Here is a 71856-nt window from a genome sequence, read left to right as displayed (position 1 = left end):
CAATCAAGTGCACTTATTCATAGTCAAACTGATATTAAAATTTATTTCAGCTTAAAAATCGGGATATGTTTGATTTGTGTCTGTATTGGGCCAAAGCTAACAGGAAACATATTTTTGACAGATTAAGAGATGGCTCATTCAAGAACCAGACAGGTCAGTCCATAATGAGTGCTTCACAGTACAAAGACAGCAACAAAAAGGAGAATAAACACAACAGAAAAGAAAATTGGATGATCATAAAAGCTATCAGTGATGAGTTTGACAGAAGTAATACGAGGCCATGACCAGGGAGATGGTAGAATTAAAGGAATAGAAAAAGAATTATAGGAAGAAAAACTAAATCAGGTACAATGTAAAACAAAGGAGAAGTGGGTTTTAAGATCATTTTTGAAGGAGTCAGCAGTGGGAGCGACTCAGATGTGAGGGGGGAGGGAATTCCAGAGATTGTTGCTATTGAATCCCATCATTGAGTCAATCTGTTACAACCATAACATGGGTGATGTCCAAAAAGAACCATCTCCACTGTTCATAAACCGTGGCAGGGATGGTTTTGGACAGAAACAACACAATACTGTAGATATTATCTGTTATTTGCATGCCTTAGCGTTTGTGCAATGCTTGATGAACTCTTGACTGATGCTTTCATCAGTGGACATTGACTTTGCATTTGCTTTATACAGTCAGACCAACACACCAGGTTATAGAGCTCAATGCAGCTCTGCAGAAATTTGATGCTGACAGATTGGAAAATCTTTCTTGCAGAAAAAGAACATGATTATGTCTTGAATGCACCTCATGCAAGTCATGCTGGTGGGGTGTGTGAGCAACAGATAAGGACTGTACAAAATGTATTCAACTCTACACTCTCACTCTCCCCTGGTAGACGCAATGACCCCGCCGGCCGCTTTCTTACAACAGACAACCTGAATGATTCAAGCAGCTTGGAAGAACCACTAAGTCCTAACCGTCTCATTACCATGAAGGTCACCACCTCACAGAAAACAAGGCAGCAAGCGCAGTAACTGGCAGAACAGTTGTGCAGTCGTTGAAGGAAGGTGAATCTGAGACAACAACAGATGAGACGACTTGATAGTTCTTGATGTCAAGTGTGTTTACAGCAACAATCACACCTAGGCGGTTGGAAAGACAACAGCATTTATGTAAAGCAATGAAGCAATGATGATTTTTATGATGTTATGGAAGATATATTGGGTATATTTCTTCTGTTTTCACAAAACAAGTGTTTAACTTTATTAAAACCACGAAGTTTTCAGCAATTCAATCCTGGGTTTACCCCAGAATTAACCCCAACCCTGACCCCTTTTTATATTTCTTAGATAAATGCCGGTTGAAGAAAACCAAAGAGACAGCATTGAGTTACAGAGGCCAGGGGAACGGAGGCTAGCCTGAACATGTGCTCTATGTGGAGGAGAAAACCAAACAACAAACAAACCTCCTGTATCTATGTTGATATACAAGATGGGTCTCATAGCAATGCCAGCTCTCAGATGTTAGCCAAGTGTTGCCATGGGAAACGCCCTGAAGTTCAGACACTGTTTACATCAAAATGGGAAAATATGCACAATGGCTGCCCTCTCAGTAAAGTGCACATGTGTTTGGATGAAAAATTATAACTCAGTCTACTTTGATTTTTTTTTTTTTTTTTTTAACTGGTATTTGTTTGCCGATTGGTTTACGTGCTGCACACACACACACACACACACACACACACACACAACCCTACACACATACACACACCTTTTGATGGTAAAAGACGTCTTTGATTTGGTCCCAAGTGCTATACCCAGAAGTCTGTGTGTTTTGCCAAAAGCAGGAAAATCATAAAAAGTCCAGGTTACTAAATTACTGTCACTCAAAGAGTTTCTTTCTCTCCCTCTCCGTCTCCAGTCACCTCTCCTCCCACCAGTCCCGCAGTCTCCGACCCTTTCCTACTTCCACCAGCAGCAATGGGGGCTTTCTCTTGTTTCCTGGTGCTGGCGCTGCTGGATAAACACACAACCTCCTACTCATATAAAGGCTCAATTCTTCTCCATCATGTTTTAAATATGGATACAAAGAGAAACTTGTATGATAATTTTTGGCATATGGTGGTGGGGGTCAGCGGGTGGGGTATGTGTGTATAAGAGAGAGGGGGGTGGGGGTTTGCAGGCAAGACAGAGTTCGGCCTTGTTCTGATACTTGTCTAAGATTTCGAGGTTTTTGTTTTAAGCAAGACCCGACCAGTGCCATTTGACAAGAGTGACTAACTTACTGACTGAGCTGCAGTTTTTGTTCGAGCATGCCGGAAAATGTGAAGTTTAGCTCCTTCCAGTTGAATGTTGATATGATAGGTCTTGGCAGGATATCCTGCAGCAAAAAGCAGCACTGTTATGGAATTTGGGTGACATGTGGAAGAGACACCGAGCAGCCAGAGATTAAACAAAGACTTAATTGCAGAACTCAAACGAAGGAGATCGCTTCTCCTCGCTGATGGTGGGCTGTGTGTAGTCCCGGGCACGCTGCTATCTTTTTTATCTTTGATTTCACGATGCAGCAATGGAAATGAAGACAGAACCTGGCTCCTGGGTTGGGACATGCCAGAGATGACACAGATACCCTGGATGATGCTGATGGCCTGGTGATAGCCCGTAGATCACCTTACTGCCCCCGTGCCAACAGCACTACAGTGGGGCAAGTACAGGCCCCTGAGGAGAGTGATGTTACTGTCCATGGATGCTTCAGAGGCTACAACGGCTTCCAGTAATACAGCAGAGTTACAGCTGCAGGCTTTAAAAATACACATATCACATACGTTACAAATATATGTGGTTGTAAAACTTTTTTAACAAGGTATCTCTGGTATCACCTTCCAATGAGACCAATAGGCCATTGGCTGGTTAATTGATAAAAAATGAATAGATCAGCCATAAAGCCCCATAAATATAAGATTTTGAGATAAGTGACTGATATTCAGACTAAAATATCTTAAAATAACTGGGCCTATGTTAAATATTCTTGCCAAGTTGTGTATTTATATTACCTTTATAAGTATTTATAAGTTTCCATCTATTTTTCAAAATTAGGAAATATGGTAATCAGGTTTCATATCATATAGATAGACTATGGAGACAGGAGTTACAGAGGCCTATTAGACATTTACAAACCAACATGTACTGTATCTCAGCTTATGATCAGTTAATTCACTCATAACTCATCACACCATCTTGTTACATGCAGGACACTCTGCTTCTTGTGTTTGTGATGAACATTCAACACAACTTGGTACACAGTCATCTATAGTTTTGTAGTTGTGTGTGTCTGTGAAGCTCTATGTTCGTAAATGTCCTTTTTAGTTTATTATTTTATCATGTGAGGCACTTTGGGCTGCTTTTCAGTATGAAAAATGCTCTGTAAATAAAGTTTAAATGATAGATTTGCCATTACAAATTATGAATCATTGTAATTCGGCGACACAGTGTTAACTCAAAGTCCAGTTTAGCTTTTTCTGGCTCTAATATATAGACCTCAAGTTGGGAACAGCTACGGAGCTAAAGCACGTCAACAGGTAAATCTTCATGACAACTGAACAAATTCCATGTGCTGACGAAGACCTTCAGACATGATTGGGTCATTCTGCATTTCGGTTCATTCCACCGTGCAGCATGAGGTGAATATTGTATTTGATGCTTATCGGCGGTGGAAATGAAAGTTAGAGGAGACAGCAACCAAAGCCATCAGATAGCAGCTGGCTCCAGGATTCTTCCTGGTGTGATTCTGGTGATAAAACAGGATCAGCTGGGATTTGAGCCAGATTGAGAGTGTGACACTGGGAGTAGGTGGATAGCAGAGATGGTTGAACTCTCACTAAAGAGGTGAAAAACTTCGGAGAGTGTGGATTTGATAAGCGATAAAATGACAGCAGTGGAGAACACAAACTATGGATTTATTATTCATCACAGGATTACTGTATGCGCTGGGTGTAACAATATAAGAATAACACTTAATATCGGTGCACATATATCTTCATACATTGCAGTCAAGCTGTTTTTGCAGCAGTGCAAGGGACACCTATGATGATTGGCAGCCCAGTGCAAAGGTAATAAAGCAGTTCATTCTTCTGTCTGTCAGAGCATAGAGCACACATTCACCAGCTGCCAATGGACACAGCCTACTCTGGTTTGCTGAAGAGGACATATAAAAATCCTGTTTCTTTTGTAATCGTCCCAAAAGCCTTATTTGATATTTTAATCCCGTCTCACCTTACCCCCTTCTCTCAAAAATTAAAACTCCAAGGATCTGGAAAAACAACAAATTAAGTTTACATTTGGCCAAAGCCTTTCCATTCTGACTTCTTCCAATGAGACTGTTTGTATTTTTGTGGACTCCACATCAAATGGCCTCTAATTACTCATGCCCGACCCAGAGGCAGCTATTGACAATCACAGCTAAAGTTGGATTTCTGTAGATTTCCAACCAGATAAAACTACAGAGAAAGCTTTATTCAACTTAGCTGGCATTTCCAGGCATTTATTGAGTCTGGACTGACTTTTTTCTTCCTGTTTTAAACAGATTATAAAACTCATTATCTGGCAGTGACCTTGCTTCATTAAATTTTAATTATTGTGGAACGAATAACACCCGATAAACCTCCACCCTGAACTCTCCAACGTTAATCAATGCAGGAAGCTGCTGGGCACTGACACATGCACAGGTTTTTTTTCTTTATCTGGGAGCAGTGACTCTTTGTAGCATATTGAATGCATTCACATTCAATCTGGTTGTAATCACTGCTGTAAACTGTAAGATATAAGCTAGATATAAGCTATTAAGGCTATATAGCGATAAAAAAATGTCTTAAGCCTTTAACTTTATACTACTGTATGCATGTGTGTGTATGTGTGTTGTCACCTCATGCCCCCATAACACTCAGGCACGCAGGGGAGTTCAGGAGTCGACTGTAGGGAGGATGATGTGAGATAAAGCGCCCCCATGCCAAACTGTTCAGCAGAAAACTGATCTCGGAGATAATAAAGATCTAAAACGCTGGTTTCGAGCTGGTAACTCTGACTCATAACAACCTCCTCCGTGCAGCAGGCATGAAAGGAAAACCTTGAATGAATTTGACATGCGGAGAAGTGAGAGATATGGTCAGGGAGGAAGGAAACAAAGCTTTTAGTGTCTCCACGAGACTCGTCAGAAATTCAGTGTTGTTTGTTTGGCAGTGGGTGTACACATGTGTAGGCCCTTACATGACTCTGACCAATTCTTATTTTATTTTATTTTACAAATTTTAATTGTGGTCTTTGTGTTAGGTTATGTAATCACTCAACCTTGACAGTTAAAAAAAGAGTCTTTTTGTCTTGATGGAGTGGTTCAACTCTATGGAAAACAGGCGTATTTACTTTCTTGCCAAGAGCTGTTTTACCCAGTTTTCAGTCAGCACGCTAAACTAAGCTATCCAGTTGTGAGCCTTAGCAAACTAAATATCAGTGGGAAACCAAGGCCCCTTACTCTGGGTCTTCAGTAGGACCATGAGACCACACGTGGCAATAAACAATCAAACAAAGCAATAAAACAATAGCCAGAGCCCTATAGGTCACATGGCAGTTCAACATATTAAATGTTTTTCAGTGACTCAAGTGCCTGAACAGTGCAAAACCCAATGTAAATTCAAACATAGGAGAAATTAAGACAAAAACAAACTAAAATCCAACAACCAGCAACTTGTGCCTATAAGGAAGTCAACAAAGACAGTCTGCTTGAAGCAAAGATATAAAATTTCTATTATTATTATTCTATTATTATCTATTTTCATAAAGATCTTCAACCAAATATATTGCAGTCAGTGATCTTATCAAATTTTGCCTGTGGTAAATTATCGTGAGACATCCCCCTCTTCCAGAGACAGGGTTAACAGGTGTAAACAAACCCAGGGGGAGTAGATTCATTCAGCTTTGAAAAGTCATTAGGTTGTTACCACGTTTCTGTAAAAGACAGAAAATCTAACTGACGGTCTGTCAGGACGTCCTGGAGGAGAGGAGCCTTGCTCGTAAGGGAGCGGATGTTGAATCGTCCGAAGACGATGCTATTGTGGTTGTTTGATGTAAGTATGATAAGCATATCTGGCCAGCCTATCAGACAGACAATAACATCTCAGCAGCTAATGAAAATAAAATTTCAGTTTGTCCAATACTTTGGTTCAAACTAAACTCATGACGTTTTCTGGTAGTTTGCAGACGTAGGCTAAAACAAACTGGACAAAGTATCAAGTGACAAAAGCTTCAGATAAAGCATCGTGTGTATGTTCAAATTCGGGGTTTGTACATATGAACAGCCAGTACCTATTCAGTAGAAAGTTATTGCAAACAACTGATGCTCAGTACTTAAACAGTTACATCACAGTTTGTAGATAGAGGAGAGTACTGTAGTACAATGTTTTCGTGCTAACTCACAGCACTGGGATGCATTAGTTCTTTTGATTGACAAATTCGTAAACTTTGTTATTGGTGAAAGCCAAACCAAAATGTGAGTTTTTTCACTCATTGCTTTGGAACATTTATTTAACCTGACTTGGTTCACTCAGGCCCAAAAGGTTTGGCAAAAGTTTAGTCAGGAGGACCATGCCCTTGTACATGCGCATCGCACCTCCTTCTCTTCTATCTCTAAACTCCACCAACTTGTCCTCCAATCACAACCTGACACATTGGCCTTTAGCCAACCACATACAAACTGTCAAACTTTAAAGTTGGTTTTCTGTTAGTAAGTCCTGTTAAGTTCATGAGTTTCAGCCCTTTGTTTATGGACCATGGCCTCACTGCCTAAGACACATGTGTGTTTTTCTTTTCATTGACAAATCTGTGATTCACATTTTCTGGTTTGTGGTCTGTCTTAGTGTCCTCCATCCTGTCTCCGTGTGGCCGTGACACCTGTAAGCAGCAGTGAATTATGAAGCATGTTTACCGACAGGAGAGGTTTAGCTTCCCTGGGTGTCATTGTTCAGGCCTGATGATCTACTGCACATGTCTGAACTGTTTTGCCTGTTGATTTACAACGCGTGTCTGAAGGGTTCACCCCCCTCCGCAACCAGAAAGAGTCGTGGCCCGTGGCTGAGGGGGCTCTGAGCCAATCAGGGGCTTGAATGGTTCAGGTCACGCTGGGCAATGTGGTTCCACAGGGAGGCATACTGAAGTCTAATAAAGCTCCAGCATGTCGGGGAGCAGAGAGGCCCCAATCCATAGGGGGGACTCAATCTGTCAAGGCCCATCAGCGAAGCCCTAAAAAACAGCGATGGCTGTATTCCTAACAGCTCACTGGAGCAGCGTTTGTTGCCGAGCAGGTCTGAGCTGCTACTGTCTCTATGCTGCTGTCTGAACTCTGCAGTCCAACACCAGATATGGAGACACAGTAATGACCAATAAGCCTGACCGATGAGGACTAAAGTGGCTTAGCTCTACACTGTATGAGACAACTGATGTTGACTGACGAATGCTGCACATAGCAGTTGGAAGGCGACAGCAGAAATAAGTGTTTAATGGCACGCCATGAGGTTAAACTTCACATGAACAAAGAAAGACTGCAGTATATTGTAGAGTATAGTTTTTGGTGGATTATGCAGAATAAAAATGACTTAAAGCCTTTGTATGTGTAGAAATAGTATTACAGCCTCATCCAGATGTATCTGTAACCACATTTTGGCAGTATCTCTGTAGAAGGACTTGTGGCCGGAGCACGGCTCACTCCTCCTCACAGTGGGGCGCTGTGTTGTTCTGGTGCACTGATTTATGGGCGGGGGAACACACCTCTATATAGGAGTCTGGTTCTACCTGGCGCGCGCTCTCTTCCCGTTCCGCTCGTCCGTGGTGGTGGCTGTGGCCTGGTGTAGCGGAGCTGGGGTTGGCGTTGTGAAGCCACGTGGCTGCATCGGCAGTGAAGCGCACAGGTAAGGCGCACTGATGCGCACCGCTGCTTTCTCTTCCACTCATCTACCGACTGTTTGGTGATCTGATTGTTTCTGCTGCAGTGTAGCGTGCTGCTGGTGTTGGTATTGGTGAAGCCGTTTGGCTGTGCCGGCATTGGAGTGTCTCTGGCGTGGTGCCAGAAAAAGACGCACGTTCCCTCCTTCAGCGCACGGGTAAGGCGCGTCAGAACACAACGCCGCTTTCTCTTTTCATTCACGTGCCGATTGTTCTGTGACATGGTTGTTTCTGCTGCAGTGTGGCGGACTGCTGGGGCTACGGGGCTGGTTCGCCCTGCTGGAAGCCTTTCAGTGTTGTTGCTCTGTCTTCACGTGGTAAGTTGGCGTTGTCCGCCCCTTGTTTCAGTCTGTTCCGCCGCTCCCAGCTGATTGTACTGTCCTGCTCTGTTGTCCTAGACTACGCCTCCCGGTGCTCCGTAATGCCCTGCTGGTGAGGCCCAAAAACTGTTAAAGCCACCATCTTCTGGACCCACTGCTGTTTTGGCTCACTGGAATTGCTCTGACTCCTCGGCTCTCCTGAGCTACGACGGAGTGATTGATACCGTAATAAATTTTGTTGTTTAAGATGTTTAGAGTAGCGTCAAGCTGCCACCACCTTTGTTAACCCGGTCTGGTCCGGTATTAGAGGTCAGAGAGCACCCACCACAGACAGATATGTATAAGAGTCAATATCACTATGGAGTGCCTTTGGTGTCCTCATCAGAATCACCCAGTCATCATGAAAATATAGCAAAATAATGAAACTCTGAGGTCTTATTATAAATGGCCAAACATTTACTCACATATTGGTATAATTATAATTCACTTAAAATATGTTCCCTTTATTTTATACCGTTTTCTTGCATTGGATGTACGTGATTTTGGCATGTCCCACACAGTGCTCTGCTAACTACAGCGTGTGTAATAAGTGCTTAAATGATACTAAATTAAAACTTTTTTTACATGGTTTTATTGTCCACAACAGCCTATTTGAGAAAAACAGTAAGTTTGATCATGTATATTCTATTTTCATAATTATATTGAACATTTTGTGTGTGTCCCTGAAATCGCTGTCCACCCTGTCATTTTGGGGTAACTGTCCCTTTAAGAAACCCTATGATGTTTTCAGTGACATTACTACCATCATTTTGTCTTTCTTCAATGGAGCCTGACACAGTGGCTAGTTGCAAAGTAAGTATTTACACATATATTTTGTATTTGTTCTCGTATTATGTGTGCAGTTGGATGTTGTCAAGCTTAACATGTCCACTCTGTCATAGTGAAATATCAATTAATATAAATACCTTTGAAAAATTTGAAACATATTTGTTAAAAAGTACACAGTCAGCTTGCTAACTGCATCATGTTGCTAACTGAAGGTCCACCATGTGCTCATTTAATGCTAAAATTATCTTAAAATGTCCACCCTGTCATTGTCCACCCTGTCAGTACAGTAATGTAAACCTCTCATGACAGGGTGGACATGGTTCATGACAGGAAGGACATGTGCATAATTTTGGCCTTATGCTGATAATGTTACACACTACTATACATTTTATAACAGTACATGCTGTACTGTACATAGTAAGAGTGGACAATATGGACTTTTTTGGTGATATTATTACAAATTGTGTTTCAGGCAAAGGTGTCAAGGGGAAAGCATTCGAAGGAGTTCGAAGAGGAAACTGAAAAAACAGCTTGCAAAAGAGAAAACTAAAACTGAGAAATACAAGAAGATTCAATTGTTCAACTGGTTTCCCCCTATATGGGAAAAAGACCTCTGACATTTTTTTTAACATAATTTCTTTTAGATTTATTGCATTTATGAGTGTCCACCCTGTCATGCCCAATGTCCACCCTGTCATTGTCCACCCCGTCATTTTCATGTTTTATTAAAATAAACAAATTATTTTCACAAATTATTGAAACCTTTTGTGTGATTCTGTTATAAACAAAAGAGGGCCAAATAGAATTGTTTGAATGTTTGACCAGATATCTTTGTTGTTAGATTTTATTTAGAAAAGAAAGTGCAATTCTCGCAGATTTTATAGAGAAACAAAGAGTTTGCCATCATTTCATTAATATCCAAATACTTTTCCCATTAACTAAAATATAGTGTTGAGAAAGGGACTAAAAAGCTTTCTAAAAATGTATATTTTATAATCACTATGTAATTACAATGTATTTATTCTACTTTGAATGTGTCCATGACAGGGTGGACATATTTCGCTGTTTGCATATACTTTGTTTGCTTTCAGTTAATTTCTAAAAAGTGTGGGAGCTTGACCATCATGCATTTCTAATAGCATAACATCTACTTAATACAATAAATATGAAGTTACATGGAAAATCTCAGCTTTTTTTTTTGGAAATGGGGAAGTCTCAAAGGCACTTTATAGTGATATTGACTCATAAAAATAAACAATCTTTATTTCCAATTAATTTTTAAGTTAGGGACGTTTGCATCCAGCAGGCCAATGAAGGCAGCTCCAGCAGGTCAGGCAGGTAACTCCACCATCCGGCGACACCAACACTGCACACAAGAGAACACACCCAAAAAGGGACACTGCACACAAATCACTGCACAGCAACTAGAACAGGTATCACACTACACACAATGGGAGCTCAAAATCACACTGGCTCCTTAGGGACCACTACAACATAAAGGGTCGAACCCCACTCTTAACACTAGGGGGAGATAGAGCGCTGCAAGACTAATGAGCTGCCCTTAACGGGGCCGCTGGCACACTGACGTCAGTTAATTAAAAACCTTTCTTTAAGAGGGAAATCATATAACACTCAGACATTAACTGACAAGACTACAAGTAAGTTTATATGAAAATCATTAAAATAATGGACTTATCCTGCCCCGGTCTGGTGACGAGACCCCCCCGTGGGGCCTAGGCAATGGAACTGGGCTGTGCACCGGAGAAGAGGCTGCTCAGCTGGCAGGCGTGGAGTCGTTCAGCGTAGTCGGCGTCACTGATGTGGCTGCTGCATGAGAGCACAGGTAAGGCACGGCTACTTCCCGGTCCCTCGCTACCTAAAGGAGGTTTCTGGCCTCCCCTTTTGATACAGGACTGATCGACACGACGAACTCCCCTACTCAGCTGTCTTCGCTGCCGGCAGCACTATGAGCTGCGAACAGCACCCACCCGCCACAGTGCCACTGGCTCCCAAAAAGCTCAGGCCGACGGCTCTCACGTCCTCCCGTCTCTTTTTTTCCAGGCGCTCTCTCCACCGCCTCTTTTCTTCCCAGCCGCTGACCCCGGTGGGTCTCCTCCCCCTCCCAGGTGAACTGCATCAGCCCTTGATTGCTCCCACTCCGGGGAGTTCCTCCACCCCACGTCACTCCCTCACTACACTCCTCCCTCCCCTAATGGAGAAGACTCGTCCTCGAGTCAACATGACAAATCATAGTCTCTTGACCACGCCGGTGCCTTCCTCTCACGGACCGGGCGTCTTCCTTGTGCAGGGTCGGGTTGACAATCCCCCCCCCCTGTTAGGGAAAGTGGTGACTCACATGGCTGTTCCAAAACTACCTCAGTGTCCATTTCTTTACTGCGGTGAACTGGTGCCTGAACATCTCCCGTTCCTCCAGGCGGGCCCCCTTCGCTCATCACTCCAGAAGGCAACCTTTGCGGTGGTCCACCAGCTCCTTGCCTGCTTGTCAGATCACCTCCGCCCGGGTTTGATACCCCCTCGGACTGCCTTGGAGGACATCTTGGGCTGGTGGTGATCCTGGACAAGGGGACAAATAAGGTTTAAGATGGTTAAAATGCATCACTGACTCGCCCCCCCCCCAGCAACTAATGCCACCCGATACAGCACTTCTGTGACTCTCTCTACTATCTTATAGGGACCTTTAAACCGCCTCTGCAGTTTAGGACACAATCCCCTCCTTCTAGCCTTGTTAAGAACCCACACAAGTTCCCCTTCAGAATAAAACTGAAGACTCGCTTTAAAGTCAAAATTGGTCTTTTGCTGATTTGACGCTTTAGCCTGATGCTTCCTTACTGCCTCTACTACTGTAGACAGTGTCTCCACCAAATGGCCGACATATGCACTGACTGAAGAAAATGCTTCCCCAGCCCCCACATCAAGCATTATGTCCACTGGCAGTACCATCTCCCGCCCAAACAGTACCTTATATGGAGTATAACCTGTACTAGCGTGTACACTGCTGCGATATGCCATCATTACATATGGTAACAAAGTGTCCCAATTGGACTGATTTTCCTCCACAAACAGTGACAGCATACACAACAATGTACGGTTAAATCGCTCAATTAGACCATCCGACTGGGGATGATATGGCGTAGTTCTTGTTTTGTGAATATTCAAAAGTTGACACACTTCCCTGAACAAGGTCGACTCAAAAGACCGCCCCTGGTCAGAATGAATACTACGGGGGGCCCCAAATCTGCACACCCACTCCTCCACTAACACTTTAGCAATAGTATGGGCCTCTTGATTAGGCAGGGGATATGCTTCTGTCCATTTGGAGAAGTAATCCCCGACAACCAAAACATACTTATTCTTGCGAGATGTCTCTGGCAACAGGCCCAAAATGTCAAGTGCCACTCTTTCATATGGTCTTGACACTGTGGATATTTGGAGGGGGGCGCGAGGAGCGCGACCCTGAATCTTCCTGGAGGCACAATCAACACACTGTCTACACCACTCTTTCACATCACCAAACCACCCCAACCAGTAAAAGCGATCCTTTACTTTCCCTTGCAATTTCTGTATCCCTAAATGACCACCTGTCGGGGAGTCATGCAACTGAGCTAAAACTTTAGGGACCAGGGCCTGTGGGAGAACAACCTGAACCTGGGATGCTGCATCAGTGTTTGCAGGGGGCGCCCTTACCAAACGTGAATCCCTAATCTGAAGTTGAGGCCACACAGGAGCATACTTCTGCAAGGGCGAGTTCTCAGGAATAACCTTCCCCTGTGTTTTAAGCTCAATCAACTGCTTCAGCTCATCGTCCTCCTGTTGGGCTTTTGCTATTTCGTTACCAACCAATTCCTGACCTGCTGGTGGACTAGCCCCCCCCTCCTGCACAGCACACACACTGGGATCTGGAAGGTGCTGCTCCATAGTGTCACACAGTACTTGGCCAGACCGGGGCAGCTCAGCTTTAAAGGCAGGCAGCCTCGACATGGCATCTGCATTGGCATGTAATTTCCCCGGCCTGTGGACAATTTCGTATTGAAAACTGGCCAACTGTTCCACCCACCTAGCCAGCTGTCCCTCCAGGCCCTGGAAATTATGTAGCCACCTAAGAGAGTTATGATCAGTACGCAATATGAACTCCTTCCCCAATAGGTAGTGCTTGAAATACTTTGTAAATGTTACCATACTTAACAACTCCTTTTTGGTGGTGGCATACTTTCTTTCCTGCTTGGATAGCGCCCTACTGGCATAAGCTACAACATGCTCAACCCCATTACCCTCCTGTGACAAAACTGCACCAATTCCTGCATCACTAGCATCGGTGTCTAAAATAAAAGGTTTTGCAGGATCTGGATAAGCCAGCACAGGGGCTGACACCAAGCGAGCCTTCAACTGTTCAAAGGCATTCTGGCAAGCTTCAGACCACTTAAAACGCCGGCCCTTCTCTGTTAACTGGTGTAGAGGGCGCGCCATTTCTGCAAACCCCTGTATAAAGCGCCGGTAGTAAGATGCTAGTCCCACAAAGCTTCTCACCTCTGTCTGATTTTTAGGTGTGGGCCACTCTTTTACTACCTGAACTTTAGCTGGATCTGCACCCACCCCTTCTGCCGAGATGATATGACCAAGGTACTGTACCTGAGTAGAAAACAAATTACATTTAGATGGCTTCACTTTCAAGTTTGCCTGGCGCAATCTAAGCAACACTTCATCCAAGCGTGACAGGTGCTCCATGAATGTGCGGCCGAACACAATAATATCGTCTAGATAGACCAAACAAGTGGTCCACTGCAGGTCAGCCAGAACCACATCCATGAGCCTCTGAAATGTGCTTGGTGCGTTGCAAAGGCCAAAACTGAGCACATTAAACTCGAACAACCCCTGCCGAGTTATAAAGGCAGTTTTATGTTGGTCTTCAGGATCAATCTCGACCTGCCAGTAACCACTGGCAAGGTCAAGAGTCGAAAACCAGCAAGCTTTGTGTAGACTATCTAGGGCATCATTGATTCGGGGGAGGGGGTAGGCGTCCTTTCTGGTAAGGTCATTCAACCGGCGATAATCAACGCAAAAACGCAGACCCCCATCCCGTTTCCTCACAAGAACTACCGGGGCAGCCCATGGGCTACAGGAAGGCTGGATGATACCACTCGCCTGCATCTGTTTAATGTGTTCTGCGCATTCTTCCTGTAAATGAAGAGGAACACGATGTGGGTGCAATTTCACAGGCTTGGCATCTCCGGTGTCAATTGTGTGCCTGACAAGGGGGGTCCTCCCTAGATCTGTATCACCTGTACTGAAGACAGAAAGATGTTTACACAACAGATTATGAACAGTTTGTTGGTCTGAATTTCCCAGCCCCTTCTGATTCAGCCCCAACTTCTCAACCAGAGCATCTACAGACCACGAGGGCTCCTGACCCTTCCTCCCATTAACCTCCCCCCACTCATCCCCCACTTCAATATCAGTGTAGAGGGTGCCAACTTTCATGCCCTCCCTCAAAATCAGTTCTTCATCTGTCACATTGATAACACGAATTGGGACAATCCCTTGTTCTACTTGACACACAACTCGAGCAACCAAAACATTACAGTGATCAGACAGTGAGGTTGAGGGTTCGAGCATGCCTTCCACACGCTCCCTGAAGGGATTTGTGATCATGCCAGGCAGGATAGCCTCGCTCCGCGGTGGCACTGCAGTGTCAGATTTGATAACCACAGTGCAAGGCTTCTCAGGATCTTCTGAAAACAGCAGGGGTAAGGTCTTGCCCATCAAGCGGACAACCCTCCCCTTATAATCAATCACAGCCCCATACTTAGACAGGAAGTCGAAGCCCAACAGAATATCACTAGATGGAACATCAGCGACCAAAAACTCGGCCACTAGGGCTAAGGAATCAAACTGACAAACAGTCTGCCATACCCCAGATATACACATGCCCCCCCATTAGCAGCAGATACATTCCCAGAATAGTCAGTCAGTTTGCACGCCCCCTTTGTAATAGTCATCCATAACTCCCTGGGAATTATGGAGCGGTCAGCACCACTATCCACTAACACTTAAAAATCCACCCCCCCCACTTTAGCGGCTATATGGCTACCCTTATGGTTGCTAGAGGCCAAAGTCCGGGTCACAGCCAAGGGGGCAGGCATTTGGCCTGCTGTGCCCACCCCCTTTAGTTTCCCTGCACATAGGGGCAGTCGCGGCGCATGTGTCGGTCACATCCACACTCCCAACACACCCCAGCCTGCCTACTGACTCTACGCCTAGAGGGGGCACTTGGAACAGCTCCAGGACTGGCATCAAAGTTCCTGGATGGTCTAGAGGGATTAAGAGGGGTTGCTGCACCAGGAGGCTGTTGTAATACCTGCACAGTAGCTTGCATCATTTTAACATCCCACCGCTGCCACCAGTGTAATAAATTTTGTTGTTTAAGATGTTTAGAGTAGCGTCAAGCTGCCACCACCTTTGTTAACCCGGTCTGGTCCGGTATTAGAGGTCAGAGAGCACCCACCACAGACAGATATGTATAAAAATAAACAATCTTTATTTCCAATTAATTTTTAAGTTAGGGACGTTTGCATCCAGCAGGCCAATGAAGGCAGCTCCAGCAGGTCAGACAGGTAACTCCACCATCCGGCGACACCAACACTGCACACAAGAGAACACACCCAAAAAGGGACACTGCACACAAATCACTGCACAGCAACTAGAACAGGTATCACACTACACACAATGGGAGCTCAAAATCACACTGGCTCCTTAGGGACCACTACAACATAAAGGGTCGAACCCCACTCTTAACACTAGGGGGAGATAGAGCGCTGCAAGACTAATGAGCTGCCCTTAACGGGGCCGCTGGCACACTGACGTTAGTTAATTAAAAACCTTTCTTTAAGAGGGAAATCATATAACACTCAGACATTAACTGACAAGACTACAAGTAAGTTTATATGAAAATCATTAAAATAATGGACTTATCCTGCCCCGGTCTGGTGACGAGACCCCCCCGTGGGGCCTAGGCAATGGAACTGGGCTGTGCACCGGAGAAGAGGCTGCTCAGCTGGCAGGCGTGGAGTCGTTCAGCGTAGTCGGCGTCACTGATGTGGCTGCTGCATGAGAGCACAGGTAAGGCACGGCTACTTCCCGGTCCCTCGCTACCTAAAGGAGGTTTCTGGCCTCCCCTCTTGATACAGGACTGATCGACACGACGAACTCCCCTACTCAGCTGTCTTCGCTGCCGGCAGCACTATAAGTGCCACTGGCTCCCAAAAAGCTCAGGCCGACGGCTCTCACGTCCTCCCGTCTCTTTTTTTCCAGGCGCTCTCTCCACCGCCTCTTTTCTTCCCAGCCGCTGACCCCGGTGGGTCTCCTCCCCCTCCCAGGTGAACTGCATCAGCCCTTGATTGCTCCCACTCCGGGGAGTTCCTCCACCCCACGTCACTCCCTCACTACAATACGCTCCTCACGGAGCTGGCGTCAGGGCTTGATTGTTGTTTTAGGAATGTTTAGTTTATTCATTATTGTGAAAAGATTTATTTTGTAGGTATTTGTTTATTTCGTTTGGCAAGCATCATTTATTCTTTTGTTTATTTTGTTTGATGAACATTTGTTTACTTTGGTTTGATTTGTTTTCTTATTTACCAACAATACATTGTGTGTGTGTGTGTGTGTGCGGGCGTGAGAGAGAGAGGTTGGTGACACGAGCGCTGCATTAACTGGGAGGCTGGTTTATAATTTTGTTTCTTTTCTTTGTGGACAGGTGCTGAGGGCCAAGGCGGCAACCCAATCCCTGGTGGTGGTCTTTTCTTCACGAACTCCCTTGTGTGTGTGTGTGCGTGGTGCCACGGGTGTTTTTGGTTAGTTACTCCTCCCCTTGAATTGATTTTGGGCCGCCGTAGCGACCCCAGTTCTGTCCAACCTTGCCTCCATGCCCCCAGTCCAAGTAAAATGCAGCCAGTGTTGATGTGACCTGTTGTTGATAATTGCAAATAAAATATTTTTGTACTTTTCTAATACGTCTCTGCCCGTGGTATTGAACCTGTGAGGACCTTATATACGAGAGAAAGGTATTAACCATTTTCCTTTAAAGGTGTACAGAAAAGAAAATTGAATTTGAGCCCACTCTGGGTCATAAAATTAGTGTAATAACTCATCTATCAGACGATGTAGGCCAAACTTTGTGCAAAATTCTATTTTTGAGTAAATCCGGGATGAAAGTGTGTATTTTAGTGTAGTTTTTTTTTCCGCATTGGATAATGCAGGCGCACGGATTATACGTCAGCCTGTACACGATTCACTAGCCACTGATATTGGATCCGTAATCCGTCATTCAAACGTCTGAGACACGCACACACACACGGAGCTCGGGCTCGCCCCAAGCTTTGAATATCCCGCCCGCTCGATAACGACCAATCAAATTCGTTTTCCTTACTCGGGTAAACTCGTGTTGCAGCTCGTGACAACTCGGCGCGACAAACGGGACAAACGGCCATTTCTGTACACCTTTAAGAATATCTATAACTATCTCCTGGGGCGAAACTCCCCAGGTGGCGTTGTTGGTACATTTTTCCACCCTCCACTTGCCACAAACTTGGCGTTGTCGGCAGGATACCACAATTAAAGGGGCAGAGACGCAATTTTTTTTGTCATTTGGATTTATTATTCATTTTTCTGTTCTTTCTTTTTTTTGTTGAGAGCCAGTATTTGTACAGCGTTAGAGCCAAAACAGCAGTGCTTAGTCCAGTGTTTGAGTTCTCGTACGATCTTGTGTAGCTGTCTTTCAGGCAACATGGAGGAGGAGATGCAGCAGCTTAGGGAGTTGGTGCTGCAGCTTACGGCGGACAACGAGCGACTCCACCAGGAGCGTGCTGCTTCCCCGGGGGGCTCTGGTGGGGCTGCTTCGGCCTCCTCTGGTCCGGCTGGCCCAGCCCCCGCTGCTGGCGTCACAGCTGCTGTTGCAGAACGGTTGGTGGTGATCCCAAGAGACCGTAAATGTCCTATGTTCAATGGTAAATCGGGCTTAGGTATTGTTGAGTGGACAGAAGAGGTCCAGGCGTGCGTGCGTGCTCGGCGCCTTCCTGCGGCAGAAGAGGCATTGTTTATCTTTGATCATTTGGAGGGAGAGGCGAAGGAAGAGATTAAGTTTCGCTCTGGTGAGGAACAGAGAGATCCAGCTCAAATTATCGCCATCTTAAAGGAGCTCTATGGTTGTAGCCAGTCTTATGTCACCCTTCAACAGGCTTTCTTTTCTCGGCACCAACAGGAAGGTGAAACACTGCAGGAATTCTCATTAGCTCTTATGGCTTTAATGGCACAGGTTGAGCGTCAGGCACCTGAGAGAATGCCCAACGCTGATATTCTTGTCAGAGACCAGTTTATAGAGCATGTCCTTGACTGCTCCCTCCGTCGGGAGCTTAAGCAGCTAGTCCGTCGCCAGCCCACCATCACCCTGTTGGCCCTGCGGACTGAGGCAATTAGATGGGAGAGGGAAGGTCTTCCAGGTGGCACTAGGGGTCGCAGTTCTTCACTGCCAACATCTTATGGCCTCCAGTATGGAGTGCAGGGCCGTCTCCATCAAGCCCCTCAGGTCACTCCTCAGGAGCCAGGATTGGGAGCAGTAATGGATCTCTTGAAGCGTCAGCAAGAGCAGCTGAACCAACTTGCCAAGACGGTAGCTTCTCTACAGGCCCCTCCTCCATTGGGTCCAGTGTCCCGTTCTGGCCCTGTCATTTGCAGGAGGTGTCAACAGCCTGGCCATTTTGCCCATGAGTGTGATGGTGAGCGGGTTCCTCTCCGCCGGCGTGCTAACTCTGCCACTGCTTTCAACCCACATGCTGTCATGTCTTCTCATTCTTCCCAGCAGTCGGGAAACTGGAGACCGCTGAGCTGCCGAGCTACAGCTCAGTTGGGGAGTCCACAGGCTCACAGCCAGGTGCTGCAGTTGAGCTGATTGCCCCTTGCCCAAACATTAATGTGTCTATTGGGGGGATTAGTGTAGAGTGCTTGGTGGATACTGGTTCCATGTGTGGCAAGGTGAAGAGGGCCCGGGCGGGGATTGAACCCACACATCCCGGGTAAGAGTCACGTGCGCTTGCCAGTCACCCAAAGGGACATCCCCTTGGCCAAGTAGCCAGGGCACATGATCAATTGGAGGCATAGTGACAGGAACCTCAACTGTCACATCTCTCCCCCTCTTTTCACAAGCACGTCCTCGTGCTTCCGCACAGGCTGCCACACATTAGGAATCCATGGACCCACCCCTAGTGCTACATGGATCCTGCCAACAACGCCAGAATGTGGCAAGGTGAAGAGGGCCCGGGCGGGGATTGAACCCACACCTCCCGGGTAAGAGTCACGTGCGCTTGCCAGTCACCCAAAGGGACATCCCCTTGGCCAAGTAGCCAGGGCACATGATCAATTGGAGGCATAGTGACAGGAACCTCAACTGTCACACATGGTATCCACCATTACCGAAAGTCTCTTTTTGGCCCAGTTTGAGCCATGGGGCCATGACCGCCTTCGTTCTTGTCAGTGGCTACAGCTGCGTGCGGCTAATGGCCTAGCCATCCCATACATTGGTTACTTGGAACTTGATGTGGAACTGTGTGGCAAAGTGATGCCCTGTTGTGGGATACTTGTTGTGAAAGACCCCCCTGGAGCTTCATCTTCTGTCCCTGGAATCCTAGGGATGAATGTAATCCGTAGATGTTATCAAGAGCTTTTTGGTCTGTTCGGGTCTTCCTTGTTCGAGTCACCCTCTGTGTCAGGGGCACCTAGTCCAGTTGTGGCTGCTCTTCAGCAGTGTCACCAGTCTTCAGACCAGGTCATCTCGAGCCTCACTGGTGCCGTAAAGGTCCGAGGCAAGTGGGTAGTGCGTATACCTGGGGGAATGATGAAGATGGTCACTGCTACCTGTCCAGAACAGTTTTCCGGTCAGAGTGTTTTATTTGAGCCTCCTGGGTCTGGGTTACCAGCCGGGCTGTTGGCGTCCCCATGCATGTTGAAGGTTGTTCATGGTACTGTGAGTGTTCCAGTGGTGAATGTTGGTGAAGCAGAGGTCCTCCTTTACCCCCGGACTAATCTTGGTGTCTTGAATGCTGCTCAGGTTGTCAGCTTGCCTGCAGGGGTAACTGAGGTGGGGTCAACCGTGGCCACGGTATCCTCCCAGGCAGCCACCCCCTCGGTCCTCGATAGGGTCGGGTCATTGGATCCATCGGCTTTAACTGAGCAGGAACAGGCCAGTGTGAGGTCTTTACTGGACAGGTATGACTCAGTCTTTGCAGCTAATGAGGGGGATTTGGGGTGCACCAACCTCATCTCACATGACATACCTCTGCTCGATGATGTCCCTGTCCGGCAGAGGTATCGCCGCATCCCTCCCTCAGAATATGAGGCAGTGAAGACGCACATTAACCAGCTTCTTGAGTCACAAGTCATCCGTGAGAGCAGCAGCCCTTATGCGTCTCCCATTGTGTTGGTGAGGAAAAAGGACGGGGGCTTGCGGCTGTGTGTGGACTATAGGCTCCTCAATAGTAAGACCAGAAAGGATGCCTTCCCACTGCCTCGTATTGAGGAGAGCTTGGACACACTTTCAGGAGCCCGCTGGTTTTCTGCCCTCGACCTGGCCAGCGGGTACAATCAGGTGCCAATGGCTGAACAGGACCGCTCCAAGACCGCCTTTTTCACCCCCTTTGGTCTTTTTGAGTTCAATCGGATGCCCTTCGGCCTCTGTAACGCCCCGAGCACTTTCCAGCGGCTGATGCAGCGGATGTTTGGCGATCAGCAAGGTCAGTCCCTGCTGCTTTACCTCGATGACATCATTATCTTTTCATCTTCTGTTGAACAACACCTGCAGCGGCTGGAGATGGTGCTCGGGCGGCTTCAGAGAGAAGGCCTTAAAGCCAAGGCGGAGAAATGTGCATTTTTCCAACAACAGGTATCGTACTTGGGCCATGTCATCAAGTCAGGGAGTGGCGACAGACCCAAAGAAAATTGAGGCTGTGGCCAGTTGGCAGCGCCCCAGTCACATCTCGGAAGTGCGCTCTTTTTTGGGTTTGGACAGCTACTATCGGCGCTTTGTCGATGGTTTCGCCAAGCTGGCCAAGCCCTTGCATCAGTTAGTAGCCAATCTTGCTGGCACCAAGTCAAGAAAGGGGTCGGGCCAGACACTGGGGGCCGTCTGGACGCCTCAGTGTGAAGAGGGCTTCCAAGCTCTGAAGGCTAAGCTGGTCTCCGCCCCAGTACTGGCCTACGCGGACTTCTCACGCCCGTTCATTCTTGAGACCGATGCCAGCCACAGTGGGCTCGGGGCGATTCTTTCACAAGAGACGGACAGTGGTGTGAGACCGGTGGCTTTCGCCAGCAGGGGTCTCCGGCCCACTGAGCGCAACATGTCCAACTACAGCTCTATGAAGCTAGAATTTCTTGCGCTCAAGTGGGCCGTGACGGAGAAGTTCCGGGAATATTTATTGGGGCACAAATGTGTTGTGTCTTCGGTCCGCTAAACTGATTCCAGAAAAGATTACAGTTTATTGACAATGTTCTTTTAAAAAAATATACAATTCGAATTGCTATAAAATCAATCAGGAATATTGCACATGTTAACCAGGGCCACTTGAAGCATATTACGTGTCAATTAAAGTGCTAGGTGCAGGGCTGAGGGCTCACTGGCATGGAGGACTGCTGATAAGGGGGGAGGAAAGGGGCCCTTATGTTAACACCACACATGAAAAACACACACACACACACACTGGTCACACCAAAGTGCACTACTGTACAGGGGAGTGAAGGGGACCGCCACCACCGGGATCAGTCAGTCTCCTGCCTCTGTGGCACCAGCAGCTCCTGCCCAAGAGAGAAGAGACAACGGTTAAAGGCTTCAATTACTAGGCCCAAATACATACACCAAAATATTTTCTTTTTATCACACACACGCACACACCCACTCACACTCTCGAACCCTCTGAATATATAAGCAAAACAAAAAAAAGAAACAAAATACCAAACTAACTACGCCCAGGGGCACAGCGCAGTTGCAGCTTTAACAGGGTTCAGGTGCTAGGCAAAAGGCCTGCACCTCACACTCATACCCAAAACAAATAACCAAAATAAAAATTATTAAATACTAAACTAATAATATGAGCTTGTAAAGAAAAGAAACAAAAGAAACTCAGACAGAACAGCAGTAGGGACCCTGGCAGTGTAGAGGCCCGCTTCGTTAGGGACGTGGATGCTTCAGGGCTCCGGCACAGGGGGAGGTGCACTACAACACGGCAGCTTCGCTGTAGACAACAGGTCAGAGGCGGCAAAGTCATATTTAAGAACAGCTAGAGAAGGCACATTACACTAAAGCACAAAACAATGAGACAGCCTACCGTAGAAATTGACCACCACGCACGCAAAGCATACGCGCCCGCTTCCAGACCACACTCCCACTTCCGACGTAGTCGGGCCACACTGCTGCAAAGCCAAGGATAGTCAGCCATGTTGCTACATAACACCGATGCGCAGTACAATGAGATCGAGAGACCTACCTGACAACGTAGAGCGGAGGCACAACCAGCAGCAAAAGGAGCAGACACTGTGTGGCCGTGTGAACCGCCACACTCACGCACACACACAAAAGCCCCCAGGACCAAACTCCTTCCTCACGCTCCAGCCAGACGACCAGCCGACTCTGCTACAAGCAGAGAGTGCAATAAACACCATGCCAAGCCACAGATGCAGAGCAATAAACTACTGGTAGGAAAACTTACCGGAGAACATGAAAAGTATTGGATTAGCCTGTTGCACCTCACCGCCACACAAACACTGCCGCCGTCACGCCAGACGAAGCTGCACTGACGACGCTACTGAGACGAGGCAGGAGGACACACACCTGGACCGGGTGAGCCTCGTCACATATAATTTTCGGTGCGCCGCCCCTTAATCAAGGGGGAGATTGATCCCAGACTGTGACACAGTGGGCAGGAAAAGAAAGTGGAATTCCACCCTAAAGCACTACACCCAAAATATAAAAACAAACAATAAGTGGGCCACTCTGCCACAAGGGCATAGAGAGGACAACTGAGTTGGTCCGGCAACATTGCTATTGGCCAGGGATGTCTTCGGATGTTAAGAACTGGGTCCAGCGGTGTGAGCGCTGCCAAGTCTCCAAAGACTCAGGGCAGGTTCCACATAGTCATATGGGCCACCTGCTTGCATCCCGGCCAAACGAGATCTTGGCCATTGATTTCACGTTGCTTGAGCCCTCTCGCAATGGAATTGAAAATGTTTTAGTTTTGACTGATGTGCTCAGTAAATTTACAGTGGCTGTCCCCACCCGGGACCAACGGGCCTCAACGGTGGCCCAGGTTTTGGTCTCTGAATGGTTCTATAAATTTGGTGTCCCAAGTCGTCTGCATTCGGACCAAGGCAGGAGTTTTGAGAGTTCCTTGATCTATCAGCTCTGCGCTTTGTACGGTGTTGCCAAGTCCCGTACTACCCCCTACCATCCAGCGGGGAACGGCCAATGTGAAAGGTTTAACCGGACCCTACATAACCTTCTGCGTACCTTGCCAGCTTCCCGCAAACGGGACTGGGCTTCTTGTCTGCCACATGTGCTCTTTTGCTATAACACCACACCACATCAGAGCACCGGTGAGTCACCCTTTTACTTGATGTTTGGGCAGGAGCCTTGTCTGCCAGTGGACTTCCTCCTTGGTCGTGTTCAGGATCCAGTGCCTGGTGAGGTACAGGACTGGGTTGCTGAACATCGAGCTCGACTTCGAGTTGCTTTTGAGGGTGCACGTGGACGGCTGTTGGCTGCAGCTGACAAACGTAAACAGAGACACGATCAACATGTCCGGATTGCACCTTTGTCTGTGGGCCAGTTGGTGTACTTGAGGGACCATGGTGTGAGAGGTCGACACAAGATCCAAGACCTCTGGAGCTCCGTGGTCCACCAAGTTGTGAGGGCTCCTGCTGCTGAGGGAGCAGTCTACACAGTGGCTCCTGTTGATGACCTGGATAGGACCCGCAATGTGCACAGAGACATGTTGAAGGCTGTGGTCCAGCCTGAGGTTGTAGTTGCTCTGCCTCCGGTTCCATCTTCACCAACCTTGCCTCCGTTGGTAGCCTATGCTGATGACTCCTCCAGCAGTGACCTTTGGTTTCTAGTGTCTGAGACCTCCGCACCACCAACTGCTGCGTCGCCACTTGTGGTGTGTCCTAATGCCCCTTCTGGCCCGGCTGCGACACCGCCCCTGGCTGCGTCCAGCTCAGCAACATCCCTGAATCATGGGGATTCATCACGGCCAGCTTCTTCCCTGCTCCCAGTTGACCAGTCCAGTACCAGCCAACACTCGCTGCGTCGAACCACTCGTCCTACCGCTGGCAGTCATCCAAATGTCCACCATCTTCCTCGGTCAGCTGGTTTCCATGGCCATGCTGCTACCCAAGACCCCGTGTCTAATTCTCAAACAGTTGTCTTTAGACCGTGGTGTTAGTTCTTGAGACTTCTGTCCATCGTCGGGTCGACGATCCAAAAGGTGGAGGTAGATGTGGCCGGAGCACGGCTCACTCCTCCTCACAGTGGAGCGCTGTGTTGTTCTGGTGCACTGATTTATGGGCGGGGGAACACACCTCTATAGGGGAGAGTGGGGTAATGTGAGACACCGGGTAATGTGAGACACCCCCTGTATCTAGAAAACGGAACACATTTATGGTCATCTGACCATTATGTTTTCAAGCTCCTTCCATTCCCCCATGGCCATGAAGGAGAGGACCTCATGATGCTGTGGAAAGCATGTTTTTTTCACAAAAATATAATTTTGCATGTAAAAGTAAATTTTCTTGGTGTCAATTTAATCAACTGTTGTGCCAAAACAAATTGATTCAGGTAGAAAAACTTACTTGATACATGATGATGAACTACCAACACATAAAACCATGTGATGATGCTGGCTGAAAATTAGGCTGAATTTCTAAGAGAGGTTATTTTTTCTAAAATGGGGGTGTTGGGGTAAAGTGAGACAAATGCTGCGGGGTAAAGTGAGACCATGGATGTATATAATAAATCCATGAGTGAGACACTGTGAGCACACCACACACAAAGATTTAGCCTACACTAGAATCTCGTCCCCCAAGCCAGAAATCTCGCGTGATCAATGATCTGTAGCCACACTGCTTTGTTATGCTATGTGCTCTCAGTCAACTCGCTTATTTATTGGTTAATTAACTCAATTTTAGTCACATTCCACTTTGTCGGCTCCCCCCACACACAAGATGACTTTTGATCAAAATGGTCACATTGTCGGGGCCTACAATCTGACCCCCAGACTATCTAACTGGTTCTATCTGTCATTTGAAAGTTAATTAAAACTAGGGCCGGGACTCGATTAAAAAAATTAATCAAATTAATTAGAGGCTTTGTAATTAATTAATCGCAATTAATCGCATTTTAATCGCATATAAATATTTGACCTGAGCATTTTTTTTCACATGGATTTTAGTATACCATTGAATGACTGAATACATAAGCTTAAGCAACAAAACATTGTTTTTTTTCAAGGTGGTACTTAACCAAGACCAACAGACTAGGGATGCAAATTATCGATTAATTCATTAATGATATTTGATACAGATTAAATGGTCTTTCCTGCCAATACACTATGATGATTACTGTAGTATTTAACTAGGCTACTTAAATCACAGTAGCATAAACTGATTTGTTGAACTCAGCCTGATGTAAACATTAATAAAACTCAGTAACCAATCACACAGGCAGCTCCATGTTGTCCCTGTGTGATGTTCAGGGACAGGTCAGGACAGTCTGAAGACAGACAGCTCTGAGGTGAAGTCTTATACACCATGAAACACTGACAGGTCTGTAGCTACATCTTGACCACATATCAGCTGTTCAGCTGCAGCAGAGGAAACTCCGCTGTTCTCAGCTTTTTTTTTTTTAAACATGCCCTCCCCCTCCCCTCCCCTCCCAGCGGAGCGGAGCAAGCAACAAGCCTGCTGCTGCCTGCAGAAACCGAATGCGGAGTAAAATGTCATATTCACAGTCACAACTTCCACAATAAAACCAAAGATTACCTGTTCAACATAAACTCAGCACCGCTGCTGCAGCAGCCTGACCGGGTCTCTCTGCACTGCGGCGCCGCGGAGCGACAGGTCCCGACTCTTCCTGCTTCTCTTCCCCAGACACAGGACCCTGTCCTAGGTCACCCAGCGCGAAGAGTCTCCGTGTAGCTCGGCTGTGCTCGGTGCTAGCCCACTAATAGCGGCGGCGCCAGCCCCGATGCCGCCGCTGTGCACCAGCTGCCGAGGCGGTGCCAGTTGCCGTCGTCGCCGTCCCCGGCAACGGGACCGCGGCGACCGCCGGTACGGGCAGCGCCGCCATTAGCAGCCATTAGCACAGCCTCATGCTACAGGGAGACTCCTCGCGCTGGGTGACCGGCCACATGGTGTTGTGTCTGGGGGAGAGGAGCAGAAAGACCGGGGCCTGGAGCTCCGCGGCGCCGCGGTGCAGAGAGACCCGCTCAGGCTGTGGCTGCGGCTGGAAGCGGCTGTGTGACAGGGAGAGGAGGAAGACCAGTAGCTCAGCAGGGCCGCGTGTATATCGGACCACAGGACCATAATCGCTGTATAAACTATGTAAATAATAATTACCAATGCTCCAAATCGTAGACCATAGCTTTAACTCGTTACTCACTGGTTTCTTAGCGATGGTACAGCCTGAGGCCAGTATACAACAGGTAACAGTGTTGTTGTCTCTTTTCACCTCCTCTCTCCCTTGCAGTGATCAGTGCATGGATGTATTATATTAACAGTGTCGGCGGCTTGTTAGATGATTGTGCTCAAGTGTAATCAGTATGCCTGAAACTCATCCAGTGAGAAACGTTCCGCGGTGCAAAATAAGTGCGATTAAATGCGTTAATTTCTTTAACGCGTTAATGTTTGTGTAATTAATTAATCGTAATTAACGCGTTAAAGTCCCGGCCCTAATTAAAACATTTTGTGTTGTATTTGGTTTTGGTTTTGAGTCACTTTGTGTTGAGAAAACAAAAGTGCTTAATTGACCAATCCCCATGATTCTGCTACTAGTCCGACATTAGTTCTGGAAAGTGTGGTTGTCATAGCCTCGTAAACCAGCCTCTTGCGGAAGTTCATTTCATTTCATTCCGAGGGAGAGTCTGGCCTCATCCCCATTCTAAGCGTTTGGACTGAAACCCTCAGAAGGCCGAGCCAATCAGTGTCGCCCGCTGTGATTGACACAGCACGTTGGCCAATCAGGGACCGACTGGTGCAACGCCCCGTCACTACACCAACTTGCTGATTGGCTGAATGGGGTTGTCTGTCAACGCTACTACCAAAGATATTAAACCGTCTTTGCTACTACTCCCGCCCAGCTCCCGCCCACCCCAAACACTTAGAGGGGGGATGAGGCCAGACTCTCCCGAGAAATGAAATGAAATGCATGTCCACGAGAGGCTGGTTTACGAGGCTATGGTTGTCAAGCTAGCTGTCAGGATTCTAACTGTGACAACATGTGTTATGGTAGTTTCAGAGTGGAAAAAGTAAGTGGATCAGTTTACCCCCTTGATTTTTCTAGTTTGTCTCAGTTTACCCCTGACCTGGGGTAAAGTGAGACACGAGACCACTTTTTTTAAAACAATCATATTTTCACTGTCCTTCGTCCTAAATACATTCTGATAATTTACATTGCTAGGCAACATCCTGAATTAATGGGAAATGTGTACATTTTACTGATAAATCATTTTAGCTCGCTTAGAGGGGAGCAAATGTAAAAAGTGTCTCACTTTACCCCACTCTCCCCTATAGGAGTCTGGTTCTACCTGGCGCGCGCTCTCTTCCCGTTCCGCTCGTCCGTGGTGGTGGCTGTGGCCTGGTGTAGCGGAGCTGGGGTTGGCGTTGTGAAGCCACGTGGCTGCATCGGCAGTGAAGCGTCTCTGGCGTGTTGCCAGGAGAGGCACGCTGTTTCCCTAAGCGCACAGGTAAGGCACACTGATGCGCACCGCTGCTTTCTCTTCCACTCATCTACCGACTGTTTGGTGATATACATTGTGTGTGTGTGTGTGTGTGTGTGTGTGTGTGTGCGGGCGTGAGAGAGAGAGGTTGGTGACACGAGCGCTGCATTAACTGGGAGGCTGGTTTATAATTTTGTTTCTTTTCTTTGTGGACAGGTGCTGAGGGCCAAGGCGGCGACCCAATCCCTGGTGGTGGTCTTTTCTTCACGAACTCCCTTGTGTGTGTGTGTGCGTGGTGCCACGGGTGTTTTTGGTTAGTTACTCCTCCCCTTGAATTGATTTTGGGCCGCCGTAGCGACCCCAGTTCTGTCCACCCTTGCCTCCATGCCCCCAGTCCAAGTAAAATGCAGCCAGTGTTGATGTGACCTGTTGTTGATAATTGCAAATAAAATATTTTTGTACTTTTCTAATACGTCTCTGCCCGTGGTATTGAACCTGTGAGGACCTTATATACGAGAGAAAGGTATTAACCATTTTCCTTTAAGAATATCTATAACTATCTCCTGGGGCGAAACTCCCCAGGTGGCGTTGTTGGTACATTTTTCCACCCTCCACTTGCCACAGACTGGAACAACTATCTTCAGAATCAGTGACTATTGGTTTGCAGATCAGTTAGTTGATGAATTATATAAAGTGTAAAAAAAAACACAGTGATGTAAGAACTTAATGGAGCCCTTTGCAGCAACAGATAAAACCAAATTTGAAAAGTGGAAAATTTCGTTTTACATTTTGGTTTTAAAAATGATTTAAATAATTTATTAGTTGATTCATTTTCTGACTTTCTTGGCAAATGAATAAATGAAATAATCATTACAGCTCTTTTTCATAGTGAGCAGTAGGCTACTCGTCATCAAAGCATTACATAATCAGTACATGCTACTGAAACTATAATTTTGTTTGATAGTAGGAGTTTATGAGGACACAATATAGTGCATAAATGTTTAGACATTCAGATGAACTATCAGAAAGTAAATCCATTGCTGTCGGTAGCATTTTCAATTTCTCTGCGCAGTGGTTTTAATCATTTGGTCCTTGAATAAACTTAAAACATCTCTCCGTAGTTTACATTCGTGCTGAAACTCTTCAAAGATTGAGCAGCATTGTGAAGCTGCTGCCTTGAGATAATTTACTGTGAAAACTAAAATCTACAGGTGGTTGTAAGCGGCATGCTGGAGAAGGATGCATATAGAGTTTGATGTTTCCAGAGCCCTGACGCCCTGGGACATGCTTCATTTAGAAGAACACTTGACTGATTTTGAACCTTATTTCCACATATTAGTCATAGTGGCGGCAGGTCTGTGTCTTGTACTGTACTTGCCAGCGCTCGGTGCAGCCAGCTGAAGCAGCCGATGTGTTCTGACACCAATGGATGGTAAAAGAAGAACCACAGAGAGAAGCTGGCTCTGAAACATGTTTCTCTTTTCTCTGCCCCCCCCACCCCCAACCCTCTCTCTCTCTCTCTCTCTCTACATCGGCTCTGGGGTTGTCATTACTGCTAAGTGTGGATTTGGAAAAAGCCAGCTAGAATGACATCCCAGCACGGGACATTATGGATTACTTCACATTTTACATGTTGTCAGGGTCAGGACATGTGAACCATAGCTCAGCGCAGAGGAAACACAGAACACAGACTCAGGCTGTCACTAGTTTTTCTGGGAGACGGCACCGTAGCAGGACGATAGGAGCCTCCAGCAGCTGACAGGTAGTGTTTGTGCTCCAGCTGCTCAGTAGTGCCAACCTAAACCAAATCACTGTGCTGCAGTGTCAGTGGGGCCAACAGAAACAAGAGGGCAGCACGTTGACTAAGCCTCTCTGTTGACTAAAACTGCATTTCTATAGCTGATACATTCATCTTTTAAAGTTAATTTTAATCATCTAAATGTCTTTAACTTCTCTGTATTGTTTCCAGTGTGCTCTATAATTCAACTGATGAGTCGGTGCCCACTTCCCACTCACAGCAAAGCTATTCAGTATGCATGTGTACATCGTGCCTTTGGTGTTTGCTCACTCGTCAGACAAACGGAAACACTTTTTCAGCGGGTGTGATAAGGAACTTGTGCTAACAGATGGATAAACAACCCATGGAGTTGTACTTGAGTCTGTGGGTGTGCTGCTCCAAACTACATGCACAATACCTAATGCTACACTGAGAGGAGGACCATAAATGTCTCAGTGATTTTCCATTAAACATAAAAACCCAAGAATCTGGAGGTATGTTGCAGGAATCTGGGTCGTATGAGAAGCATATCTGGAGATTCACTGATATGATATCTTACAGTACCATGATCGGGTATGTCCGGTCCAGATTTCATCATATACAGGGTCATAGTGTGAAATATTTCTGCAACTACATCTCTGAAGTGAGGGGAGTATTTACTTTTATTTTTAGTGTTAGTATTAACCATGTATATGTTTACCCATAAGCCCTCAGGTCAGCTTTCTACAACAGTCCAAACATGTGCTCATTAGGAGACTTGTAAAAATAAAAAATAAAAATGTGAATTTATAATGTTGTCTATTTGTCGGCCTTGTGATAGACTTGTGACTTGTGGTACAGACAGTGGATGGATGGATGGATGGATGGATGGATGGATGGATGGATGGATGGATGGATGGATGGATGGATGGATGGATGGATGTTTATCTAATGTTGTAATTCTTCTTTTCTATATTGTGAGATTGTGGTTGACATCTTGCGAGCTGGAGAAAAATATGATAAGAGTTCAGATGTTTCAGGCAGAAATATTAAAACTTCTCCCTACATTTTTATCTATAAGGACTTGGTTTCCATAGCTACAGAGGATGGAGATCACTCCATTGAGGCACTGCCAATCATACCAGAGGTTTGTGAGTGAACACACTGTGAGGTCTTTATGACCTGTACTTCTGGTGATGTCAGCGAGTTCTATACAAAATAAGGATAGAGCACCAGAAGAGAAAAAAACATTCACATAGATATTGCAGTTTATACTCTGCATGTCTTTTGATCCTGGAACAGGGATTCCTGCTCTGTTGCTCTGCCTCAGGCCTGAGGCAAAGTTTTTCTTTTGACTTTTTCTTTATTCAAATCAAGCGTCTGAGGATGGAGCGTGTTGTAAGATGTACGAATAATAAAGCTCGGTGAGTCAAATTTGTGATTCTGGGCTGTATCAAGAAACTTGAATTGATTTCTGGTCTGAAACTATAGCACAGACTGGATGATCTCATAATTTGTATTAATTAGTTGTCAGAAAGTCCATCCATTCTTATGCATTCATAGACAATTCATTCAGCTTTTTCCTCTTGTTAATGCAGTTATACTGAAACTTTTGTTTTCCTGACTTCTGCTTCAACTGGCACCTGTGAATGTTATTTAATAATGATTTCAAATGTCCCGTAATTAGTCAGAATATTTATCTATATTGACAATGAAGCTTCAGGAGGTAAAATCAAGTATATTTGAAACAGAAATATGCACGGAAATTAGAAAAAGGTTTGTTCTGAGTAATTCCTATTTTTCAATGATGTTTAAAGCAGAAGTAAGCGGAATATTAGTGTTAATATAAGTCTTAAATAGTTATATCTTCCGACGGCAATCACTTTTGGTCCGAAACACGGGTCTGTCAGTCACTCTGCTCTGCTGTAAGCCGAGGAGAAAACGTCTTGTATACTTCCTTGTATCCTACAACCTTTAACCAATGAGGGGAGAGAACGGCATGAAGGGCTGTGTGTGCAGCCAAGGGATGCACGTGAATGTGGTGACGTAGGGACGAGGACCAATAGATCCATGACGAGGGTGGGGACTGCTAACTAACGAAGTTAGCCAAAATGACCGGATCGCTTACTTCTGCTTTAAGAGTGAACTTTCCAGTAACACCTTATAATACAACTAGAAAAAGAGTGCTGTTTTATTCATATATCAGTACTTACTATTTCATATGGTAATTAAATACAAGTGCAGGAGAAGTAAACGTGAATATAGAGACAAGAAAAGAAGAATATTACTAAGATAATTAAAAATAACCTATATTTACAAGAAATATGTGCCGTATGGTGTAAATAACTTTATTCTTATTGTGTAAGTAAAGGCTTAAAGTAGAAAACCGCACATACTGTATTACATCGCACACACTTGGTTCTTTTTGTGCAGCTGAAGATGTAGAAAACAAGCTGTTTTGCCAAAATGACTTCTTCCTTCCTCTAAAATGTCCAGTTGTTTCTGACAATCTTATTTACTTCCTCTGAGGTATTTACTATGAGCACCAGTAGGAACTGGTATTATATTGGTACCTGATCCAACAAAATGACTAAATCACTGTTACTAATTGCTGTTTCCTCTAACACTGCTGAATAAGCCTGAAACCGAGGAGACTCTTAAGAATGTTATTTTCATATCTAAGTGTAACTGATACTGGTGTTAGAGACAGACAGACACGCCTTTCCTCTCTTCACCTCCACCATGTTTCAACGTATGGGGAGGAACGCCGGCTTGGCTCACTGAGATCTCACTGAGATCACTAACCTCTTGTCATAAAGGCCACATTATACAGTTGTACATCTGTGACCCAGCCTGAGGAAATGTCACAGCCGGGCTGTTTGCAGCCTCTGTGCTCTTCCTGGCGTGAGGGACACTCACACCGCTCTCAGTCCAGGAGGCGGGCCTCACTAATACATGCTAATGCATTCAGAGTGAAACATGTGCTGCCAACCGCACATTTCTTATACTGTACATTGATACTAATGTTTAAAACATTTGACCTCCAAGTCTTGATAACACAGCGGAGCAGAAGAGTCGGGTCATTGTGATTGGACCACCGACGAGACCCCTGCAGCAGCACATGTGCCCAGCGCCATTACAAAGTGTATTTGCAAGGGATTACCTCGGTGATCTGTGATAAAGTGCTCAACTGTTTTTCACACACTGCTCTCACGGCCACAAGGGTATTAGAGATGGATAGAGACAGAGAGAGCGAGAGGAAGAGGGAGGGCGACAGAAATAGTAAGTGAGCTAGATGGACGCACAGACAAAGAGTGACAAGAGAGACACTGAGAGGTGGAGAGGAAGACAGACGGCCAGGCAGTGGGAGAAATGAGTGGTGGCAGAAGCGACAGACTGTTAGTACGGGATGGCAGAGAGAGAGAGAGGGAGAGAGAAAGAGGGGAACAAAGAGCATATTGTCAGTGCTGGGCGCTAATCGTCTCCTCTTAGGCTGCCAGAGACAACAGGTGAGAGCAGTTTGACTCCCTGCAGGCTCCATGGAGCTTTCAGGCCTGTGTGTGTGTGTGTGTGTGTGTGTGTGTGTGTGTGTGTGTGTATGTAATGTGTGCAGGGGCCAGGGGACCTCAGGAGAACTCTGCCAATGCCAACTCAAACGGCAAATGAGGAGTGAGGACCGCACCATCAAAGGGTTCTTTTCAGACATGCCAGGACCTTGGCTGTATATACTGTATATGAATGTGTGTGAATATAAGTGCCGATGTGTGCATTTGCATGTGTATTCTGTGTGCAAGATACAAGGTCATATGTATAGTTTTATCTTTGCTATTGACATTTCATATCACATGGATAAATAATAATATTCAGACTGGTTCTATTTACATTTTCGCACCTGCATGTGCACATAAAGACCCTGACTGCAGCAGGTTTATGTGAATATGAAGTGAACTGACACAACTCGACTGAAAATGAACTTGCATCTTCATTTTTCTCTGATTTTAAACAGATATTTGTGAAAAATGTTCAACTGATTTTTAATATGTTACAAAAAATAAATGTATTAAACCCTATAGGTACTATGCTGCCCTGTTTGAACCAACTGTTCACTGTTGATTTGATCATAATGAACTGAACTAATTTAACATTAAATCATGTAAAAAATAAAATTAAAATAAAATTGTGCCTTATTCCGCCCCTGAACTTTTCAGTCATTCACTAGGACATGAGCACTCACCCAAGAGGCTGCACATCACCTGTCTGTGCAGCTCAGGCAGCTGCTGACAGGATTTTCAGAATAAAATTGGCCTGACATTGACAAACAAATCAGTTAGACAAGCTTATTTACTTTATAAATGATGTCTTAATGACTCATGTGCAGGAAGAACTCAGCCTGTGATCCACTCCTGGGAGAGGGAGGCATTAAATAGTAACTATTCCTTCAGCTAATTTCAAAGCAGACGCATACTTGGATTGATCACAGAACATTCTTATTAGCTGAGCTCAAATGTTGCTCACGCTTCAGTTGTTCTTCTTTAAAAAGGACATGATGTCTTTGGGAGGCATGTTCGCCTCAGAAATTAGCCGTTGCTAAACCACTGCAATTTGGATGTAGTATCAACAGATGCTAATTTAGAAGACGTGTTCAATTCAATGATATCTGAAACCTTTCAACTATAAATACTGATGATCGCTTCAGATTTGCCACTCCGCATCACCAACTCAACTCCACTACTGCTACTGCAGCTGGTCAGCATTGTGTAATGAAGATGAGGGTTGCAAGATTATTGCTACCATATCTCCATTTTTCAGTCTTTATCATAATAGCCAGAGAGACAAACCTGGCACAAAAAACAAAGTTCAAATGCCAAGATTGATTGAGATGGGTAAGAATATTGATAGCACACTTTGACATTGGTGAGGACACTTCACCACAGTCCATAGTCTAATCCGTGCCGGTGTAATGAAGACACATCCTCCACGAAATGTGTGAGATTCACACCGGCAGTAATAATGGTGTTCAAAGCAACAACAGAGGGGACATTACTCGGACTGGGAAAAAAGGAAGGTCTTTGATGTTTACAAGAGTGCGTGGGCTTATTATGTGTTAACAGTCTGACAAAGCCTGTGACCCAGAGCAGCTGTTTGCAGAAGTCTCACCTATAGGAGCACGGAAGTGGCCGCAGAATCTCAAGCTGCATGGATTGTGAAAGAAAAGGGAGGAGCAGGTGTTACTGATGTGACTTTTATTTTGATACTTTGAGAAATTTCTGCAGGCAAGAACAGGAACAGGAAGGTAAGATGTGCAGACTGAAATTATCTTTAGGTGTTTAGATCTGAAGTGGACCACAGGAGCTCTCCTCTGTTGCTCATTATAATAACATTGTTTTTCTTTTGTTTTTTTCAACCTTGATTTAATCTTGAGAATCATTGAGTTTCTGGTCCCTCTAAACACACTGGTGTTGTCAGATTTGCTCCCATTTTATTTGAAGGTGAAGTGAGGTCGCCCATAAAGTTGCTAATAATCCCTGACTGCACATGAAACTAACTTTTTTTTCACTCATTTTCAGCAGTTTTCTTTTCAATTTGACAAACTCTAACTTCATGTTAGCTTTTCTCCCTCTCTCTCTCTCTCTCTCTCTCTCTTTTTTTTTCACGAATGTCACTGTGCATGAACATGTCATTCAGTTGTAGTTGTATTGTAATTGTAACTTCCAGCCCTGCGACCTTCACTTCAATTTCATGCCAGGGTTCAATCTGACTGAATCTGACACATGAAATGGCAGGACTCTTCATTCTGCAGCTGGTTTGTGAGGGGTAGTGTGGACTGTCCTCTCATCCAGAAATATCATTTGTTTATATTCTTGTTTCATCACTGCACAGGAGAGAAGACAGGGCACTGCAAGTATGAAGCAGGAATTTGAGTTGACAGTTGGGCTAAAAAAATATAAAGAGAGAAACCCCCATTGTCAACATCAGTGGATATATATTTGGTGACACGAATGTGACACCTGCCATTTCATGTCTGGTAATGCAATCATGACAATATGTGTTCATCAAACATCAATAAGACAATTCTCATTTTAATTCAGTTTATACACAACAAAAAAGGGTTTCCTGCAATTTTAGGCACATTTAACTTCAGTCCTATAATTACTGTGCTTCTGGGGTGGTTCAGAGGACAAAAGAAGAAGATTGGGAAAGGGCTCCAGTGGAAAAGTGCAGAGCTCTGTTGTGCAGGGCATGGAGAGGGAATGGTGCATATAGGGATAAACAAATGTACTGGAGTCACAGCAGACCATGTCAAGAAACATCTGGGGGTAGTGTGTGTGCATGTATTTATGCTGGCATACTTATGTATAGGAGCTCACAGACCACATCTTCACGGTCGTCACAAGATAAAGCCCAGCCTATTAATCTATCATACACACAAGTATAAAATGTTGTTTGCCAAATATAAAAATAAGGGCGATAAAGTTACAGTGTGGAGTTTTTAGATTTGCGGTGTATTACCGCTGAAAGCATTCTCGACAGAAGTTATGGCTGCAGTCACTTGAGCTCAGTTGGATTTTAAATGCCAAGAGATGGCTTGCAATAAGAAAGAGCCTAAAGTAGTACTCCCTAAATTAGCCTGTCTGTCAAAACAAGATGTAGTACCTCTGAGAATGCAGCGTCACAGAGGCTTTAAAACTGTATTTTCCATCTGGAAACACATATTAGTTTATTAGGATAAAATGTTTAGCAGTTTTGCCTCGTATGTCATTAGACTACAACAAGACAACACATCATTTCAACAGCATCAATCCATTCACATGTCCATCGTAGTTGTGCATCTCTTTCCACTCCTTGCGCCTCGGCTACATCCTGAAAAGCCCTAATTCATGAGTGTCAACAGTTTCACAATAATTCCACTCATTTTGGTCAAACACAAATATCATGACAGGCTACAGAGCTCCCAGAGGGCATTTCAACCCTCAGCTAATAAAACATAATTTCCACAGCAGTGAAGTAATTAGAAAATAGTAATGATAATGCTATCAGTCAATATAAAAATACGGTAACCAAAAGATCCATGAGGCCTAACATCTGCCATCGTGATTGTATCGTCTGTGTATTATTAATGTGGCATCAGATGTAGCATAGGAGGTAGAGTGGACTGTCAGTTAATCAAAAGGTCTGTGGTTCAATGCCCCAGTGTCTCCAGTCCACATGCTGAGTGTCCCGGGGCAAGAAAATGAACTCAAAATGACTCCTGATCGGTTTCTGATCGGTGTGGGAGTAAAGACAAATTGGGATAAGTGTAGGGTAGAGAAAGATCGCTATGTGAATGTGATTAGTAGCCGGTGTAAAGTGCCTGGAGTGACCATTAAGACGAGAAGAGAAGGGCTATATAAAGCACGTCCATTTACATCAGTTTTTAAAGCAGAAGCAAGCGCTCCGGTCGTTTTGGCTAACTTCCTGTCAGCCGATGGAGTTAGCAGTCCCCGCCCTCGTCCCTATGTCACCACATTCACGCGCATCCCTTGGCTGCACACACAGAGAGGACCGCCCCTTTATGCCGTTCTCTCTCCTCATTGGATAAAGGTTGTAGGGTACAAGGAAAGTTTTCTCCTCGGTTTACAGCAGAGCAGAGTGACTGACAGACCCGTGTTTCAGACCAAACACTCTAGTGATTGCCGTCGGAAGATATAACTATTTAAGACTTATATTACTGTAACACAAACATTCTTACTTACTTCTAGTTTAACTTTCAAATTATCCCATGAATACTGAAACATCCCTTCCATACCAAAATTCCCAGCTAAACTTGGGACAGCTCCCACTCCCACCTGGATGGACCAGTTTCTCTGACCTATGAAGCCATAAACATGACGTCATCTGAAAACCCATCAGATGCCAGGCTGCTGTCACCAAAATGGACGCTCTCCAGACCTCAGCTATACAGACTGACACCCTGGGCATAACGAATGAAATATTGGACAAGGTGCATCCTTTTAGGCATCTAAACTGTTTGGCAAGAATCTGAACATACCTCTTCCTCCTCCTCCTCCTCCTCCTCCTCCTCCTCCTCCTGCTGCGCGGGACTAAATGAGTCACAGTGTGAGGAGTACCTGCGAGGAAATACCACATAGTTTGGTCATAGTATGGGAAGTAGTTGTCTTGTATAATGCTGAACAGACCCAAGCTTTGTGTTACAACTAAAAACAGCCAGTTTACACACATCCTGCAGAGTATAGTCTTAATGACAGAGACTTGAATTTTATCTTTTGACAGCTGCGTATTAGTAACACACCCCAGATGTCCCAGGTTGCTGTGATATAGGAGGACTGGATGAGAGTGATCTTGGGAGTTGGAAACACAGCGACAGACTGGAAGAGGCAGGTCACACTGACGGGAAACACACACGCACACACACACACACACACATTAACAGCAGAGATGGACTTGGATTTAGTCCAGACTGGCTGCCGTGCCAACTGTCAGTCATATTACACTGCTAACAAAGAATGCAATAAGTACCAGCTAATTAAATCAAACTGGATACACTCTAAGGAACGAGTACCACCTCACGGCTTGTATTTCTGTTTTTGTGTCACCATCATTCAGCACTGTGGAATCAGTGCCTTATATACCTGCTTCTGACCACTTCTCTTATTCACACACACACACACACACACACACACACACACACACACGCACACACACACACACACACACACACACACACACACACACACACACACACAGGCAGCGATGTCCTCACAAACACAGATGCCAAAAACGTGCTGGGTCACTGACCCCTGAGGCAGCATGTTGTACTGTAATTAAAGTACATTAACACATGCACACATTCCCTCCACAGTTCAGAACGAGAGGTTATAAAGCGTTTCCCTCATACAGTATTCTGTATCATTGTATCCCTCTCCCTCCGTTTGATGTGCTGATCTTCAATCAGCCTGCAGTGGGGGAGTGAGGAACATCTGAAAGCTTTGCACTGCAGCCGGCTCGGGTTTCAGGATGCTGCAACTTCTTGAACTTTAAGCTTGCAGTTTCCTTGGGATTTTCTACTTGTGGGGGAGAACTTTACTCCAAGTGACAGGTGACCGGAGAGATGTGACAGAGTGCTGATCACGGAGACGGGTAAGTTTTAAACTGTGAAAGTTAAGAGGTAGGATAATATTTTAAGGAGTCTGGTTTAGTCAGAGTCTGATAATCAGATTGAATTGCAGTGATTCAGAGGTCTGGTCGCAGGAAGTCTAGACAGGGGCTAAGAGAAATGTACAGTATAAACTTAATAAACTGTCAAAGTACTTAAGACAAAGGCCACATGTTTAATGGATTTTTTCCCCCCTTTTTTTATTTTGTTCTTTTACTTGTAATGGGACTCTGCATATTCATGAACATACAAAAAAAAATAGTTTGTTGTAAATATGCCAGATTTAGCTCAAGAGCTAATTTCCATCTGCAGTCCCATGGTCCACAAAGAAAATTACAGTGAGACAAAAACAAAACAAATGATAAGTGTAGTACAAATACAATACATCACACAATGGTTGCATCAGTCAGAAGGAACAAAAGGTGGCGAGATATTAAAGTGCATTTCTCCTAAAAGAACTGTCTTGGTAGATTTTGTATTTTAATGGTGGATATATCCACATTAAATCTGTAATTACGTAATCAAGTTACATACAACCAGCCGATGTGGAGTAAGCATGGGGATCTATGGATCTTGCAGGTTCCTGCTTTTTCTGGTTGGTAATCCAGTGTAAATCATATATTTAGAGTTGTTTTTGTTTATGAACTATCTCTTTCATGGTAATCCACTAATTCTCCTGCAAAAAATCCAATGAGACTCTGCAAAGCCCCCCTGCTAAAAAAAAAAAAAGTCATTTACATCTATTGCTGACCCATGAAATTCCATTTTCATGAATCAAGTGAAAACAGTCTGTTAATGTGGTGAGATCATTTTCACTGCTTCCAGTAGTCAACATGTTTCGTGAATTCTGTGCAAACATGTCATTTTCCTGATTCTCTGTAACTGCTGTGCAGTCACGGTTCATGACATTACGTAATGCTTTTTTTTCGTTGAGAAAATTTCTAAAATATGGCTCTATACAGGGAATTGGTTTCTTGTTTAAAATAAATATTGTAGCCTGAGCATGAGATTAAATGACATAGACAGATGATTTTTGCAGTAAAGGGACCAAACATGGTGTAGAGATAGGACAAGGGCTAAGAGTTGTGGGACTGTTTACAAGTGTGTGTGTGTGTGTGTGTGTGTGTGTGTGTGTGTGTGTGAGATCAGGCTCTATCCATGATGCTGTCCAGCCCCTGGCAGTGGAAGGGGTCTGAGGTCTGGGTGCCTTGGAAACTGCCTGTTGGGCCTCACTGGGGAAGAACATCATGCACACACACACGCTCTGTTTCTGTTGGACCGCCCTGCAGGAATTCACTTATTTGTGGAAATGTTAAGAATTCAAGCAATGAAGCTTGAAAAACTGAACGCTGACCAAAAACTAAACACTTCCTAAATGGTAGTGAAGTCAGCCTGATGGCTTGATGAGGATCTGGGGGCCCAATCCGGTTCTTGACCCTTACAGTATTTATCATCAGCGTTGTTGTGAAATAAAAAGGCATGAAAAAACATTTCAACCAACCGCTGAGAATCAAAATTTACGTAAGACCCCAAAAATAAAGCCCTGACACTAGCTGTGAGTATGAGACAGCGAGCAACAACCCTCTTCCTCCTTCAATCTCTCTCCCACATGGCTGGCTCTCACTTTCCTTCGGCAGACAATGGCCTCTCTGTCTCCACTGTTTAACCACTTTCTCACCTATCCTAAATGCTCACACACACTCTTGCAGACACACCCGGGTGCATGTATAGTCACAAATCAGGGCAGTTTTCATTTTCACATCTGTGGCGACACACACACACACACACACACGTGCATGTGCACACAAATAGAGACACACACTCGCAGCCAAAAAAGGGCAAAAAAACAGCAATATCAGTGGTGTGATACCATCCTGAGGATGCCAGGGCAGAGCTGAAGTGTGGTACATGCCTTTGATGTGAATCCCGAGCATGGACATGTAACAGATACCAAATTACACCCTGTCCTGCTTTGATCTCTAAAACCCCATGCCTGCTCTTACAGAGGTAATACGATTGTGTGTGTGTGTGTGTGTGTGTGTGTGTGTGCGTGTGTGTGCGTGCGTGTGTGTGTGTGTGTGTGAGAGAGAGAGAGAGAGAGAGAGAGAGAGAATAAGCAAGTGAGTGTGTATCATAGGGTGTATGTGAACGTGTTTATTAAAATGTGTGTGTGTATGGTTTGTGTACTGTACATCTTCACCTGCACAGTTAGCAGAGATGCACAGACATGCATACGTGTGTGCGTCTGCATACAAGACATGCAACGTGTTTGTGTTTGTTTTGCAGGGTTGCTCCAGCAGTTTGTGTGTTGGAGGGCAGCGTTACAGCGTTGGGCCACGGGGAACTAAACCCTGGCAGAGGCTTGTAAGCGCCTGGTAAAAACATGTTCCTGGAGACCTTCTGCTGAGTTTGTCTTGTTGTCACGTCGTCCACAGTGGACTCCCCACTCAGCCTTTGCAGCTGATGATGATCGGGTTGCGTCTTGGATTTCCATTTGAACCACGCTCTAATCTCATGACAGTCGAGCGTCAACGGAACCACTTCTCAGCCCTGTAAGGTCACCCCCCTTGCAGGAATTAGCACAGCACATGTTTATGTGTCCCTCATTATCTAAATGGGGCTGAGGTTTTGGAGTGATACACTGAGTGACGGATGATACTCTCTGGATCTGATACTGAGGTGATGTTATGCTGTTACAAGCAATAAGACTGTGGTTTCTGTTACACTTTGAAGACACAAGCTCCTTCCTGTTTTTAAGACTGAACCTGGCTGTTTGGAGATGATGAGGGACGATATCTGTGCTGTGAGATTAGCATTCAGATAAATGCATAAAGGAACAACTCCTTGCACACACAGTGCAAGTTTCATCCCCAAATTGTCAAACATAAAAAGGAGCAGAAAACATTATTGTGGAAACCATTTAAACTGCATGAGGCAAAGTATCACAAAGAACAGTATAAAAATCAATATTGCATAGAAAATAGTAGAAAACATCATCAGTATGAAACTACATTTAAATATTACAAAACATTATTGGCACTGTAGCTCTTGATGCAAGTTATGATTAAATAAAGACATGCGTTATGTATGCATATACACATTTATATCAACATACATATGTACAGTACATGTATAACATGTATATAATCTATACATGTATGTGTTTGTAATATATGTATTGTTTCCTCTTTCTGGTCGGTATAAAGGCAAAAACAATCTCTATAGATTCTTAAGTAAAAATCAAAGTAGCCTCTGTCATCCATCTGGGGATGAAAAATATAAAAAACAATACAGTTGAACAACAACTGGGCAGAGTTGATCTGCCACGGCCAGAGCAGTAAGAAACCGTATGGATTCAATAAACTAACCATCTGTGAAAGCTAAATAGATAGCTTCTCACAAACAAGCCATGTTGTTTGTTGTTGCTAAGTCGTTAACATCTCTTACTTAGGTTGTGTATAGCTTGTAAACCCAAGGTGATTTGGGGGGGGGGGGGGGGGGGTAATAAAGAGGATTGGCATTTCCTTGTTAATGCCAAAAAATTCTATGTTCCGTGTTTTGTTTTGTTTTTTGGTCGTTTTTTTTTATGGAAAAATTATGTGTATACGACAGTTTGTCTCCCAGCATCCCCTTGTTAAAGCCCAACGAGTCATCCAGTGCTTGTAAATACCAAAGCAGCACAGCCAGGACAATGGGGATGATGAGGAGCGCTGCGGGAGGTTGAGTGCACTTCATGGGAGTCTGGCGGCACTTAGTGGTGAACTCGTGCAACTGAGACACGACACATCAGTCGGCAGCACTGAGGCCATATGACACTGTCCACTCATCTGAGCAAAAAGGCATTCATGGCATTTCTGTGACACTTGACTCTTGGTTACAAATGTGGCACATGACTGCAAATACTGATAATAACCCCGCTGCCATTTTGTGACACACAACTATTATGTAGCTTGTTTACAAACACATGTAAACACTTTAGTCCTGCCAAAATGGCTGCGTGATGTAATGGAAACTATGAATGCAGTGGGATGTGCTGTCTCACCAGGAATAGAAGGCAAAGTATACAGCAGCAGTTGCAGCACGTCCGTGTGTGTTTCCATACAGACATAATACTCACAACAGAGTCTGTGGTTTTTTTTTACCTCTGAGACTGAATGTCCAATCATCTGTCTCTTTGTTTGTTTGTGGCAGCATGATGCTATAATCTAATTTGCTACTGTCTACACAAGCCTCCAAAATAATTCACTTTTGGTAAATTAAAAAGTTGTTAGTAATATTTTAAGGGCTTACGGTTCCCAGGCTGCAGTATTATAACCAGGCACTTCACTTCCTTTGTGTATTTTGAAGTATAACAGACATGTTGTTTCATCTCATCTCTGCGTATTAGTCAGGCGATGATAAGATGCCTACAGGATGATGCACATCTTGGACTTCCACGCAGGCGTAGAGTCATGTCCGTTCAGTGTGGGGTCATTCAGCTGGTCAAACACTCCACTGTCAATCATCTCTTTCTGCCACCGGATGGAGACGGCACCTGTGCAGAACTCCTTGAAAAACTTCTCATCATTATCATCAAGCATGACGTCCTGGCCCTCGGAGGTGTTGCTGAATTTGTCCATGTCTTTGGCGTAGACCACGTTGGGCTTTGGCACCCAGGGGGGCTCCATCAGCCCCGCCTCCAGACAGTTGAAATTGATGTTCTTGAAAAAGGCGTGGTTTCGTGGGTCTCCACCACCACTGATATAAAACAAAGAGACAAGACAGGAGATGTTTAGTGATGAACTGAGATTGAAAGTTATGATATAAAGGCAGAGGGTAGTTGAAATCATTAAACTGGGCCATGAGCGTCCACTGGACATTGCTTCAAGAGTTGATTTGATTTGTATTAAATCTCCAGAGTCACTCTTATCTTATCTGTGACATTTGTATTTTGTATTGAGCTGTATAAAATGTGCTTTCCTTCTCTTTGCCTGATTAGATGCTTAGAGCTTTACTCACTTCCCTCTAACTCTTCTGTTTAGTTTAAGTTTATTTGTTGGGAAAGGCCAACTTATCCTTGTTGTCCTTATTAGTAGAAACTCATATAATCCCAGCATACCTCCATCCAACTCGACCTGAGCAAGTCCTCTGTAATTAAAAACACACCTCTTAAAGATGTTAAGTAGATCATATAGAGACCTTTAAGTGTATTTAAATGTGTCAACAAACAAATGACCTCTGACAGGATTCATCTTAAAACAGAGAAATTATTGCCCCCTTTGATTTTTTAGAGTTTTTCAGTGTCACCGGAGAGGTAGGCGTTTTAGAGATGGGGAGTGAAAGTCTGAGTGTCGGGGGGTAAAATTATGCATGTAGGGCAGTATAAGTCGTGTAGGTCAGTATGCTGCAAGTAAAAGTGCAAAAAGTCAAAGTCAGTTCTATTAGATGTGATAGTAAGGCCAAAGTTGCATTCAACTCAATTTAACCTGTTTTCTATTTATTTGTGTGCAGCAGTATGCAAACACTACTTGCACTGAAGTCAGTGGAGAGATGGCACATGGGCCAGGGAAGAAGAGAGGGCTGCTCTCTCCGACTGCCCTTCTAATCTTAAATGTATTAACTTGTTTTCCAAATAAAATCAGCACCCCCGCGTACTGGCAGGAATGTAGTGCTTTAGCAGATTTAATCAGGAAGGTCATTTCTATTTTCTTTACCCCCTGAATCTTGTTGTCCAGACCAGTAGTTCCAAACATCTTTGTTGAGCATAACTACAGTATATTTTGTCATCTTTCCTGATCTTTAAGTCAGCTCGTGACCCCTTCAAGGTGTCTTGACCCTGATGTTGGTAGCCACTTGTCTGGACTTTTAACTGGTATTCAGAGACCTGTTTTTCTAGGGTCAAATCAAATCAAACTTTCTTTATAAAGCAAATTTCATGCACTGTGCTTTAAAATATGATAGGTACAATACACTGTTTCATTTGTCATACTAAGAATAACAGTATGTTTTCACAGGGGCAAAGGAAGTTTTATATTTCCTTACTAGATTCTTTACTATATGCTCCACAACACCTACACCTACACGATAACTAAACTATGTGACAGACTTACAGTATCTTTACAGAAACTCACCGACCCCCCAGGCGATTCTCCGCCTTCTTCTTTAAAAAGTGGCTGATAATGTCTTTGGTGAGAGCATCAAAGTGTTTATGTTCGAACTTGCAGTCATCCTCTAGAGTGCGGCGAGTCACCTCCTCTTTGTGCACCTTCTCTCTGAAGTCTTTGAAGGGCAAACGGGCGGCCACCATCTCATAGATGCTGCAGCCCAGGGCCCACCAGTCTACAGACGTGCCGTAATACTCCTGCTTCAGGATTTCAGGAGCCATGTAGCCAGTTGTACCAGCCTGCCAACACACAAAGGGAGGGTGATTCAAGAGACATTAGCCTTCTTTTTACTTCTGAGGTGTAACTTCAACAATAATATTCATCTGGTGCAATTCTGGCGATAATGTTTCATTCTTTGCCTCTTTTAGAATATGACGATGAATCAAATTGTGTGCATATACTGCAGTTTTATATTATGACATTGGGGTTGACATTGCAAAGTGAGTCTCGATTTTATGTGCATTTTTATCTGAAACATAAAAGGCATCCATTTTATCCATTCAGACCTCAAAGAAATAATGAATTCAGGAAAAAGGAAAGAAGCCAGTTCTTTGGTTGAACTGGTCAAACCGCATTAACTCAATGATGATGGGTCTCAGGCAGAAGTGATACACAACAGTACAAATTGTCGCTCACAGTTCAAATAAACAGAACATACTTTATCTGTTGCTGCTTGCTAAATCATATGACGTACTCTACTCACATTTCTGAGAATTTAGGCAAATTAATTCACCTTTTCAAACTTTACTCCTGTTATCTGCAGTAGACTGCAGTGTCCACATGATTGAAAACATGATTAACTAATGAAATGGAGACACAAATAGACACAAGAATGCAATGAGAAATGGGGAGCTGACAATAAAAACATTGTTACAGCAAATAATTCAGCTTTGACCACCCTTCATCAGGCCAGACTGACCAGTCAAACGCTATATTGTTCACTCACTCTGTATCCACTTTCTCGAGAGCGAAGCTCTGCTGGGACTCATCTTACTCATCTCCTTGATCAGACTTGTGGGAGCCATAGCTTGTATTAGTAAGGCAAATATCAACTAGCTAACCCCAACCAGCTCTGTTCAGTCTCCCATACAGTACATTTGTCCACTAGGGCAATGTCCAGCTGGGGATGAGGTCAGGCACCTTTTAATGAGATTAATTTGGTTTCACAGGGTTATTCTACTCTTGTGTTGTTAGTAAGAGCAGGACTGAGACCAATCGTATCTATTCCTGGTAAGCTACTTACAGTAGGGAGCAGTAAAGAGAGAGCAAATATGATCACTAATGAAGCTTCTGTGTTACTGATGCACCTCTGAATATTGACCATACAGTGTAGGGTGGTAACCAAGCAATTTATCTATGTGTGAACAGCTTGATCATGTGATGCAGGTTAACCTAAAGACAGGTCACGACACTGACCTTTTGGCAAACCATTTTACCCTTTGGCAGCTCCACGGCCAATCCGAGGTCTGACAGCCGACACTGTCCTTTTCCATCCAGCAGCACGTTCTCAGGCTTCATATCCCGGTACACGATGTCCAGAGAGTGCAGGTGGAGGATCCCAGTGGTTATCTGGGCGGAGTAGTAAATAACACGATCCATACGGATGCCCCGCTGGCCGAGCTCATAGATATGGAACCTGAGGTCTCCTCCACTCATGAGGTCCATGACCAGGCACAGGTGGGTTTTGTTGGCATAAGCATAAGCTAGGTTCACGATGAAGAGGCTGTTGACCTTCTCCAGGATCTTCTTCTCCAGAAGGGCCAGCCTCTCACCACCTTTCTTCTTCAGGCACGTCTTCTTCAGTTTCTTGCAGGCGTACATTTGGCCTGTGTGTTTTACCTGCACCGCACACACCTGTCGGACAGTTCAGTTCAGTTCAGTTTCACGATGCACCCACGATGCACCCGCTTTATTCACACACACAACAAAAATCATAGTTGGCTTGATAGTCACAAGGTGTGTGAACTGGTCTCCTGGGGAAGCTAACTAAAGCTTGTGGTAGGAGCCATTTACATACATTAGACATACATTAGACACACATTGTAAACACATTTACATGCACATGACACTTACATACATTTAACATACTACATACAACACAACATACACTTAACATACAGTTTGTGATCCCGGGATGTACATTATAAATATGAGTTTAGCAGTTGTTCCTTTAGATGACGTTTAAACAAGGAGATAGATCGTGATGTTTTGAGGCTGTCACTCAGTTCATTCCATATCTGCGGTCCCCGACACACCACACTCATGCTGGTTCCTACTAGTTCACGTTTTTTCCCTACAATGAGATGTTTATATCTGGTATTGTGGGTGTGTTGGGGGACGAAGACTGGCATGAGTTGTTTTAGTCTGAGGTTCAAACCTGAGATCACCTGATATATTGCACAAGCGTTATGGAAGTAATTGAATTCATTGAGTCGAAGGATGCCATACTGGGCAAACAGATGACGAGTAGGTGAATTTGCTTTTGTCCAGGAGATGGCACGGATTATCTTTTTTTGTAAAATTTCAAGTTTCTTTAGATGGCTGGGATAGGTGTTGCACCAGATAATATTACAATAGTTTAGATGTGGTTCGAATAGGGTTTTGTACAGGGTGAGGAGGGCAGAGCGCGGAAGCAGGTGTCTCAGTTTGAAGAACAGGCCTACGTATTTGGATAGTTTTTGGACAAGGTGATCTATGTGGTTCTTAAAATTTAAACGGTCATCTATGAGGACCCCAAGGAACTTGGTTGAGTGGACTCTTTTTATCTCTTCACCATCTATTTTGATTTGAATGGCAGAATTTTCCATTTTTTTTAGTTTTTTGTTTGAATTGAATAACATATAATTAGTTTTCCCAATATTAAGGGAGAGTTTGTTTATTTTAAACCAATTATCCACACTCAAGAGCTCATTGTTAAGGAGGTCCTGGAGTTCATTTATATTGTTGTGTGATGTAAATAGGTTAGTATCGTCGGCAAAAATAATTTTCTGGAGAACTTTGGAGGAATTAACCAGATCATTTATGTAGACAATGAAGAGAACAGGCCCGAGAATAGAGCCCTGAGGGACCCCATGTTTGATGTATTTGTGTAATGATTTACTATTGTTTATGTTCACATATTGCTGTCTCTGAGAGAGGTAACTTGTAAACCATTTAAGTGCTAGACCTCTGATCCCATAATGGGTCAATTTATCCAACAATATACTTAGATTAATGGTGTCGAAGGCCTTAGATAGGTCCAAGAATACACCGATACTATAGTTGCCGTGTTCTAATGCGTCATTTACTTTTTCAAGGAGATCAAGGAGAGCCATACAAGTAGTATTTTTCTTCCTGAAACCGTATTGAGATGACGTAAGTATATTTAGTTTATCGAGATAGCCGCTCAATCTGTTGTAAACAACTCTCTCCATTATTTTGGAGAGTGTGGGTAAGATAGATATAGGGCGATAATTAATCATATCATTTTTATCTCCAGATTTATATATGGGGATGATTTTTGCAATTTTTGTCTTTTCAGGAACAATGCCTGTGGACAAGGAGAGATTGATGCAACAGACGAGTGGCCCTACAATTACATTGGCAATGGATTTTAAGATTCTGCTGTTTATTTCATCCTCACCTGCTGAGTTGGAGTTTTTCATGGAATTTATAATGTTGAGGACTTCATTTTTATCTGTCGGTTTCAGGAAGAAAGAACTTGGATAGTTTCCTGTCAGGTATTGCTGATATGAAATTCCTTGTGGTTGGGTGATCTTCCTTGAGAGGAACATTACTTCCTGACTACAGTTTTTACTGGACAGTGGCCTCTAGCTAGGTGGTAAATGTTGAATAGTAGATCATAATTGTAGAACATGCAATTCACTGACTCCCTAAAGTATGTTATATATAGAAATATGAAGATAAAGTGAATGAAATTGTATTGCATAAATCCAATGATGACAATGTGCAATATTTACTTATAGGTTCCTATTTAGGATATCTATTGTATGACTGTAGTTGATATGACTGTTTTTTGTTTGTTACTGCATTTTGTTGGTTTACAATGATAATAAAGGCTATACTACTACACCATCAACAAAAGTTGCAGAAAACACAAGTAATTTATGTGTTTATTCAGATGTTGGGAGTTCCAGTGCCTACCTCACCAAAGCCGCCTCTTCCCAAAGTCCTGAACTGATAAAAGTATTTGTCAGTGATCTTCTGCCTCTCATACTCCTTCCACTGCAAGAACCTATAAAAGAAGGGGCTTTTCAGGTACTCAGCAAAAGGTTTTCCCTTCAGGAAGTTCCTTGTGGCTTCTCTTATCTGGTCCATCGTCACCTTATCAAAGTTCTTGTCTGATACGGCCTTGCATCTTGCAGCATCTTCTCCTGTAAGGTAGGAGAGAAAACTCCTGGACTCAGGTTGAAAGAACTTAGCAAGAATCCTCTGTTTGGCTTTAACTTTGGTTTCATCTTCAGCAAAGATCCAGCAATCCAGCTCCTCCAGGAACTCTGTGGCAGCCACATACTGCGGGTTAGAGGACAATAGAAACTGCTGGAACAGTTTCCTTCCAATGGGCTGTTGCTCACACACTGACTCGTATTTCTTACCCCCGTCGGCCTCCAGAGCAGAGAACCTCTTTGGTTTGGGCAGTGTCAGCGTGAGCCTCTGCCTTCTCAGCTCGGTGCGATCTATCTCCTGCGCCTTCAGGTAAGCTGTGTTGGCCACCAGGGTGTCCAGCACCGGCAGTTCCCCCATGTTGGATGTATCCTGTAGCATACCAATCGGCAGCTGATGAAGGGAATCACTAGGGTTCACTCATCTGCTGGTTCTAGGCACAAATGAGCATCTCAAGCACCTGCATCCTGATCATCCTGCAACCCTTGTACCACGCCTCTGTTCTCAGGGATTTGTTGGCAGCTAAGTGTCTTTGCACGCTTATTCGCAGACAGCACTCAGGGAAAGCAACTTATGTGGTTTGAACTTAAGAGGCTTTAAGGCTGGTCTATTTTTAGAAGATGCAATTGCTTGTGTGCAGTAATTGGACTGCCAGCATGTCATGATGAGGTGGCAGATCCTGGCCTTAACAAGTTACAGTTAATTATTGTTTTTTATGAGAAAGTGAAGCCAGCAATTGAGCTTTGTCTTTGTCTAATATGAAATAAAAATGGCATATTATAGGTAAAATAAAACAGAATTATACTAATTTAGCACCTAAGCAGCATAAGAAATTAATTTTCATAACACGTCACCGAGGTAGCAGTTAGGAGAATGAAGGCTGCGCACTATAACGCTCGAGGCTGTTGATTGTCACTGTCTTGCACTGGGCTTCAAAGTTTCTGACCTTAGAAACAGCAGGGAGCGAAATAGGACCATTATATTGATACTCTGGAGCTCTCATCAGCATGTGAAGACTTTGCTCAGTTGTCACAGAACTGTGGCTACATATTTAAATGATGAGGATCATATAATTAAATATGAAAGAACAGCTAGGTCTAGAGGTGAGATTGTTAACTGCTTCAATAACAGTGATTTCGTCAGAGAAAAACTCAAATATCCTCTGGGCACTAATATTGGGTTGAGAAGAATTTAAAATATATGCTGCCATCCTTCAACCTTTAAAAAACAACATGAAGACCTGTCTGGTTTTACAGAGGATATAGCTCTTGCCAAATCTTGCTGAATATGTAAGTGCTATATCAGGTATCTTACACCTGAATGACCAGTTCTGTTCAGTCTAAATTATGCTGTAGGATTCAACGATTCAAAGGTTTGTTTGTCAAATACACAGATGTAATGACATAAAAATGTCATGTTCCTGGGGCTGAAAAGGCCAGTGTGAGGACTGAGGGTTAGAAATAAATATGAAGGTCAAAACAATTAGGTTTATGGCTTTGTGCCTCTCTACTGGCACATCTACAATTACTGCCAGTAAAATATCAGTTTTAAGTTTTCTGGAAGACACAGAGACTGTAAGTGTTTCTTATTCACCCCCCCCCCCCCCCCACTTGCTCAACAAGGTCTGAGCAGTGACCTTCCTGTCATTAGCCTCACGTCTAAGTGAATTACACCTATCAGACCTTTCTCACTTACAAGAGTCCATGACAAGGAAACTGTGCTCAACAAGGGGGTGTGACTGGTTTTACACAACGCAACAACAGATGACACTAAAAATTTTGTCAGGTTGATGTTTTCCTTAACAATGGAGAAAGAAGCTCTGGTTCCATGTGATTATTCCCACGTTGCACATTGATCACATTAAGTCTGGCTGATTAAAACACTGGAGTTAATGATGGGATGTGATCAGGTCAGTATCAACAGGGAAGTTAAGCTAAGAACTGGCACAAAGCCAGTCTCACCTTACATGTGAAACAAGTGCTAAAGGTGTGGTGGTTAGCAAGAGCTGACTTCATGCTGTGAACCGTCAGCAGAGCTGCAAACTAAGTATGCACCGGCTCATACACTATGTAAGCTTGGCTTAAAATGTGGATAGAAAACATTACACTAAACCTTAATGGCGTCTGTGCTGCCAGTGCTAATTGCATTTTGGTAATCTGTATAACAAAGAAACATTTTTGATATGTTATAGTAAGAGTATAAACAATAAACAAAGACCTCTATGTTGTTGAAATCATAATCTCACTTCAGTCATATTCAAACTATTAGATGAAATAATACATATATATCTATAGCTATTCACAAGTCTTTATTTTTAAAAAGACAGTCACATATTCTAGATGTGCCAAACATCACCACAGACAATAACGTAATGCTAACGTGACCCAACACTGCAACAAGTTTCAGCCGTCTCTTCATGACTCTTGATCACTCTGGCCACATCAACCAATGAGTCTGCGCTGATTTAATTTTGTCCATTGTCTTCCTTTGACAGCGGGGTGACAGGAACATGCAATCATAAGTAGGAGGACAAGTTGTTGGTGTCAGTGGCTCTGCGCAGGATGTTGCAGTGATCACTGTCAAGTCCGTCACCACCTTTGTGGTGCATACAGGTGCTGTCTGAGAGTCAGACCTCTGGCATGGAGAAGATTATTTGCCGATTCTCTGCACCACCCAGTCCTGCTGGCAAAGGGGACAGCGGTTGTTCTGCTTCACCCAGAGGGACATGCAGCAGTTATGGAAGGAGTGGTTGCACTCTCCCCATACAACTGAAAAACAGAAGGAGAAAGCAAGGGAGAGAGAGAGAGAGTGATGAGTCACTGAATGAACACGTGAGCAACAGGTTCATTAGGAGCAGAACAGTAATTTAACATTTAACAGATTGACCTTTTATTCTGCATGTGCTATCAAACATTATTTTGACCAAGAGATATCCTGCATTCAATATTACACTTAAGTTAATGTAAATAAATAGTAGAATCAAATATATCCAAGTTAAGTTGAGTTGCACAATTTATGTTATATTACTGAAATATAATCATTGATGTAGGCTATTTACTCCCTGTTATCCTATTATTTTACACACAATGTCATTAGATCAATATGACACCAGCAACTGAATTTTTACATGATTTTAATACTGCCATATCAAAGGTTGTTCAATTTAACGACTTAATAGCTGCTGATTTGCTTGTGAATTCTGGCACTGGCTATCAATTAAGTCTAATCATTACATATAATATGACACCACGGTTGGTTGTATCTTGCATTATTCAATTGATTATGCAGACTAACTGGTAACAAGGTATGATGATCCATTTGGACATATCTGTACAGAATATCAGAGTAAACATTTACCTCTGAACTGAAATGGACAGCAGGCATAGAGTAGTTCAAAATGAGAGAAGTAACGTTAAGTTACCTCAGATTGAACTGAAGACAGTGTTTGACTAAATGCAACTAAATGCTTTTTTGCATCTTTCCACCGCTGGTGTTTGATAAAGAAGAAAACACACGACACATAAAACCTCTGCAATCTTTACGTACGAGTTGTTTTTTAAGTCTGAAATGAAACAGCTAGTTACAGATGATTAACGTACAGAAGGCTTGGTGTGTACGGTGTAGTATTGTTATGGTGTGTACGGCTGACAGCTCAGGCAGCCCAGCCGCTGTTAGTTGGGATGAGCTGCGGCTTCTTGCAGTGCCTGACTTACCAACACAGTCCTCCTGTTTGTTTTCAGCCTGGCATCTGAGACAGGCGTCTGCAAAAAACAAGAAAAAAACACATTTCAATGTCGTTGCACTGATATGTCAGCGGTGTCAGCGCATATAAACGGCGCTAGCTTTATTAGCCGGTTATCCCAGCTATGCTATGCTAACATAAGCTAAGCTAAGCTAAGTTAGCCTTTTAAATCTGACACTCACCCATCACCTGGACCCGACAGATGGCACAGGTGTCACATTCAACGTCCCAGCTCCACATCGCCACGGCATTCCACTTCTTTAGGGAAAACATCTTGTCCCCGCCCGACTTAGAGCCCGAGGAAGTGTTGTGAGAGAGGACGAGACTCGGCTCGTCACCGTCATCCATCTCTGACTGCGAGTACTCTCGGTACGCAAGGTAACGTTAGCCGGGCTGGCTAAGCTAAACAAAATGGACGAAAACTGTGCAGTAATAATGCTATCGAGTGCTAATGCTAACAACTGTTCTGTCTCCATGACAACAGGAGAGGGCGCTGTTTTCCTGCCTGTAAAGTAAAATAAAATGTAAAACTTCAACCATAGACTGTAAAAAAAAAAAGACTTCAACTGTCATAACTTTTTATTTTTTTGTTTATCACCCTATGAACTTCTTTTTTGTTGGCTTAACATAACACAGTAGGCCACAGTATAAAATGTAATAAAATATGTGTATGAAGGCTGCCTATGTTGTAAATGTCAGTAAATCCAAAAAGTCCTAAAAGTTGTAAACATTTGCTTCAATGGTTCAATTAGACACTGATTTGTTTTTTCAGTTTGTTTAGGCTACATAAATTGTGTTGAATGTTAGGATAAATGTTACACGTTATTATTGACACAACCAGCCTGTGAGATGACAGTGAGGTCTTCTTGTATGTTGCACTCGGTTGCACTATGCTCTCATACAGTCAGACCACACAAAGCAACATCTTTTTATTTTCCTTGGGAATTCCTCAGATAAGATGGGAGTGTGCTGTCATAAAATTATTTATAGAGCTTATTGTATAGGATGCTAGTTTCTTTATGTGACACCCAGTTATCTGTAAGGTCATAATGCCACAGAACAATCTGAATGAAGTTCAAATGATAGGCTACACAACAACTAGTCCTGACCTTGAACTGCAACAAATGATGGATTTTTAATCAATTAACCAATCAGTGTGCAGCCCTCCCAAAGTGTCTCTGCAGTGCAGACCCAAGATGAAAAATAGTGCTCCACTCTCCTGAGGAAATGTTCCTTCAGAAAGATTTGTTGGGGAGCATCATTTCTTCCAAACAGAGAGAAACTATATGTAGAAGATGATTATATTTAACAGATTTACATGGGAATGAATGGAGGAAATGCTGGCTTCAAAGATTTCCATCTCCTTTTCCTCTTGAATTAGCCTACATTTTAATACAGCAGAGAGTGTTTGGTGAAATATTCAATCATTTGTGGATTTCCAGCTTGGCCTGATGACGAAGGGTCATGGCGTTTCCACTCCATTAAACCACTGGAGACAGAGTGTGAGATATAGCCTAGGCGGTGGTTCGGACGCCTGGAACCAGGTTTTAAGTAGAGCTGGCTCCTCTTACCTCAATAAATCAACTTATCTGTCTGCTCCATAAAAATGATAAATTGCATAATACATTTTCTCAGCTATGCATACATGGATTTTCTTGGCTATTGGGATTTGAGTGATTGCTGTGACGATTGGGTGGTCACGGAGAAATCTCTCCAATAGATTTTCACTAATGTATAAAGACTATATTTATTTCCTTCCCAGAGGCTACATGATTATGATGGTTCAGCAAAAACATTTTAAGCAAAGGAGAGTGAAGATTGAAGAGTTAAATTAATGATCTTAAAAAAACAAAACAATTTCCCTATTGTGATTCTCTGGACATTTGATCTGGATATTGTTATTTTACAGTAAATTGGATTTTTCTTAATGTCTTTCTTCACCTGTTTGACTGAGTTATTAAAGACTGCCCAAACAACTATGGCTGCAAAACGGTAAGTAAGTCATAAATATTATACTTAACCCTGTCCCAAGTAGGCTGAAACCCCTCTTCCAGGCTTTCTCCAATGTCACAAAAGAAAATTTTCAGTTCATTTAACCTGGCCTGATGCATAGGCTTTATTCACACAGACGTGGATTTGATCACCCACTGAGCAAACCATGCAGACTCCGGGGGCCCAAAATATTTACTTTGGTCCCCCTGGTTAGTTGAACTGACGTTTGGCAGCATGTAGCCTACCACAAAGCACTGCATCACTTGAAATATTTCTGCTGCAGAGTTGTGTGTGTGTGTGTGTGTGTGTGTTCTCCTCAGTCAAAAGCTAAAGTTTTTGTGAATTTAATTGAATCACTGAACAGCAGACGCGGGAGCAAAGAAAGCTGTATGAGCATAGAGAAACAGGCCAGTCTGTATCCTGTAACTTGTCAGGAGTGCTTTGACAACTGTTGACATCCACGTTCCCCACCGTCCTTGAACGCAGCAGAGGCCGGAGCGTCATCACAGCTCCGCTCCAATTTAGACCTCCATCCACTCAGTAGGTGTGATCGCTGCGGGGCTTCAAGCAGCTTTGAGAGGAGATAGAGGAGAGGCTTGTGAACCTGTAGTGGAAGAACTGTAGCCGACCGTGAATAGAAGACACTCTCTCAGGGAGGAAAACGTTTATTTCGAGGAAGTGGATCTATCATGACTGCACTGACCCAGAGAGCATCGGACAAACCAGCGCCAAAGAGCCGAGCAACAGGTAACTAACTTATTACCGTGAGCGGATATGGTGATGATGCTGCACGGGTCAATGATGTAGTGATACAGTAAAGATGCGTTAAATACAGTGAAATTACATTATAATATGGCTGCTCGAGATCTGATGACATTCAGCCTGTTGATAATATTTCATAGGCTATTGACTGAATCTTTGTACCTATACCCCCTCACTGTGAAGTCAATGCATCATTTCAGCAGCAGGTTTAACTGAACTCTACAAGACTTTTTTTTCATTAGAAATTGAAAACCCAGAGGATTAGACACATGGTTTTTAGTGATACTGATATTCACTACCAATCTAGTTACTGTTAGGCCTACTCATTACAGTATCACTGCAATGTCTGTATACTGTAGCCTATTCATTGTTTCTATTTAGCCTGTGCTAATAATCCATACCTATGAGTATTAGGGTTAGGGTCACTTAATCAGAATAAATCCCACTGTGGTAAAGCAGTAGCTAGTAATGAGTAAAAGTTTTCAATGCAACCACATCTAATGAGATATGTTTAGTTTAACAGATGGTTTTGTATTAAATGTGTTGATGTTAAGAAGATTAAAAGATGTACAAAAAGATATATTTTGAGACAAACAGTAAAAACAATCAGTAGTGGTTTTGTGAGAGGATTTCAGTTTTGACTTGGAGACAAATATCTAAACAAATGACTCTGGAGGAGTGATCATATCCGTTACTGATTGATTTGTGCAGCCTCAATATAAGACATTGAAGAAGAGGAGAAAGAAAAGACTGGTTTTGACAGATCTGTTTTGCTCATTTCCAATTCAAAACCAGAAGAATATGTTTTCATTTTTGCCAGTAGCTGCCTTCTGTGTAACGAATACAGCAGTTTGCTGTTCTCCGCAACAATTAGTATAATCAGAGTTAAAGTGCTGTTCTATAGGCCTACGTATGTAACTTGTTGTAATTCAATAGCCTGGGCATTAAGGGTTAATGTGTGATAAGGTAAAGCTTTGTGAGTTTCTTGTTACACTTACAGTGAATATTATGGAATCCATTTCCCCTCTTTCATTTAGTTGTAAACATGATATTTGAACTGGGTAAGCATGGGGGTATGTGGTTTGGATCATATTGTGTTTAGACTGACTAAATTAAGTTGAGTGAAAATACATCAAATCAAATAAAGGTTGTTTTGTTAATCTTGAGATATGCAGATAGGCGCCTGCCAAGAGACTTAAAACTGGCAAGAATGCGGTCTAGTTTGTTGTGTTTCATTTATCCTGCACCGTGCCATATAGCATGACTGTGGGTTTCCTTTCCAGAGATGATGGCGAGGGTCAGGAGGGCTCTGGGGCTGGTGCTGGGCATGCTCACCCTGTCTCTGCTGCTGGTGGTGCTGGGAATCTACACAACCACCCGCACAGAGAGCCTCAACGTGACCGGCTACACCTCTGGAGTTATTGTAAGTTTGTCTTTTTATTTGTCTCCTGTTAATACCCTGTCACGATTTATTCAGACAGAGAGATGACAGATTTATAAGGTAGAAAGGAAAACATAAAGAGATATAAGTTTCCAGCTACCAGGAAATCAGCTGGAAGTTTTGAAACACATCAAAGCATCCTACAGCATGTGATATCCATTATGAAATCAAAGCTGCAATCCTAAAGTCTCGTAGCACCAGCCAACAGTTTGGATTCTCTCGTTGTGGTCCCAGAGACGGACACGGTTTTAGGTGGGCTGTGAAGCTGTTGATTGACAATTCAGTCAGTTGTCAGCGTGAGCACTTCCTGCAGCGGTTTGACCGGCACTCAGCTGGCAGCTATAGCTCTGTGATTTCCAGACTGGAGGAACATAAAGTTTCTGACAGTGCTGCCAAATCCCTGAACTACATCCAGCAAAATCAATTTTTGGATGAATGTGTGGCGAGACTTGACCCATGGTGTCCCTGAATCATACAAGATTTAAAAAAAAAAAAAATCTTTATTAGCATCTACAAAAGCATGTGATATAAAACACGTTGTTTGTTTTTAAAGTTGCACCACATGAGCAATTTCCACTTAACTGTTAAGTGCTGGTTATGGCATGTCAGTCATCATTTTTCAGATTTTTTTTCAACCTTGGATAAAAACCCCTAACCATAACAAGGTGTAACAGTTTGAAATAAAAATTAACCATAAAACTCCCATCTTTCTGTTCCCGGCAGCTGACTCTCGGGTCTTTCCTGGGACTTCTGGGGCTCCTCCTGGAGGAAAACCGCAAGCAGTTGGTATAATCTCCTCTTCCTCCTCCTCCTCCTCCTCCTGTAATTCTATATCTTAAAACACACTACAACCACAGTACACTCTTATGTTTTCTCTTTGCTCACCCATCCCACCCAGAGTTTACTTTGGCAGAGAGATACAGTGTGTTAGTACAGTGAGCAGTGCTGCCTGCAACACACGGCAGACATCTTGTGACCTCCCGCTACGACACTAGGGCCTTATTAAATTGTGTAGATGTGTAGGCTTCTATTCCCTTGTTTATCCTTTCCTCAAATCTTATCTCATGTCTCATCTCAGCCTTCACATGAGAAATGTACATATATTTCTGCAGGAGACAAACATGTTGATCCTGGCTAGGAGTAAGAGGACAAACACAAGAGGCAGATTTGAAATAGAGATGCAAAGTGGGAACATTTGGATTTGGGTGCTGATTGTTCCAGATGTAAAAGTCCCGCTCATGTGAGATGATTCACAGTTGAGCCTGTGCCATGGCTTGGAGGGGCAGCAACCTCACTTAATTTTATTATATCATCAAAACGAAATATTAAAATCTCAGTTCTGTCTGGCCCACATACGGTACAGCATGACTCGATGCCGTTCCCACGTGTCAAGCAATCCTGATGCACACACAGGAAGTCTGCCTGGCTCTCAGCAATTAGCCCAGATATGGGCCTAGGACCCCAGAGTATGTCAGGCCAGAAACTTTTGATTTGTTATTGATACATGATTCTCAGATGCAAATAAGTGACAGCTTATTCCACGAGCCAATCCAAGAGAATCTAACCAAGGGGGCAGTTGTCGGTCTGAGAAGTGAAGCTCACTTCCGCGTTCAAAAAGCTGCAATCCCCTCGGCTGTCGCTGGGGGCTGGCTCCAGAAGGGAGCAACTCCAATCAAGCCCCATGTTAAAATAGCCGATTTTACAGCTTAAAAAAACATATTTACAGCCTGGTACATTTTATTTTTTTGGTCTCAACCGATAGTTTCTACCCCCGCACACACTCTGAGGGGGGTGAATTTTTTTTAAACTCCACCGTTTTACTATTATTAGGTTTAAAGTTCTGGCCAATTAGGGCGCAGAACCGTTGAGTGACAGGTCCGGAGACCGCTGCTTCGAGGCCAGTGGGCGGGCTCTCGGCCGGCCAACGGCCGCACCGCTCCAAATATGGCAAGTAGAATCCAACATGGCGCGGTTCAAACCCCCGTAGTAGCGGCACAAAACAGACTCCCCCAAACCAATGGGTGACGTCACGGGTGCTACGTCCATTCTTTTTACAGTCTATGAATCTAACACATTGGTATCCATTGTATGTATTGTATGTACTGAATGTACTGGGTATCGTTATGTTCATGTTATTTTATTTAGTTAAACTATGCTTAGCTACTTTTTGGGGTGGTACAGTGACACAGTGGTTAGTACTGCAGCAAGAATCTTTTGGGTTCAATTCCTGAACTTTGTAGTGTTCATTGTTCTCCGCCTTCACCCTCTGTCAGCTGGGATTGGCTCCAGCCTGCATGTGGGAAAGATGGATGTTCACTTTTTTCAGATTTTCATCCTGTACACTGCTGCTTTGACTTCTTGAAGTCGGACATTTTAAGTCTGTAAACTGGTGCTGGTGTTAAATTGGTGCAGTGCTATAATTACGTGCATTGGCGTCCTATGAAACCTGTTAGGATTATGAGAACAGAAAATGTGGTAATTTTTGTACTTTGTACGGTATATTGCTGCTTAAGTAGATAATTGCTTTGGGTTGCTGTAATTGTATTATTATAAAATGTTGTTGTAGTGAATTGCTCAAAAGTTAATTAGCTTCTTGAATTAGATAAGCATATCAGATGTCAATTCTTGATCAAATACTACACGTTCCGTGCTTTTTTTATATGTGTAGCAAATGTCTAATGTGTTAGTTAATGTCTGTCTGTGTTTGGTTAGGGTTAGGGTTAGTCTATAAATTCAGCATCATCAGAAGTTTCATTGTTAACTGATTTACAACACTGAGTCAGATTGAAGGTAACACAGTAAAACAGAAAAGATCTGCCAAAGTCAGGTCTCCACACAGTGACCATGTGTCTCTCACTCCGTAAAGCTCAGGCCTTCATTGATTCACCAAGACCAAATAATCCCACTTTATTTTATTAATTTATAGTCTTACAGCTGTATGGTGTTTAACCTGTTGTGTTATGACACCAGCTTTGCATTTCATACAGCTCTACACTTGCTGTGGCAGATATAACTATATTGTTTTTGTATAAATTTCAACTCTGTGTTGAACTGAATCCTGGTTCATTGCTACTCATGAATGTAAAAATAACAATTCTGTGTTTAATGCAAATTCAGTATGCATTCCAAGAGATCCAAATTATTAGCTGGATCTGCACCAATTTGTACAAAGTATATCGTTACCAGGCTCAAACATGAATTCTTGAGAAACTCTCAGAGTGTTAAAGAAAGTGATAAATAAATAAATAAATAAAATCCTGGATTCACATTTTAACTACATCAGCACTAAAATCTAATAGGTTCTTCCCTGGATCATATCCCATCCCACCAACAAGTTTGCCTCAAAGCAGTTTAGTTTTTTGTGTGTGTTGCATCAGCTTGCTGACAAAGAAGCAAACAGACACAGGTGTGAAATGAACCCTGACATTTCAGACACACCCTGCACAAAAACAGCACAACATCTTATCTTATCTTAAAATGTGGTGTCTCCTGTTACTGGAGGTTTTGGATGGAGCTGGCTGTGCTATGGTGAGAGCCATTTTCTGATATGTAACAAGTTTATTGTAGAATTATGATTGATAGTGGAAATGGATTATCTGTATTCACTTTATCTGAGTGTTTTCTGGAATATGTTCAAATGAGATTGTGATTAATGAAGAGCAGAAATGAAGGAGAGATAGTGTCTGTGAGGAATTTTAGCTTTGAGACTCAGAGACACAAGAAATGCAGCTTACTTCACAATGAGGTATATTATGATTATAAAGCGATACTGTTTAAGCAGCAAGCGAGGATAATCATGTTTCTGTTCTGAGACCAAGATCAGAGCTATAGAGACTTAACTTAGACTTTCAGTTTCTAACCATTAGTAGGCTAAGCACATTTAACCTGTGGTTTGCTACATTGGGAAAAACAAATGTGTCATAAGTCTTCCATAAAATTTTAAACTCTTTTGTCTTTGTCTTTGTTCCCCCTCTAGCTGACGTCTGCAATCGTATTCCTCAGCTTTGGGATCATCACCTCTTTTCTGTGCCTGGTGATTGATGGCGTCTGTATTGTCTTAAACATGGTGAGCTACCTGTGCCTGCATACGTACGCTGTAACACAGAAGATGATTGCATTTGGGAGATGAAACAAAGCAATAACAACAGAATGTGAAGCAAAAATAAACGACTGTGCTGTCTGACTGTGATCCACCTGGACTGCCTCTTCACCCACAGAGTGTGCCAACATCGCTCTGCTTACACAATATAACTCATGGAAAGAGTTCCCACATGTTAAAACCCTATAATTGTTACAGCTGCCAGCTTGCTTTTGCCTTTTTTGACCTCATGAATTAGCAGTTGTGAAAGCTTTATGTGAGAAGAAAAATACTTTTTCTTTGGTCTTCAGGACAAAGAGAGACAACAAGGTTCTTCAGTGTTGGAGACCTTGAAGAAGTTGGCAGAATATGTTCAGATCCCTGGTATGATATCTTACAATAACTGAGACGTCAGAGACATTTAGTGAATATGATGGACATCGCTGTGAGCTGCCCCCCTTAAAGAACATTCAACAGGTTAAAAAAGCAAAGCACAGTAAATTTAATTTGGAGCTACTTGCACTGAGAAGACGGCTCAGAAAGAGGAACAGATAAACATTATTTCCAATTAGGCCTCTCCCTATTCTATATATGTAATGCACCTACTGTACAGTACTTTAGAAAAGACCCTCAGGTAACTGATGAAACCTGAGGAAAAGACTCACACTACTATATTAATATTGTCTTATATACTAATGTTACAACTCTAACATACCTGTGTTTAAAATTAGCACCACGTTATTCACTTGACCTACTTCTTCACTTTGGTTTCTTGAGGCGTGGTCGACAAATCAATATGTGTATGCCGCCGTCCATTTTCTGGACAGTGTCACATGACTTTATATAGACTACTGAATATTCAACCTTTCAAACTGAAGCCATTTTATATATTTTATCCTGAAATAGATTGTCCCTGGTCTCTGATAAGTTCAGAGTTAGGGGCCTATAAATGAGTGCAGAAACAATGACTTTTTAGCGAAGTTTAGATTAAATCAAGTTGTATAAAATCACCAATGCTTCATTCATATTTTTGATCTCCTTAGTACTTTTACAACTTCAACATGCAGTCAGATGCATTTCATCTTTTTGATCTTGACTCTTGGGAAATTATGAGTTTTTAGTTGTGTGTTTTTTTTTGGCAACAGGTCCAGTTCACTGTGCCAGAAAACCCTGCCTCTGTTTTACAGTGGTTTATTGTATGGACTGGAGTAAACAACATGCGATCAAAATACTGTAAAGATCAAATACTATAAAGGCCTGTCAGTTTTGTTTTGAAGATCTCTGTGTTTGCATTTTTTGTACCAAACAGTAACATGAGTAACTGGATGGCAGGATGTTACATTGACACCCTAATGTTTGTTTTGTCTAGAACAGATGTCACTGATTCAAACGGAGCTCAGGGCTGAAAATGCAACATTTAGTTGAAAGCACAAAAAGCTCCAGGATGGTTTTAGGCTTCCTCCCTGATATTTATTGTGCCATTTTTCAGAGAAACATCACAGGAGGAGGAAATGCTGCTTGTTGGCACAATAAAATTCAGTAAGGGAATAACACTGCCATTTTGAACTCATACTTTGCGTGTGTGCTTGGGGGGTAAACTATACTCAGGTCACTATTAGTATGTTTGAAGTTGTCTCTTAATTATTGCACTGACTAATCACTTTGTTAAGATCTCATGTGGCACAAGGAATCGACTGAGACATGAACAACATCTGAGTGGACTCCAAGAGTTTTCCTTTCAAACTCATGATTTGTTTACTCCCTTTTATTGTGTTTTTGTCAGTATCTTGTCTAGTAAATGTCACTCTAGCTTGTTTTGTTTTAAACTGTATTTATATCTTGTAAAATTGATTGAGGTCGTGTTGGTGATATTTCTCCATCTGTTCTGCCAGGATGTCCGTCCACTGAGAGCAGGGAGATGCCAGTATTACAGCAGTGGCGCCAGCTACGTCTACGAGAATTTCTACACCTCTGTGAGTGAAGCTGTGTGATTGATACAAGGGAGATAAACAGCCTAGAGCCTAATGCAGACAGGTTATCTATCTGAAATAATGAATTATGGCCAAACTAGTGTCCAATTTTCTCTTAGACAAACATTTTGAATTTGTGTTTTTTTTTTCAGGTGTCATGTTGGAATCTGAAGGAGTCTTGTGCCATGACAGTACGAAGTGGAACCTGCTACTGCTGCGACCTTTACGACTGTGCCAAGTGAGACACTGCATCATCAGAAATGACACCCAACATGAGCTTTTTTTTTTTTTTTTGTCATTATCTGTATTAAAATGAGTTTTGGTTTTTGTTCTGCAGTGGAGGCTACCTCAACAACTACTATGAGTTTGTTGGAGTACAAAGCTGCGAGGAAGTTTTCACTCTTTATATCTTGATCTGGATCCTCACTGGCCTGAACCTGGTGGCCCTCTTCCTGGGGATGCTGACTACAGCGGTGCTTGGCAGCATGAAGGACGTGGTAAGTCACACACACACACATCTTCATAAAAATCCAGACCATTTCAAAGTGGATTTAAAGGTACATTTCTTGATATTTTACCACAAGCTGGCAGAAGACCTCCAGGACAACATGAGCAAAAGCATAATAAGCAAATTAAAGCAGAAGTAAGCGATCCGGTCGTTTTGGCTAACTTCTTGTCAGCCGATGGCGTTAGCAGTCCCCGCCCTCGTCCCTACGTCACCACATTCATGCGCATCCCTTGGCTGCACACACAGAGAGGATCGCCCCTTTATGCCGTTCTTTCTCCTCATTGGATAAAGGTTGTAGGATACAAGGAAAGTTTTCTCCTCGGCTTACAGCAGAGCAGAGTGACTGACAGGCAGACCCGTGTTTCGGACCAAACACTCTATGTAAGTGATTGCTGTCGGAAGTTATAACTATTTAAGACTTATATTAACACAAACATTCCACTTTCTTCTGCTTTAGATTTTAGTAGAGTAGATGTCTGGATGAAGGCAGTGAGAAGCTAGGCAAGTTTCCTCACCACCAGCTTAAGCAAATCTTCAGGAATACTATTGGATCAGTACTGAGGATTTGGACCCTTCAGATGGAGATTTATCATCTATTACCAGGATCTAACACTGTCATGCAGCATATCCTGCAGACTTAACCAATCCTGCTGATTATTTTGTTTTGAGAAAACTCTTGGCCCTTTACCAACAAAAAAATGTTCACCCTCCGCCCTCTTTCAAACATCTTGGATGCTTTTTGCTCTAACTATTTTGCAGCTTAATGTACTGTAATTGACCTCCGTGCGAGGCGAAGAAGGTGGAATCATGTATGATGAGTTGAGTTGCAGTTCAAAATAAAATGGCTGCCAAAAGGTCCATGGCATGTTGCATTGAGCCAGCTTCACCACAAAAAAGACATGCAGGACACAACGGCTGTCACGACAAAGAAAACTGATAGCACCCAACCGCGGGGTTAGGCCTTAACAATCCTGACCTCAAACCACTTTTGCTTATTGTTTGGGGTGCACAAGGAGAAATTGATGAGAAACCAGTGGGATTGTGGGTCATGGGGTCCAGAATCATCCCACCATCATCAGCTGATGAGAAGTAGATTGAAGCGACAGATGAAAGAGTGAGATCAGGAGAGGCCTGGAGTTCATTACAAAGATCTCAGAGATAGTTACAACAAAACTATTATTGTGTATATTGTGTACAGCTCTGAAGTTGAGTTAGTTTAGTTTAGTTTATTAGTTTAATAAGGGACAATGTGCAATTACATTAATCATTTAAAGGAAAAAAAATGAAAAGATGTTTGCACCAGATTTAGCTCCCAGCTAATTTCCATCTGTAGTCCCTACACATAACATAAAAGGGGAAATAACTTTACAGTAGATGTCAGGATGTCATTATTACTTATTACTGTGACATAGCATGGTCGACACTTCAAGAACAGGCTGATGTGTATCGGGCACAAGGGGTCACTGAGGGATTATCTTTAGTTAAAGTGATGTTGATCCTTCTAGTGGAGTTCAGAGGTGTGTGGAAACAGTGCCAAGGAGCACTGAAGCCTTTCTGGTGGTCCTACACCTTGGTTTTCCCTCTTGTATCAGGACTCCAGTTATTTTCCTGTCAGCTTAATTTTTGAACAATAAACACAGATAGTCGATGGAAGAAAATTGATGAAAGAAGTGTTGCAATGTGCGTGTGTAATACAGTTTTTGCCAACTGCTTACACCCCAAAAAGTGAATGCTTAGACCAAAGCTTCAAAACCAAAACTTCTTGTAAAGCTGAAACACATTGTGACAATACTTAAAGCAGATATCAGTGGAATGTTTTTGTTAATATAAGTCCTAAATAGTCCTATTTTCCGTCAGCAATCACTTACATGAAGTATTTCAGCCTAAACACGAGTCTCTCCGTCACTCTGCTCTGCTGTAACCCGAGGAGAAAATTTTCCTTGTGGGATACAAGTGTTATCCAATGAGGGGAGAGAACGGCATGAAGGGCTGTGTGTGCAGCCAAGGGATGCGCGTGAATGTGGTGACGTAGCACGAGGACCAATTGATGCCTGACAAGGGCGGGGGCTGCTAACTCATGGTGCGTTCAAGGAAACTCGTACTTTGTGTTTTTCCTTCCTGTGAAGTCATACCAGTTCGATCTGGTACGAGTTCACGGGTCGGAAGTTACGAGTGGCCGTTATAGGGAACTTTCACAGACAACAGGACGGTAAAAACACGAGCTACGGGTTACCTGGAACGCTACCAAGTCGTAGTTGTGACTTGAAGCTGTAACTTACGGTTTCAAAAGCCTGCCTTGAACACAGCATTAGCCGAAACGGCCGTGCCACTGATATCTGCTTTAAACACATTTTCTGCTTTGCACTTTGTTTGCAATTATACACAGTTTCTTACATTAGACACTCAAAAATGAAATACCTGTTATCATTGGGAAGAAACATGTATTTAAAATATAAAACACATTTGGTAATTGGAAACACTTCTGCACACACCTGAAAACACTAACAGAGAAAACTCAACACCAATCAGTCTGACCTTTAGCACTACAAATAGAGCTCAGGTAAGACATTTTTGTCAACTTGCTCTATGTTTTTGACAAACATGGGGGCAGTGAGACCCAGGTAGTTGTGGAAGAACTGCATCATGTAGTTGTACAGGACGGACCTGAGCAGTTTGTTGTCATCTGGGATAATGTAGTTTCCATCGGGCTGTTCGGTCCGAGACTGGTTCAAACACCCAGATTATTTCACAGTGTTACAATGTTACAGTATACTTGCCCCCTTACTCCCTATTTCTGAACCCAGTTGAAGAATTCTTCTCAGCTTGGTGCTGGAAGATTTAAGATCGCCAACCACATGCCCACATGCTTCTTCTGCAATGTAAGAGGAATGCAGGGATATTCAGGTGTGGTCAGTTCACGGTTGGATTTGGTGATATTTGCCCTGTTTTAGCCAGGAACCATCTGAAATTGTCTGTGATGTGAATGAGGTCTTGTGGCCAGATCCACGTAGAAGGATCCATAACCATCCATAACCTAAACAAAATTACAGTATTACGTAGTAGTTCCATTTTAGGAATCATTTTTGTTCTCTACAGTAAAACAAATGTACTGTAATTGTTTTGTATTGTAATCACAACTGACACTGTTACTACAGTATTCTGTCTTTCTTACTGTATTGGTTGTAAGATTTCTTTATTTACTTGTTAAAAAAGAAAAGGGGGAAAAAACTCTGTTGTGAAAAAAACCTGTTAGCTGATTACTGTAGAAATTTTACTTTTGAGCTCCACACGGAATTGTTGTAAATGTAAAATAAACATGAACATGATTGATGGTTCGTCATATTGACTTTAGAATATTAAACATAATCAATAAAACATGTTAGAGGGAGGGTACAAAATATAACCCAAATTCTTATAACCCTGGTGCATCAGAGCTTTTGTTACAACACAACAGCATAGATGTTAACATGTGTTTACCAGTTTAATGACTTTGGCAGTGTGATTTTTCCGGCCCCCTGACTACAGCATGCAACAACGCTTGTTGTTGTTCATGTTTATTTTACATCTTTCCATCAAATTTTTTAGAGCAAGACAATAAAACAACATGAGATCAGATTGTGTAAATGTAACGCATGATGGGTCTTTGAGTTTTCCCTCTGCTACTGCGGCTTCTTCTCCTCTCAGCACCAGAGGAGCAGAGATTTGGTGTAAAGTTGTTCTCAACTGAGGCCCCTGAAATCTTTTTTACGCTGATGGTTGTATTGTCAGGGTTAATCTGGACCATTTCTGGATGCCAAGCCTCCATGCATCTTTGTGGTTCATCAGAAACATTCCTTTTCTACTTTTCCCATCAAACTCCTTCCTCTTCTGTTGCCGAAATCATATCACCATGGTTTACAGCCTGAAGGGAGATTATCCTGTTTACAACAGGAGCAAAACCCATTGTCAACAAACGTTTGGTTTCCCTATGATTTGATGTCAAATGATTGCATCAATTTTGAAAGTTTTAGGGAAATTGGTAATATATGATAACACATACATACCAGCTATCTAATGATAATAGTTTGAAGCAAATAGAGGATTGATCATTTTATTTTATTTTATTTGCCAAGAACAAAGACTCAATGTCTGTGGTCTCCAAGGAGCTCATTGGAAATCCGATACAAACCCCAAACCCAGAACCAAACAGATCACACAGCCTCTGTCCTGCCATCATCTTTCATTGTGTACTACCAAAACTTCTATCTTTACATATACAAACAAGTCATACAAATAATGTTCTTTACTGTAGGTAAAGAACAATGTGATACAATTTGAAGAAGCAGACTCCCTCGACTGTCATAATTCTCTGTTCTTTATATTTTGTCTGTGTCTTCGCTGTGGGAATGCGGTGTTCAGATTTTTTCCTTATGTTCTTCAGTTTAGTAATATAATTCAGTCCTTAAATCATTGATCTGTCAGTTGGGCTTCCACATTCCACATCCCATATTTACACGTCTGTGGTGTGCAAATACTTCAAATTATCATTCATTCACGAGATAACATTTTATGACTGATCTACCATGATGTACATGACATCAAATATTTACAAAAAAGACAAAGGCCAGTTTGTCAAATTTATGGCTTTACAGCGGCCAACAGATTTTGGGTTTAACCTTGTCTGTGCTGCAGACAGACCACCCAAATGGAGACCAACAACACAAGAGTAAGGCACAGAGACATCAAAGCTTTTTGCAGGGGAAAGTTACGAACCACATCACTAACATGAGCAGACTGGTCGTCAACGGAGAGTGGCAAATGGCACCAAACAGTAATTGAAAAAAAAGAAAAGACACCAGGCCATTTCCTCTCATTTGGGTCCTCACCGTTTTCTAAGACTAGAGATTTTCTTTTAGTGAAGAACTGAGCTAAAGCAGCTGGGAAGCAGCACGATGTGCAGAAAAGATTCAGCATCTCACATGGAACAGATGGAGAACTAAAGCTGTGATCACATCAGCTGATTGGCGTGTGACTTGCAGACTGCAGGTGTACAGATCATCTGTCATAACCTGGCATTTGTTAATGTAACACAAGGCAGTGACATGTTTTGATTGTGATGGGCTTGAAAGGGCCTGATGCTCATTTGTGAGGCACATGAAAAGATTGTGTTTCTTTGCACTTACTTTGATAACTTACAATAACATTGTGTGTGTGTGTGTGTGTGTGTGTGTGTGTGTGTGTGTGTGTATTCTCCTCTTCCTTTGTTTCAGAGGAGTAGCAGCCCCATGACCAAGTGCTCTGAGAGCTCAGCATCTTCCCCTACAGCTCCTCTCCTGATGGCCGCCAACACACACACAGTTCCACAGCTCCACCCAGTCAGTGCACAGTCTACTGTACACACACACACACAGCCATTATAAACATGGAGTCGCCTTTCTACTAATGTATTTCTCCCCATGAGACTAATCGTTTTAAGAGTCATAAAAAACAAAAACAAGACATCTCAACACCTCATCTCTCTCCTCCCTCTATCCACCCATTAAACATGCTTTATTTTAAAGCAGGAAGTTTTAAAGTCTGACACTGTGGGCTACCTGACACTAAACTAAAAACACCTTGAACCTTGTTTTTTAGGCTGTATTTTTATTTATTTTTTTACATTTAGGCATAAGGCAGAAACGTAACCATGGATATACAGAAAAATGCGACAGCATTACACTGATACATGATTATTATTGATTTCTGAGTGGAATGTGAACATTTATTCACTAATAAATTTGCAAGTTATCAAAATATAACAAATTATTATTATATTATTATCAGGGGTGATATTCACATGACAATATTATCACAATACAATAATATTGTGATTTTTAACCTTTTGCATACTACAGTATATAAATGGCTCTCACATTATGAACATTCACATTCATTTACTCTGAAGAAGTTCTCGTCCCCACACTCAGACCAATGAGAAACAGCGGCTGGTAGCAGTGATAATGTTGACACAGACTATACAAAGTTATTTGTACCGGTCATGTCAGTCCTAAGCCATAAACAGGTTGGTTTAAAAGCACAGAAGTAACACAGGTCACAAATTCCTTCTTATTTCTGGTAATTAGCTATATTTCCAAGCCGTGGGCTCTATTCGCGCCAGATGTCTTATGTTAGCAGTAGCTACATATATTACACAGGGATAGAAATTCAGCCCTGGACACATTCTGCCTCCCTGACCTCCCTCCTCCACCCACCCTCCACCTTCACTCGGGTCCCAGCGGGCGCATTTGGGTCGGATCGTTGAGGGCTGATTACACAGGTCAGCAAGCCCTTGTCACTTGAACGTAAACATGTCGTTATTGGGACGGATGCCTCACACCATTGCCAGATGTAACAATAAAATTTAAGTATGGGTTGTCTACTTCTAGCATCATATACAGTGGAGGTCCCAAAGTCTGAGAACTTTTTCCCATTGGACCACAATGTATAATCCATTACTTTTGACCTCACCTGGAAATAAATTTATCTTTTTATATTTCTAAAATGTATCTAAATGTGTCTATGACATCAGATTTCAGATCTATCAGACATTTTGGTTGATAACCAAACATTTTCAATTGCCACTACTTTGACACTGCTTTGAGCAGCCTGTGGAAATGCAGTGTCTTGACCTCTGAAATTAGCACTGAACCCAATGTTCTACTGTATATAAAAAAAAACTTGCGCCGTTACCCCCAAAAACAACACGAGTCTTGGCCACCCATGTTTGATCAACTGATTCGATGTTTGATTGCGATATTTTAGCTTTGATTTGTGTAATAAAAGCATGTGTTAAGCACCAGGAACAAGTAACCAGCTTTTATAAGCTTCAGTATACAACTGTTTACTGGAACTGACATCAGTAGAAACTAATCAAAGCTCATTTTCGATCTGAATCAGCACTTCAACAAAAGCAGTGAGATGTAGGTGAAAGCTTGTAAAAAAGAAAAGCTTGTAAGTGCGTGTTGGGTCAAAGGCTCGGTTTTCCCCTTTTTCTTCTTTTTTTTAACAAACATGAAGTGCAATACTATAAATTATTGTGACATGTTCAGAGCACAATGCAGTGTTTGGTACATATAAAAGTCTGTGGCCAGCTTCTTTCTTTGATTCCTTCTTCTCTTTCTTCCCTCTGTTCTCCATCCTGTCTTGCTCTTCCAGGGATCCTCCATGTATTTCCCTCCAGCAGAAAAGACAGCGGCCTCACAGAGCTTTTCTTCGGCATCGACTCCTCACTCACAGTTCAACCCCCCTCCCTTCGCCCCACTGACCAACCTGCTGCCTTTCAAAGACCACTCTGCCTAAAGTCCATCAGCAGCTTCTCAATACAGAGTGGCAAAAGACATACAGAAAGGGATGAGGGGATGGGATGCTTTGCCATTATTATTATAATCATTATTGTTATAGTAATTGTCATTAATATTTGTCAGTGTTGTGAGGAAGGGAAACAACTAAAACATGACGGAGAAATTATAAGATTTTGTTTCCAAAACCAGATGTGAAAAGTTTCATGGACTTGTCACTCTCCTTGCTATTTTAATTTTTATGCAAAGTTTACAACATATTTTCCAAAAAAAATAGTAAAATGTTTGTAAATGAAATGTTATATAGTATGAATGTGTTGATGTGTACATCAGGGCGTTTAAGTTGTAACTCAGGCTTAAACTTGTGTGAAACTACACATAAGAGATAAAATCTCACGTCAAACAGATTTAAAAGAGAGACTCTCCACATAATTCATATGCAGGCTATCCCAGGCGACACATAAAATGATACGTTAAATTTCTTAAAAGTGCTTCACAGTTGGGTAC

At 43.2% G+C, this 71856-nt stretch overlaps 3 protein-coding genes and 1 long non-coding RNA gene across 5 annotated transcripts; 1 reads left to right on the top strand and 3 right to left on the bottom strand.

The window, feature by feature from the left end:
- Window positions 1–21889: 21889 nt before the first annotated feature.
- LOC146975949 (uncharacterized) lies at window positions 21890–22974 on the bottom strand. Of its 2 annotated transcripts, none has more exons than XR_015037368.1 (3): window positions 22885–22974; window positions 22663–22808; window positions 21890–22588 (listed from the first exon to the last, which is right to left on the bottom strand). It is a non-coding gene; the product is annotated as an uncharacterized LOC146975949 (long non-coding RNA). The 2 variants fall into 2 exon arrangements; XR_015037367.1 differs by having other exon boundaries at window positions 21890–22410; window positions 22504–22588; window positions 22663–22942.
- A 19378-nt stretch (window positions 22975–42352) lies between these two features.
- grk7b (G protein-coupled receptor kinase 7b) lies at window positions 42353–50061 on the bottom strand. Its single transcript, XM_085795428.1, has 4 exons — window positions 49301–50061; window positions 46574–47011; window positions 45125–45396; window positions 42353–43751 (listed from the first exon to the last, which is right to left on the bottom strand). The coding sequence occupies exons 1-4, from the start codon at window positions 49919–49921 to the stop codon at window positions 43421–43423; spliced, it is 1662 nt and encodes a 553-aa protein (XP_085651554.1). The 5' UTR covers window positions 49922–50061; the 3' UTR covers window positions 42353–43420.
- A 1768-nt stretch (window positions 50062–51829) lies between these two features.
- rnf7 (ring finger protein 7) lies at window positions 51830–53734 on the bottom strand. The gene is made up of 3 exons (XM_085795426.1): window positions 53465–53734; window positions 53254–53301; window positions 51830–52308 (listed from the first exon to the last, which is right to left on the bottom strand). The coding sequence occupies exons 1-3, from the start codon at window positions 53628–53630 to the stop codon at window positions 52190–52192; spliced, it is 333 nt and encodes a 110-aa protein (XP_085651552.1). The 5' UTR covers window positions 53631–53734; the 3' UTR covers window positions 51830–52189.
- A 2185-nt stretch (window positions 53735–55919) lies between these two features.
- On the top strand, window positions 55920–71419 carry LOC146975946 (transmembrane protein 255B). The gene is made up of 9 exons (XM_085794441.1): window positions 55920–56021; window positions 57320–57459; window positions 58201–58263; window positions 61454–61543; window positions 63448–63528; window positions 63678–63763; window positions 63863–64022; window positions 69283–69387; window positions 71207–71419. The coding sequence occupies exons 1-9, from the start codon at window positions 55964–55966 to the stop codon at window positions 71348–71350; spliced, it is 927 nt and encodes a 308-aa protein (XP_085650567.1). The 5' UTR covers window positions 55920–55963; the 3' UTR covers window positions 71351–71419.
- Window positions 71420–71856: the final 437 nt, after the last annotated feature.

Source organism: Trachurus japonicus, chromosome 13, assembly GCF_045865225.1.
Source record: "Trachurus japonicus isolate A0001 chromosome 13, Traja_1.0".
Lineage (NCBI taxonomy): Eukaryota > Metazoa > Chordata > Actinopteri > Carangiformes > Carangidae > Trachurus > Trachurus japonicus.
Note: the sequence above shows the minus strand (reverse complement) of the source record. Positions and strands in the feature narration are given on the sequence as shown.

Bases quoted from the DNA above. Each gene is read 5' to 3' on its own strand.
- grk7b (XM_085795428.1), bottom strand. From the start codon at position 49,921: ATGCTACAGGATACATCCAACATGGGGGAACTGCCGGTGCTGGACACC. The intron at 47,012-49,300 runs GTAGGCACTGGA...ACTGTCCGACAG, and splicing joins GAAGAGGCGGCTTTGGTGAG to GTGTGTGCGGTGCAGGTAAA. The intron at 45,397-46,573 runs GTCAGTGTCGTG...GTGTGTTGGCAG, and splicing joins GTAAAATGGTTTGCCAAAAG to GCTGGTACAACTGGCTACAT.
- rnf7 (XM_085795426.1), bottom strand. From the start codon at position 53,630: ATGGATGACGGTGACGAGCCGAGTCTCGTCCTCTCTCACAACACTTCC. The intron at 53,302-53,464 runs GTGAGTGTCAGA...TGTTTTTTGCAG, and splicing joins CTGTCGGGTCCAGGTGATGG to ACGCCTGTCTCAGATGCCAG. The intron at 52,309-53,253 runs GTAAGTCAGGCA...TCTGTTTTTCAG, and splicing joins CAAACAGGAGGACTGTGTTG to TTGTATGGGGAGAGTGCAAC.
- LOC146975946 (XM_085794441.1), top strand. From the start codon at position 55,964: ATGACTGCACTGACCCAGAGAGCATCGGACAAACCAGCGCCAAAGAGC. The intron at 56,022-57,319 runs GTAACTAACTTA...TTTCCTTTCCAG, and splicing joins GCCAAAGAGCCGAGCAACAG to AGATGATGGCGAGGGTCAGG. The intron at 57,460-58,200 runs GTAAGTTTGTCT...TGTTCCCGGCAG, and splicing joins GCTACACCTCTGGAGTTATT to CTGACTCTCGGGTCTTTCCT.